The sequence below is a fragment of the Bufo bufo genome, chromosome 2 (assembly GCF_905171765.1).
Source record: "Bufo bufo chromosome 2, aBufBuf1.1, whole genome shotgun sequence".
In the NCBI taxonomy this organism is placed as follows: domain Eukaryota; kingdom Metazoa; phylum Chordata; class Amphibia; order Anura; family Bufonidae; genus Bufo; species Bufo bufo.
Window position 1 is genome coordinate 345339246 of NC_053390.1, and position 72089 is coordinate 345411334.

The window sequence follows — 72089 nt, forward strand, 5'->3', positions numbered from 1 at the left end:
TCACTACACTAAATAGCTGCACAGCCAGTCACCAAAAAAATATATACTGTATAGGTCTCAGTAGAAGTACAGTACAGTAGAAGTCTCATATTTATTTTATTTTTTTAAAGTAACTGGCATTGCAGCTATTATAGCTGAGTGGTTAAGTGCCTTGCCTCTACTACAGAAGGTTGCAAGTTTGAATCCTGGCAAAAACTTTTCTTAAATAGAGGCTAAATTAGATTTAAATACACTGGGGTGTATCCAAGCACTTACTCCATATATGGACATAGCTATATATGGAGTCAGAGAAGGGACTCCTAAGCCGCAGACTCACAATGAGGGATTCCCTCATTGTACAGCGATCTTCTGCATAGAAATAGAGGCTAAATTAGATTTAAATACACTGACTAGAGCATCGCTCTCGAGCACACACGGTGTTCCGCCGAACTCCACTATGTGCCGAGCATGCTCGCTCAACACTATCATCCATATCTTGGCTGGCCAGTAGCTGCTGACTGTCCTCTGGTAGCTCGTCCTCACTGTATAGAGAAGCTGAGCTCACAGCATATAAAACTTGTCTGGCTGAGGTAACAGAAAAGGATAGAGGCAGGTTGAGGACAGGTGAGGGAACAGGGCCAGCTCCCAGGCCATGCCAACTAAGGGTTGTGTCTGACGAACCCAACGACTGCTGGCTGGGGGTGTCTGATGTCAATTGGGATGAAGTGGATGACCGAGTTAACCAATCAAAAACCGCTGGATTGCTGGTCAAGAAAGTACCGCTAGATGACACAGGGAGCTCAGGATTCTCACTGCGACTCCTTTAGCATGGCACCAATTGCCAGAACCTAAAACAGAGTCTCCACAGATTCCCAGTCAGATGGGGGATCATCCACACCCAGCTGAGACTGCTTGCTGGGTTTTATATAGTGTTATAGCAAAAAAACTGTGGGACCAAATATCGAAAATTTATAACAACTTTATTTCAATTACATATATTAAAATATGGAGAAAAAGGGCAAGTTGGAAAAAAGATACATAGATAAGTGAGGGGCAAAACCTAATTGGACAGCCATGTCACTCCGCAAGATTGTAATAACAGTCTCTGGATAAAAAGCTACACCCTGTGCCTCACATAAAATGGTCAGAAATATAGATAATATTTATATATGTATATTTTAATAGATGAATCTATTTTTTTTTGGATATTTGGTCCCAATTGTTTCTTGGTATGACATTGTGTGTTGTCTGGGGGTGGGGTGTAGTGCTTTCGGCGTCAGACATAGAGGTTTTTTAGGTTTATGTAGGGTTTTATATAGGCCAATAAAGACCCGGCCTGGAGCGTGGGGAGCAGCCACCTATCCAGCACTTTGGCTACTCCCAGTAAGAGCCGGCCCGGATCGGCTTTACAGCCACCCTAACAACAAACAGTGTCAATCAGCACTAGCTGCTGCTGACACTTAAAACTATCGGCTCTTACCTCACCGAGGCCAGGAACCTCGGTAACACATACCTTCCATTAATGACGGCCCTTTGTGCCTTCCTCTAGTATATTATACTTTCTTTGTGTACTGAAATAAGCCACTAAACACTTTTACCACAAATAACTGCACCAGTGAAACGTGTACAGTACAGACCAAAAGTTTGGACACACCTTCTCATTCAAAGAGTTTTCTTTATTTTCATGACTATGAAGGCATCAAAACTATGAATTAACACATGTAGAATTATATACATAACAAACAAGTGTGAAACAACTGAAAATATGTCATATTCTAGGTTCTTCAAAGTAGCCACCTTTTGCTTTGATTACTGCTTTGCACACTCTTGGCATTCTCTTGATGAGCTTCAAGAGGTAGTCCCCTGAAATGGTCTTCCAACAGTCTTGAAGGAGTTCCCAGAGATGCTTAGCACTTGTTGGCCCTTTTGCCTTCACTCTGTGGTCCAGTTCACCCCAAACCATCTCGATTGGGTTCAGGTCCGGTGACTGTGGAGGCCAGGTCATCTGGCGCAGCACCCCATCACTCTCCTTCATGGTCAAATAGCCCTTACTTTCAAAGTTTTCCCAATTTTTCGGCTGACTGACTGACCTTAATTTCTTAAAGTAATGATGGCCACTCATTTTTCTTTACTTAGCTGCTTTTTTCTTGCCATAATACAAATTCTAACAGTCTATTCAGTAGGACTATTAGCTGTGTATCCACCTGACTTCTCCTCAACGCAACTTATGGTCCCAACCCCATTTATAACGCAAGAAATCCCACTTATTAAACCTGACAGGGCACACCTGTGAAGTGAAAACCATTTCAGGGGACTACCTCTTGAAGCTCATCAAGAGAATGCCAAGAGTGTGCAAAGCAGTAATCAAAGCAAAAGGTGGCTTCTTTGTAGAACCTAGAATATGACATATTTTCAGTTGTTTCACACTTGTTTGTTATGTATATAATTCCACATGTGTTAATTCATAGTTTTGATGCCTTCAGTGTCAATCTACAATTTTCATAGTCATGAAAATAAAGAAAACTCTTTGAATGAGAAGGTGTGTCCAAACTTTTGGTCTGTACTGTATATATTTTTCTTTCTGTACTGAAATAGACCGCTAAACGCTTTTACCAAAAATAAATGCAGCAGTGAACTGCGTATATATTTTTATTTTTGCACTGAAATATGCCACTAAATGCTTTTACCACAAATAACTGCAACAGTGAACTGCGTATATATTTTCTTTTAGTACTGAAATATGCCACTAGATGATTTTGTGGCAGGCGCAGCACTATGAATTGCCTTTTGCGCTTTGGCATTAAAAGAATTTTGATATCTCTGACTTTTAGTCTAAACAGACCATCTATTACTCTGTAATTCCTCTAGCGACGTTCTATGGAAACAGTAGGTTTAAAGAGCACACCAAATGCTTGAAATAACTTTTTTACTAACTTCAGCTTTTCTTCAAATAACACTGCCACCTCCGCAGCAGATAGTCCATGTACATAACACGTGTTGAATAAAGTATCACAAAATGGTGGTATGCATAAGATGGTGGTTCAACTGTTCAATCTTGTCATTCAACATAAAATGGTGGATATATTTCTCTCTTGAGTATCTGTACTCTCATTTTAAGTTATTTAAGCACTTTACAATCTCTCACTTGCTCAAGTTGGTTTGCAGTTTTCTCTATACAATTGCTTATGATCTGGTATGAGCAGTTCCCATTCGTATGCAATTTGTTTGATTGCTTGCAAGTTGAATTTGGATTTTGAACTTTGTAGTTTGCAATTGGTGGAACTGTAGGTAAACAACCATATAACTGATTCAGTATACAGTTCTAATCACTATATTAACAGTAGGAACATTATATAACTGTTTTAAATACCTATTTTGGCCTCTCTGCTTCCATAAAACACATCTCTTAGTGGAGTGAATGTCTGTCCAGCTTCTCTCCTCTGGTGTAATGATTCTAGCAGATCCTGCTAGGGAAATTTCCCACACGGGCTGTGTGTAAGGCTGGCTGTGATTGGTCAAAACTTTTGCTATGTGTGAGGCTGGCTGTGATTGGTCAGAACTCCTGCACAGCAATAACAGTTTTACTCTATGCTTTCTGTTGTTTCTGCTGCGTCATTGAGCTTACCTCACATCCATATAATGAATCTTAAAGACATATTATCTTTTCTGCTTCTGTGATCACAATATATATAATAGTTATATGGCATCCAAAAATGAAGTCGCTTTAAATAACTCTGCTTTTGTCTTTAACACACAAACATAGGAACTGTATAAAGGTTACTGACAGGTTTAGCTGTATAAACATATAAGCTATATTAGCAACCTAGAACATGTCTTTGCTTGCCAGCTACACTCCTACCAAAATTACCTATAATTCTACGTTCTTAGTGGTAGGACTTAAACATGAATTTGAGGAATTTTCCATCATGTTTTCAACTTCCAAATGTCTTTTATCACTCTCAAGTAAAACAACTAACTTCTGTATAGGACGTTCCAACTTGAGTGGAATAGTGAGATGTTTTCCCTTTTTGTCAGGTTTTGAGTCTCCCATTTGTAACAACTCTTCTTACTAGTCTATCTTCATCCTTTTGAACTTCTAGAACTTTGGCCAATTCCCAGTGACTTAGGTAAATCTTCTTCTTTCAATAACACTATAGCAACTACTTGGACATTTCTTATGGGTGCTTGCCATTTAGTTTTTAGCATACGATTGGCTAAGTACTCTTTCCTTCATCTATTCCAAAACTGATCTGATAGATATTTAACTCTTTGCCATCTCCTTTTAGCATATAAATCCTCTTTGGTGAACTTGCCAGGTGGTTGTTGTATGTAATCAGACTTAAAGGGAACCTGTCATGTGGATATTTCATTATAATCTAACTAATTATATACAATCATTAACTACTAAAAAGTACCTTAGATGTATTCACTTACTGGTGTGACAGATGGTTACCTCATAATATACACATAAAGATGCCGCATGCCGCATGCTAATGAGCTGATTTTAGTCCAGCGTGATGTCATTGAGTCCAGCGTATATTTAATTCAGAGCTATAGCCACTCCCCTGCCCATCTGCTGCTGATTCATATGGAAAAAAACTGTCTTTCAGCAGCAGGTGGGCGGGGAGAGTCAGGAGCTCATGAATATTAAGGACTCATCATTATCAGCTGGAGCTTTTCAATACAAGATGTTGGCAGATTGACTGGGTCCATTAAAGAAAGTGACCCAGCATTTTGCTAAGAGAATCAGTCACTTTTTTATGTTGCCCTTAGTTAGGACACCATAAAACTGGTGACAGGTTCCCTTTAAGGTGAAGTAGATGGTTGGGAGTTAAAGGGTCCAAACTTTTTGGATTGTTGATGTTATCAACTGTAAGTGGACGATTGTTAACAATAGACATTACTTCATAGAATAGGGTCCTAAGTAAAGCATCATCTATTCTTCCGGCGTTCTTTTTCAACACAGAACTTACCATATTTCTTACAGTTCTGATTTGTCTTTCCCAAACTCTTCCTGTATGGCTTGCATGTGGAGCATTCATATGAAAATCACACTGTTTCTCTAACAAATACTCAGTTGCTTTTCCTTTATCGCTCTTTTTTAGAGCTTTCTTCAATTCATTCTTTTCTCCGACAAAATTAGATCCTTGGTCAGATCTAAGCTCTCTGACAGTACCTCTAATGGCTATCAAACATCTCAAGGTGTTCATAAATGCATCAGTTGACATATCTTCTAACATTTCTAGGTGAATTGCTCTGGAGCTTAGACATGTAAATATTAGTCCATAGCTTTTGTACTCCTTGCGGTACTATTTGATGATGAATGGGCCAAAACAATCCATTCCGCTACAAAGAAATGGTGGTGATGGGTTTACACAATTTGCCGGTAAATCTGCCATTCTTTGTTCTTTCGTAGGTCTATATGCCTTTCTGCAGACTACACATTTACTTATATACTTTGCTATAACTTTGCTTCCTTTCACCATCCAGTAACCACCTTCTCTCAAACAGCTTTGGGTAAAGCTTCTTCCTTGATGCAAGGATTTGTTGTGGTAGTGATTAGAGTTGAGCGAACACCTGGATGTTCGGGTTCGAGAAGTTCGGCCGAACTTCCCGGAAATGTTCGGGTTCGGGATCCGAACCCGAACCGAACTTCGTCCCGAACCCGAACCCCATTGAAGTCAATGGGGACCCGAACTTTTGGGCACTAAAAAGGCTGTAAAACAGCCCAGGAAAGAGCTAGAGGGCTGCAAAAGGCAGCAACATGTAGGTAAATCCCCTGCAAACAAATGTGGATAGGGAAATGAATTTAAAAAATAAAAATAAAAATTACCCAATATCAATTGGACAGAGGTCCCATAGCAGAGAATCTGGCTTCACGTCAGCAGAGAATCAGTCTCTTCATGCCATAGCAAAGAATCTGGCTTCATGTCAGCACAGAATCAGTCTCTTCATGCCATAGCAGAGAATCTGGCTTCATGTCAGCACAGAATCAGTCTTCATGTCATAGCAGAGAATCAGGCTTCACGTCACCCACCACTGGAACAGGCCACTGTCACACATTTAGGCCCAGGTACCCAGGCAGAGGAGAGAGGTCCCGAAACAGAGAATCTGGCCTTATGTCAGCGCAGAATCAGTCTTCATGTCATAACAGAGAATCAGGCTTCACGTCACCCACCACTGGAACAGGCCACTGTCACACATTTAGGCCCAGGCTGAGGAGAGAGGTCCCGTAACAGAGAATCTGGCCTTATGTCAGCGCAGAATCAGTCTTCATGTCATAGCAGAGAATCAGGCATCACGTCACCCACCACTGGAACAGGCCACTGTCACACATTTAGGCCCAGGCACCCAGGCAGAGGAGAGAGATCCCGTAACAGAGAATCTGGCCTTATGTCAGCGCAGAATCAGTCTTCATGTCATAGCAGAGAATCAGGCTTCACGTCACCCACCACTGGAACAGGCCACTGTCACACATTTAGGCCCAGGCAGAGGAGAGAGGTCCCGTAACAGAGAATCTGGCCTTATGTCAGCACAGAATCTGTCTTCATGTCATAGCAGAGAATCAGGCATCACGTCACCCACCACTGGAACAGGCCACTGTCACACATTTAGGCCCAGGCACCCAGGCAGAGGAGAGAGGTCCCGTAACAGAGAATCTGGCCTTATGTCAGCACAGAATCTGTCTTCATGTCATAGCAGAGAATCAGGAATCACGTCACCCACCACTGGAACAGGCCACTGTCACATATTTAGGCCCAGGCACCAAGTCAGTGGTGTAGTACAGTCGATATGAACCACATGAAGTTTCACCAAATATCCAGTCTGCAGGTTTGCAATAGGGTCATACCAATATACAGGAGCTGCAGCAATGATCACTTGTTAAACATAGTTCCATATATTCATAAGCTGTTAGCAGAGAGTCAGGACATGCTAAATAAACCTCTTCAAATGTGCTACTAGATAACAGAGTCTTCACAGTGGACTCTTCCAGAAAGCCCCCTGTGTATTCTGCTACTTGGTTTGGTCTCCTCAGTGCAGCCATTTACTGTGAAGGAGGTAGGATCTCTGTCTAAGTTCTCTAAAGCTAAAGTTCATTTATCTATTGTAAAAAGTTATAATATATACCCATATTAGTTCTGTAGAATGTAAAGAGGTGACTGTATGTTTTTTAGCAGCCTTTTAACCCTGCAGCACATGCTAGGCTGAGTAGATGATGTACAGTTAGAGAGCCATGTGTTCTTCCTAAAATGGCTGCAAGACATGCTGTATTCCAGGTCACCCTGTTGCAATATCTTTGTAAATGATTTTCTCTTGTTCATTTTTCTGTATGCTTTGTTATATCCTGTAACATGTATGTGGGAATGTAATATAATGACTGCCTGTTATGATATAGGTGGGCTGGTGACCTGGCTGTATACCACATAGTGGCAGTGTTTCCCTGTTGTATTACAGGCTCCAGCCAAGTGCACTCCACCTCAATAAAGCTTTAAACCACAGAAGACCTGAGTGTCGTCCCTTAGAGTCCACTTAGAGTTTATGCCTGGAGGAGCTGGTGACCGAGTGAGTGTGAAAGCTGGAGGTGTCGCAGATGGTGCAAGGAAAAGAGGGTTACATTTGGTGCCGTGACTCGGATGTCATCATTCTGCTCAAAGTGACCAGTGAAGATACCTAAAGTCACCAGTGTGCGAGTTCTGAGGTGATTGTGCCACGGCGGAGCTGCTAGGCGGCAGATTGACCTTATTAGCGGTTTATATCCTCTCAGGAATAGAAGATGAGTGGACAAGCCAGAGCCCGCGGAAGAGCACGTGCCAGGGGGCAGCCCAGCCAAGGACAGCCTGGACAGGAGCAAGAGGCTCAAGAACCTAGACACATTGAAAGACCCCAGCAGCCACCAGCCGAGCCTTTGCTTGTGGGAAGAGGGCGCCAGAGAGGCCCGCCAGTAGTGGAGAGACCTCCGACTGATGTTCTGCAGCTTTCAGCTGGATTTCAGGACATATCCCTCGGAGAACGGGGTGGCCGCAGGCGTGACTTCCATGACCTTGGAGTGAACACCCGGCAGACCATTGAATAGAAATGTGAGACCTTTTTTTTTTTTGCACTGTGTGACAGGTTAAGGTTTAATCTCAGAATCAGACTTCTATCTGCACGGTAGCGTGTGTCTTAGGTTTTTCTGAATGACACTATCAGTACCTTCAATGTAAGATATCCTTTTTGGGATAGATTTCAAGTAGGCCTCCAATACCAGAAACTAGTTATTTTGAGAATGGCAATACCAGAAACTAGTTATTTTGAGAATGGCAAATTTGGGAATAGTTTTTCAACCCAGAAAAAAAAGTGTGCTTTTACGGTCACTACAAATGACTTGACCAGCTAAAACAGTACAGATTTGCTTGAATAGAAATGTGAGACCTGTTTTTTTTTGCACTGTGTGACAGGTTAAGGTTTAATCTCAGAATCAGACTTCTATCTGCACGGTAGCGTGTGTCTTAGGTTTTTCTGAATGACACTATCAGTACCTTCAATGTAAGATATCCTTTTTGGGATAGATTTCAAGTAGGCCTCAAATACCAGAAACTAGTTATTTGGAGAATGGCAAATTTGGGATTAGTTTTTCAACCCAGAAAAAAAAAAAGGGCTTTTACGGTCGCTACAAATAACTTGAGCAGCTAAAACAGTACAGATTTGCTTGAATATAAATGTGAGACGTGTTTTTTTTTGCACTGTGTGACAGGTTAAGGTTTAATCTCAGAATCAGACTTCTATCTGCACGGTAGCGTGTGTCTTAGGTTTTTCTGAATGACACTATCAATACCTTCAATGTAAGATATCCTTTTTGGGATAGATTTCAAGTAGGCCTCAAATACCAGAAACTAGTTATTTTGAGAATGGCAAATTTGGGAATAGTTTTTCAACCCAGAAAAAAAAGTGTGCTTTTACGGTCACTACAAATAACTTGACCAGCTAAAAACAGTACAGATTTGCTTCAATAGAAATGTGAGACCTGTTTTTTTTTGCACTGTGTGACAGGTTAAGGTTTAATCTCAGAATCAGACTTCTATCTGCACGGTAGCATGTGTCTTAGGTTTTTCTGAATGACACTATCAATACCTTCAATGTAAGATATCCTTTTTGGGATAGATTTCAAGTAGGCCTCAAATACCAGAAACTAGTTATTTTGAGAATGGCAAATTTGGGAATAGTTTTTCAACCCAGAAAAAAAAGTGTGCTTTTACGGTCACTGCAAATAACTTGACCAGCTAAAACAGTACAGATTTGCTTGAATAGAAATGTGAGACCTGTTTTTTTTTTGCACTGTGTGACAGGTTAAGGTTTAATCTCAGAATCAGACTTCTATCTGCACGGTAGCGTGTGTCTTAGGTTTTTCTGAATGACATTATCAGCACCTTCAATGTAAGATATCCTTTTTGGGATAGATTTCAAGTAGGCCTCAAATAACCAGAAACTAGTTATTTGGAGAATGGCAAATTTGGGAATAGTTTTTCAACCCAGAAAAAAAATGTGTGCTTTTACGGTCACTACAAATAACTTGACCAGCTAAAACAGTACAGATTTGGTTGAATAGAAATGTCAGGTCTATTTTTTAGGCGCTGGGTGACAGGCTCAACTTGCCCCTGATGTAGTATATGGCCAAAAAATAACCACACTGTTGATGGTTAAATGCGCTTGGGTGACACTGGCTCAGCCTGCACCAGATGTAGTATATGGCCAAAAAATAATCAGACTGTTGATGGTTAAATGCACTTCGGTGACACAGGCTCAGCCTGCAGCTGATGTAGTATATGGCCAAAAAATAACCAGACTGTTGATGGTTAAATGCACTTCGGTGACACAGGCTCAGCCTGCAGCTGATGTAGGATATAGCACAAAATAACCACACTATTGATGGTTAAATACACTTGGTGATAGCTTGTGCTGGCGCACCACAAGTCACAAAATGGCCGCCGATCACCCCAGAAAAAAGTGATCTAAAAACGCTCTGGGCAACCTCAAAAAAGTGAGCAAGTCAATACTAGCACTTCAATGATCCACAGCTGCAGATCGATCACAGAATGAAGTCTTTTGGAGGAGTTAATCACTGCCTAATCTCGCCCTAACGTCGCAGCTGCAACCTCTCCCTATGCTTGAATCAGCAGAGTGACAAGCAGCGCAACGTGACCCAAGCTTATATAGAGGCTGGGTCACATGCTGCACTGGCCAATCACAGCCATGCCAATAGTAGGCAAGGCTGTGATGGCCTCTTGGGGCAAGTAGTATGACGCTTGTTGATTGGCTGCTTTGCAGCCTTTCAAAAAGCGCCAAGAAAGCGCCGAACACCGAACCCGAACACGGACTTTTACGAAAATGTTCGGGTTCGGGTCCGTGTCACGGACACCCCAAAATTCGGTACGAACCCGAACTATACAGTTCGGGTTCGCTCATCCCTAGTAGTGATCAATAATCAATCTTGTGAAGGTAGAGTTTTTGGCTAGAATTGCTGGATGCTTCACTCTGCTAGGTAACAATGCATTTTCCAGTCTCCCTCCCACCTTCAGTATTATATCCTGCAGAACAAGATTAAGCTTGTACAATGGGTGGTTGTTTGGAAGCCATTTAGGTTCTTGACTAAGTCTCTTCAACTCTTCATTATAGAATCTCTGTTGAATGAGTCTTATGACTGCTTCTTCAGCTTTCATTCTTTCTTCTACATTCAACAATTCCTTCTTTCTGATTCCCTTTGCCAAACGTTGAATTCGAGCTACTATGTTTATGACTGTATTCCATTTTGAACATCTGCCTAGTCTTTCAAGTATGTCATCTTGACACTTGGCAGCAGTGCTCAATGTTTGTACAACTTTTACTTCTGGATCACTCATAGACAATTCTGTGTAACCTTTACTGGGCGTAATTTCCTTTTCCCAAAGGAACTCTGGGCCTGTGAGCCAGTTAGAATTTTTCAATTCTGTTACATTCAGGCCTTTCGAAGCATGATCTGCTGGGCTATGCCTTGTGTCAATGTGATGCTAATGTTTCGGATTTGTTATTTCTCGGATTTTCTCAAATCTGTTGGCGAAAAAGAAATGAAATCTTCAAACTTTGTTGTTTATGTATTCTATGACATGTGAGTCTGTCCAAAAATATTCTTAATCTATTTTCTATTCCAATTCTTCTCTCAGAAACTTGCTTACTGATGGTGAAACTACTGCTGCTGTCAGTTCAAGTCTTGGTATTGTCTGAATACTGGTAGGTGCAACTCTGGCCTTTCCCATAACCAGGGAACAGTGTATCCTTTCTTCTCCTATCATTTTGATGTTGTCACGGATGGTGTTGCAGAAAACTGGAAGTTATAAATAAACATCCGACTGACTTGATCCCAAACTAAGGAACATATGGGTGAGCCCTATAAAACCCCTAGAGCTCTCCCTGACTGCTTTGCCCATGCAAAGATCTTTATGATAGAAAATTGCATGCCCTCGTACCTAGACTGAGTGACACCTGAAAACCCTATAATAGTGAGGGGACACAACCACCGGCTCCCTGCACTTAATACGGAGGGAGTCAGGGTCACCTAGAATCAAGCCAGCACGGAAACACAAATAAAGGAAAAGACTTATCTGAGGAACCAGCAGTTGCAGCCTCTTGCAGTGAACACAATCCAGGAAGAACGTCTGCCACAGCTTCTCAGAGAGCTGGCGGTGACAGATGTAGGAGCACTGACCATAACCATAACTACTGGCATCTGAAAAATAGAAGTTCTATTTTCTTGTACTTTCCGAAATCATGAGGTACAAAACATCAAAACAACAAGTTTTGCAGGTCTCTTATCCAACTCTCCCACCTTGGCCTCAAATTTTCAGGTATAAGCTCATCCCATCCCAACTTCTGTCTGCATAATTCTTGAAGAATTTCTTTTGCTTTGAGGATTACTATGTCCAAGAATCGCAATGGATCAAATATAGAAGCCACTGCGGAAAGAATGGTACGTCTAGTTGCAATTTTCTCTTCAATAGATACTTCAAAGCAGAACTTGTCATTCTCTACATTCCATCCCAAGCCAAGTACGTTTTGAACTGGAAGATGATCATAATTGAGATCTACATTCTTTATTGTTGCTGCACGTTCAGAGTCACTGATGGATTCCAGTACCTCTGTTGTTTGAGATGAATTTATGAAGGCGCAGGTTTCCTCTTGCGCATAACTCTTGGCTTTCTTTCACTAGTTTGATTGCAGATTCTGTGGACTCTAGACCATTATCTACATAAAAAAATTTCTTCTGAAAATTTGCTGCTGATGGGCAATCCTTTTCATTCTGATTGGCCAGGTACTTCATACCATAATTGGCGCAACCTGGAGACAATGCTGCTCCAAACAATTGTACTTTCATTCTGTATTCTGCTGGCTCTGAATCTGTATCTCCGTCCTCCCACCATAGAAACCTCAGGAAGTCTCTATCTTAATTTTTCACATGAAACTGGTGGAACATCTTTTCAACGTCACCGCTATGGAATACTTTCTGAATCTACAGAGTACTCCAAGCAGAGTGTTTGTAAGATCTGGTCCTTTTAGTAGATGATCTTTCAATGCAACACCATTGTACTTTGCTGAGCAATCAAATACTACTCTAATCTTATCTGGTTTCTTTGAGTGGTAAACACCTTGATGTGAGATGTTCCACACTTCTACTTCTTTAGGTTGGTTATTAACTTTCTCTGCATGTCCTTCTTCGAGGATGCCTTCCATAAATTTCAATTAATCATTCTTGAGTTTGCGATCTCATCCCATCCTTTTCTTCAAACATTTCAATTTTGCTAGGGCAAGATTTCTATTATTTGGCAAATGAGGTCGGTAAGGGCATTTCAAGAGGACCTTGTTGATTTTGCAGAATACTTTCTTCTAGAGTGTGTACGAACTTTATGTCTGCTTGGGATACACTCTTTTCTTTATAACTTATATCTGCAAAGTCGGATTCAAGGATCTTGATTACTTTTGCTGGACTTACAGTTGGCAATTCTTGGACAGATATTCGATGACACAATCCTGTCACCTGTCTTGATTTTGCGATCTGCTGTTTTCCTCCAACAACACCCCATCCTAGATCAGGTTGAACAGCGTAGGGTTCACCCTTTCCTCCTGTGATTACCTTTCGTGGTACAAAGGCTTTGGGACAATCGTAACCTATCAAAAGTCCAACACCAAACTCCTTCAGCGGGGACATTTCATGAGATATGACAGGTGCTCCCATTTATTGGCTGTTTCAAATGTAGGTACAGTGGGATGCGAAAGTTTGGGCAACCTTGTTAATCGTCATGATTTTCCTGTATAAATCGTTGGTTGTTACGATAAAAAATGTCAGTTAAATATATCATATAGGAGACACACACAGTGATATTTGAGAAGTGAAATGAAGTTTATTGGATTTACAGAAAGTGTGCTATAATTGTTTAAACAAAATTAGGCAGGTGCATAAATTTGGGCACCACAAAAAAGAAATGAAATCAATATTTAGTAGATCCTCCTTTTGCAGAAATTACAGCCTCTAAACGCTTCCTGTAGGTTCCAATGAGAGTCTGGATTCTGGTTGAAGGTATTTTGGACCATTCCTCTTTACAAAACATCTTTAGTTCATTCAGGTTTGATGGCTTCCGAGCATGGACAGCATTCTTTAAGTCACACCACAGATTTTCAATTATATTCAGGTCTGGGGACTGAGATGGCCATTCCAGAACGTTGTACTTGTTCCTCTGCATAAATGCCTTAGTGGATTTTGAGCAGTGTTTAGGGTCGTTGTCTTGTTGAAAGATCCAGCCCCGGCGCAGCTTCAGCTTTGTCACTGATTCCTGGACATTGGTCTCCAGAATCTGCTGATACTAAGTGGAATCCATGCGTCCCTCAACTTTGACAAGATTCCCAGTCCGTGCACTGGCCACACAGCCCCACAGCATGATGGAACCACCACCATATTTTACTGTAGGTAGCAGGTGTTTTTCTTGGAATGCTGTGTTCTTTTTCCTCCAGGCATAACGCCCCTTGTTATGGCCAAATAACTAAATTTTAGTTTCATCAGTCCACAGCACCTTATTCCAAAATGAAGCTGGCTTGTCCAAATGTGCTTTAGCCCACCTCAAGCGGCACTTTTTGTGCTGTGGGCGGAGAAAAGGCTTCCTCTGCATCACTCTCGCATACAGCATCTCCTTGTGTAAAGTGTGCCGAATGGTTGAACGATGCCCAGTGACTCCACCTGCAGCAAGATGATGTTGTAGGTCTTTGGTGCTGGTCTGTGGGTTGACTCTGACTGTTCTCACCATTTGTCGCTTCTGTCTATCTGAGATTTTTCTTGGTCTGCCACTTAGAGCCTTAACTTGAACTGAGCCTGTGGTCTTGCATTTCCTCAATATGTTCCTAACTGTGGAAACAGACAGCTGAAATCTCTGAGACAGCTTTCTGTATCCTTCCCCTAAACCATGATGGTGAACAATCTTTGTCTTCAGGTCATTTGAGAGTTGTTTTGAGACCCCCATGTTGCTACTCTTCAGAGAAAATTAAAAAAGAGGAGGGAAACTTACAATTGACCCCCTTAAATACTCTTTCTCATAATTGGATTCACCTGTGTATGTAGATCAGGGGTCACTGAGCTTACCAAGCCAATTTGAGTTCCAATAATTAGTTCTAAAGGTTTTGGAATCAATAAAATGACAACAGTGCCCAAATTTATGCACCTGCCTAATTTTGTTTAAACAATTATAGCACACTTTCTGTTAATCTAATAAACTTCATTTCACTTCTCAAATATCACTGTGTGTGTCTCCTATATGATATATTTAACTGACATTTTTTATCGTAACAACCAACGATTTATACAGGAAAATCATGATTATTAACAAGGTTGCCCAAACTTTTGCATCCCACTGTATGTGATCTCGATCTAGAGGTATATCGTCTTTTGTATAAGCTGGAGGTAGATCTAATGTGAAGTTTGAATGAAGTCCTCTAACTCTCAGTCCTTTGACCCTTTGACTGTTCACTAATGTTTCTCTCCCCGTCATTGTAGTGAGTTTGAGCTTCACTAATTCTGTAGCCACTTGTAATTTCTTGCAGATTTCTTGAGCAATGAAGGTGACATCACTCTGGGCATCCAGTAGCGCATAAGTGTATACCTTCTTGTTCCTTCTTTTAGGATTTGAAATGCAAACTGGTTCCCTCACTCTGCAAGAGAATACTGATAGTTTATTTCCTTCCTCAGTATCTTTAGGTATTGAGGATTTATCTTTATTTGGACGTTCTTTATGTAGTGGTGTAGGATGGAGTCCTTTTCAAATGCTGCATGTGTCCTTTTTCTTACACTCCTTATTAACATGGCCTTTTCTTATGCATCCGAAACACAGTTGGTTATCCAGTACAGACCTTTTCTTTTCATCCAGGGATTTCTCCTTTAATTGTTGGCACTTGGGTATGGAGTGGTTCTCTCCACAGAACATACATTTGAAGGTAGTCTGAAGATTTGTTGGTTCTGTCCATCTACTGATCCCATTAGTGACTTTGGACTTGTTCTCGTAGGTATCTGGACTAGAGTTGAGCGGACACCTGGATGTTCGGGTTCGACCGGTTCAGCCGAACTTCAGAAAAAAGTTCGAGTTCGGGACCCGAACTTGACCCCGAACCCGAACCCCATTGAAGCCAATGGGGACCCGAACGTTTGAGCACTAAAATGGCTGTAAAAATGTAATGGAAATGGCTAAAGGGCTGCAAATGGCATCAAAATGTGGTTAAGAGCATGGCAAGTGCTCTGTAAACAAATGTGGATAGGGAAATGACTTTAAATAACATAAAATAGGTAAAAATAAAAAATAATAATCTTGATCTAGGAGGACGAGGTCCATATGGAGTAGGAGGTTGAGGAGGCGATGGATGTGGCGGTGGATGTGGCGGTGTAGGTGGAAGCGGCGGTGGAGGAGGAGGATGTAGCCTACACTGCATTTTGGTTTTAAATTTTATTTTTAAAATTAGGGTACACCCCAAAACATTGGGAAATATAACCTGTGATAAACCCCTCCAGTCATGCTAAACACACGTTCAGACAATACTCCGGCTGCAGGGCAGGCCAGCACCTCCAAGGGGTAAAGGGCAAGCTCAGGCCATTTGCCCAATTTGGAGACCCAGAAGTTGCAGGGGCTGACCCCTGTCAGTCAGTTCGTGTAGGCGTGTGCACACTTACTGCCCCACCATGTCGCACGTCCCCGTCATGTTCACAATCCAATTTGATATCTGCTCTATCAACTTTCAATGTTCTTTTATGCGCCAACCATGGTGATCACGGGTGGCGGGAAATCAGAGTTCCAGGCCAGAGAGGGAGCGTGAGAAAAAGAGACCACATCCAAGGGAGGATTCATTTTTTCAAATTTAAAATTCTAGAGTTGAAATACAATTTTTCAAAGTTTAAGCATTGAATGAAAGGATGTGGCGTGCATTAATTACTGAATAATATATAAAATTTTATTCCCTGTCACCTATGCATAGCAATTTTATCCACGTCTAAAATTGTATAATGTCAACCCAAGAATGTAACAGAAAAATTATTGAAATAAGCTGTCAACTAGGTAGAGGAGGGGTATATTACAATTATTTTTTAAAACCTGTCTACTAGGTATAGCAGTGGTACATCATACCCAAAAATTGGTGAATTTCACCGGAAAATGTAACTGACAATTATTATTTTTTTCGGTCTACTAGGTATAGGAGTGGTACATTACACCGAAAAATTTGTGAATTTCACCAGAATATATAACTGATAATTTTTACCTGTCTACTAGGTATAGCAGTTATACTATACACCCAAAAATGTGTTAATTTCACCAGAAAATGTAACTCACAATTTTTTTTTTTTTTTACTGGTCTACTAGGTATAGCAGTGGTACTATACACACCAAAATTGGTGAATTTCACCCTAAAATGTAAATGACAATTTTTTTTTTTAACAGGCCTACTAGGTATAGCAGTGGTACTATACACCCAAAAATTTTTTAATTTCACCCGAAAATATAAATGACAAAGTAGTGAAATAATATAAAATAAAATACGTACAAATAAAAAAAATTATGAGGTGGAGTTCCATATGGAGTAGGAGTTTGTACGTAGCAGGTTCAACACAGGTTTTTGGTTTTAATTTAATTTTTTAAAATTAGGGTACACTCTAAAAGAGTGTGAAATATCCAAAATACAAGAATGAGCAATTGCGCTGCAGTATAACAATGGCTGGTTAGTGACGGTATACATGTCTATTCTGCACAAGGTACGGACAAGTCCTGAGGGATCCATGCCTGGTTCATTTTAATAAACGTGAGCTTGTCCACATTGGCTGTGGACAGGCGGTTGTGCTTGTCTGTGATGACGCCCCCTGCCGTGCTAAACACACGTTCAGATAATACACTGGCTGCAGGGCAGGCCAGCACCTCCAAGGCGTAAAGGGCAAGCTCAGGCCATGTGCCCAATTTGGAGACCCAGAAGTTGAAGGGGGCAGACCCGTCATTCAGTACGTGTAGGCATGTGCACACATACTGCTCCATAATGTTAGTGAAATGCTGCCTTCTGCTAAGACGTTCCATATCAGCTGGTGGTGCTGGTTGTTGTGGCGTGCTGACAAAGCTTTTCCACATTTCGGCCATGCTAACCTTGCCTTCTGAGGTGCTGGCGGTGCCCCAGCTGCGTTGGTGACCTCTTCCTCTGCCTTCACCTTGGGCTTCCACTGTGCCCCCGCTTCCAGGTGGAAATGCCACCAGCAGCGTGTCTGCCAGCGTGCGCTTGTACTCGAGCTTCTTACGATCACGCTCCAGTGAGGGAATTAAGAACGGTACGTTGTCCGTGTAATGGGGATGCAGCAGCGTGGCCTCCCAGACCGGGCTTGAGGCTGACTGGCACAAACCACTCATCGATCTGTTGTTCAAGGTCCGTCCACAGCTCCTGCGCGGTATGTTTTTTCCCCCCAAAACAGATAAGTTTTAAAACTGCCTGCTGTCGTTTACCCCTGGCTGTGCTAAAGGTGTTAAGCTGACCGGATGAGGAGCTGGTAGAGGATGAGGAAGCAGAGTAGGAGGAGGAAGCAACAGGAAGCAAACTGAAGCGCCCTGCAATCCTCGGTGGTGGAAGGACATGCGCCAAACTGCTATCCGCCTCAGGCCCAGCCACCACTGCATTTACCCAGTGTGCTGTTATGGAGATATAACGGCCCAGCCGTGCTTACTGGTCCACATATCCGTAGTCAGGTGCACCTTGCCACAGATGGCGTTGCGCAGTGCACACCTGATTTTGTCCCCTACTTGGTTGTGCAGGGAAGGGATGGCTCACCTTGAAAAGTAGTGGCGGCTGGGCACGATGTACTGTGGGACAGCCACCGCCATAAGGCCTTTAAAACTATCCGTCTCCACCAGATGGAATGACAGCATTTCAAAGGCCAGTAATTTTGAAATGCTGGCATTCAGGGCTAGGGATCGCTGTTGGGTAGGGGGGTACTTCCTCTCCCGCATTTGGGAGATGGAGAGCTGAGCGCTTCCATGGGACATTGTGGAGATGCTTGGTGACCCAGATGTTGGTGTTGATGGCAGATCCTCTGTTTGCGGGGTGGCAGGTGGCACTGTCACTCCAGAGGTGGATGAAAAGGCCGAGACTGCAGCAGAAGAGGAAGCAGGAGGAGCCAGAGACCTTTCTTGGTTTTTGAGGTGTCTACTCCACTGCAGCTCGTGCTTTGCACTTAAATGCCTGGTCATGCAGGTTGTGCTCAGGTTGAGAACGTTTATGCCTCGCTTCACGCTTTGATTGCACAGCGTGCAAACCACTCGTGTCTTGTCGTCAGCACATTGTCTGAAGAACTGCCACGCCAGGGAACTCCTTGGAGCTGGCTTTGGTGTGCTCGGTCCCTTTCTGCGGTGGGCAGTAGCAGGTGTACTGTCTAGAGGATGGCCGCTCCGCTTTTGCACCCTGCTCCTTCTTCTGCTGTGCTGGTGGCTCTGTGCGACCACCGCCTCTTCCTCCGAACTACATAGGTCACTCGCATGACCTTGATTCCATGTGGGGTCGAGGACCTCATCGTCCTCCACATCATATTCCACCCAGTCCTCACCCCTGACTTCCTTGTCGGTCTGCACACTTTCGAAATCCCCAGCAGTCGGCACCTGTGTTTCGTCATCAACCGAGACGTGCTGCGATGGTCCTCCCATGTACTCATCTTGAAACATAAGTGGTTGGGCATCGGTGCATGGGTGGATGGCCCTGGGAAACCCTGCTAACAGAGTCATCAAAAAGCAGAACAGACGGGGCGGAGCCTGGCCGCTGGCGTGGGTGGCTGTGTGAAAGAGCTGCTCCTCCAAGTCCCAGCATTTACAGCCCTATAATCAGCAGTGACCTGAACAGAAATGGTCAAATTCGGCAGAGAGAGGGGGCTAGACCCCCCAGATACACCCAGATCTCACAAAGGGCAACAAAACATGCAGAAATTCCTTAAAAAGAGAAGCTCACACTCTCCGGGAGCAAGCACCAAAATGGCGACGACACGCATGAAAAAGGCGGAAGCCGAAGACTCAGACGTGGACAGTGAGCGCTGCGGCACAACTGACGACCAGGACCCGGCACCGGTATCCAAGTCCTTTCTTACTAAAGTGCTTAGCCAAGCACTGGACAAAGCCCTCAGACCGGTCTTGACCGAGTGGGACACAGAGTTGAGGCCTTGGAGCAAGCAGCCCACAAACTGCGGTTGCACGCCACAGGGGTGGCTGAATGTCTCAGTGGACACGTCGAAGAGCTTAATAGAGCTTTCTTACTGCTGGAAGATCAAGAAAATCACAGCAGGCGGCGTAATGTTCGGATAAAAGGCCTACCCGAATCCTGGGCCGCTGAATCGCTACGTAAAGTAGCCATGGAAATATTCGCTGATTTATTGGACCCAGACTCTGCTGCGACAATCACAATAGAACTCATACACAGATCCTTGAGACCCCAGCCGAATCCAAATGAGAGACCGAGAGATGTTGTCTGCGGCCCACTATCTTTTGTGGACACAGCGCGTGTCATGGAGGCGCCACATACTAGAGGCCGGATTCCATATGGAGGTACAGACATTGCGCTATACCAAGACATTGCGCCCTCAACACTCGCAAAACGGCGCATTATGAAGCCTCTGCTTGATGCATTACGGGCACAAAAGACCCCATACACCTGGATGTACCCTTTTGGACTGTCCATACACAAGAATGGAAAACGCATCGCCATACACACACCGGATGACCTAGACAAGGCGTGGGAGCACATTGGCATCCAGCCCATTGACATCCCTAAGTGGCTACCTGTGGCCTACCCGATGACACTCCCGGCCCTTCCACAGCTTGAACCCTGGAGAAGAGTCCAACGCACCAAGGCCAGCAAAGCAACCAAATACCTGATGGGAGCCACGGACCTTCCACCCTGAGGACTTACCACACCAAGATCTGGTTCAGTATTGATGAGAGCATGGGAGGGCTCCGGTGGTGGTTCTTTCATTGTAGACGGTCCTTACCTTATTGCACATATATCATCTGAGGCGGAATTTACCGCCCCTTGTCCACAAGTCTGGTGACTTACAGCTAGACCACTGCATACCCTGGGGGTTCGTGATAGTCACTAATCCCCAATGAGTCTTCCTGTGCACTCTGCACCTTGTTTGATGTTTCACTAATAAGGAATCCTTGTAAATGTTCTCAGCACCTGATTACCTGACAGTTTATACCTGTATAGCTTAGGTAACAATATGTTCCCGTTTAATGTATTCAGCATCTTTCTAAAGGTTCTTTATTCGTGGTGTTTGATAAGCAGCACGTTTTGTTTTATTTAATGTACTCAGCATATGTATACCTGAAGGCTTATATTTGTGATGATCAGATATTAGTGCACTTCTGTTTAATGTACTTAATGTCTTCCTGCCTGAAAGTTTATATTTGTGGTGTTTATTCCATGATATGTGCTTGAATAATGTACTCAGCACATTTTTACCTGACAAGCTTAGACTTATGCCTACCAAGCCCATATCCCCCCCGACCTCTCCTCCCCACCCCCCACCTCCCCCTCCACTTTCCCTCCCATCCCCCCCCTCCCCCCCCTCTTTCACCACTCTACCTAAGGCCTAGGAAATTATTAGATTATATGGGTCACAAAAAAATAGTCTTAACATTTCTGGCTGTGATGCCTGGGTACCCATATGGAAGAGAAATATATTTCAAATATATTTAGCAAAATAATTTATATATAAATTATTTTGCTAAATATATTTGAAATATATTTCTCTTCCATATGGGTAACACGACCAGGCTATAAGTTTTCTTGTGTTTCACCCCCTTGCTATCCATATTTTCTACTGATAACACCTATTGTGATAGCCTCATTTTACTGGCCTCATACCCAGTAACCGATTAAACACCTCTTGTGGGGACAGCGCCTGGACCTGTACTAGGCCTCTCTCCAGCCGGCGCTCCACACAGGCCTCACACGGGGGCACAGAGATACCTAGTATTGGACGACGGCGAACGAATTTTTTGCTATTGTCGGACACGCCCCTCTTGAAATCTAGAATTTAGACTGTGTGTTACCTTGCGGGAGGCCCCTCTAGATTCAACTGCAGTTAACAAATTGTATTGTTCTATTGAACGTCATTGTTCTCTCTATCTCTATCTTTTCTTGATTTCTCTTCTTTTCTCTCTCTCCCCTCTTTCCCTCCCTACTGGCATTCTATTCAGATCCTTCAACTTACCCCTTAGACAAATTCACAGATAATTTCTCTGTTCTGAAAGTAGATAATTTTTCTCACTGGAGATGACTGATATAGTGGTCTCTACATTCAATGTGAAAGGCCTCAATTCACCTCAGAAACGAGGTCAAGAAAATGTGTTCCCATATAGTGTTTCTTCACCTCCGCCAGAGGAAAATGCCAAGACTACCGAAGCGTCCATTTGCGCACTGGTATCACAGTGTACAGATTCTAAAGGGGTTGCCATAGCAATTCATCAATCTATCCCATTTACCTTCCTACAGCAACATTCGGATGCAGAGGGAAGACTCCTGTTAGTCAAGGGCTTAATAGCAGATCGCAAGTTTACTTAAGCTAATTTTTATGTTCCAAATAAGTCTCCTGTACATTGGCTTCTACAAACTCTTGACATGCTTAAACTTTTTGCTGAGGGACAGATAATTCTAGGAGCTGACCTAAACCTAGTTCTAAACCCTGCTATGGACTCATCCTCGGCTAAATCTCATATAACCCAAAAGCTTCTCAGTAGACTTCATAAGAAACTCCATGATTTACACTTAGTAGACGTATGGCGTAGCCTTCACCCCACAGACAAAGACTTCTCCTTCTATTATGTTCCGCACGGGTCGTACCAACGGCTAGATGTTTTGACCTCTGCATCTCTTCTTCCCTCTTTTAGATCAGCTGAGATAGGAACCATCACCTTGTCAGACCACTCACCTTGTTTGGCGACCTTCACCCTGGCCTCTCTACCAAAAAGAGAATGGAGTTGGAGATTGAATGAATCTCTACTACACAACCAACTTCATCTGGATCAGGTTAGGACCCAATTGACAGAGTACTTTGCACTCAACTCCTCCACACACAGCTCGCAACCTATTGTATGGGAGGTCCACAAGGCGTTTGTTAGAGGCTGCTTTATCTCTTTAGGCACTAGGGTTAAGAGAGAACAACAAAAAACTGTTGACACACTCTTAGCGGACATAGCAACAGTAGAGAAATTACATAAAGCTTCACAACGTAACGAACACCAAAAAACTCTGACAGAACTTACATACAACTCCGCGAGCTCCTTAACCAAAGAGTGACGAGACAAATGTTGAATTTTCAGCATAAAGTATATGCCCATGGAGACAAAGGAGGAAAGCTGATGTCATCCTTGCTTAAGAAAGCTAAGAATGTCACTTATATTTCCTCTATAAAACAGTCAGATGGCAAACTGACTCATGAAACTCCAGAAATTGCTAGGGCTTTTAAAGAGTTCTACTCTGCACTGTACAACCTCCATCAGACAGAAACACCTGACCGGGAACTCCAAAGGGAGCACCGCATTAGGGACTTCTTAGATTCTCTCAATCTTCCGGTCATTACACCGGAAGACTCTTTGTACCTCATTAGACCGATAACAACCGAAGAAGTAGTCAGCACTCTTAAAAGCTTTCCACCTGGCAAGAGCCCAGCACCAGACGGTCTGTCTTTGCTATATTATAAAAAATTTCAGGATATTCTTATCCCCAGGTTTACAGAAGTTTGCAATGCCTTACTATGAGGTGACTCCCTGCCCAAACAGACACTAGAACTTAATCCCTAAGGAGGGAAAAGATCCCCAAAGCTGCGGGAGCTATTGTTCGATCTCCCTCCTGAACCTGGACTTAAAACTGTGGGCCAAGATCTTGGCGTGCTGGCTGGGCAAGTTCTTGATAGCTCTGATAGGACATGAGCAATCGGGTTTTGTCCAGGGTCAGGAGGGGAAAGACAATTCCCACAGAATATTCCACGCCATACATATGGCACATAAAAATAACCTACCCCTAGCTTTACTTAGCATCGATGCTGAAAAAGCGTTTGATAGGGTCAACTGGCTGTTTATGAAGTTGACCCTGCAACGCTTTGCCTTTCCAGATGCTTTTACGCAGGCAATCTTTACTCTCTACCAGAACCCTCATGCCAGATTGAAAGTCAATGGCATGCTCTCACCGACATTTGATATTACCAACGGGACCAGACAGGGGTGCCCTCTGTCCCCCTCTTTATTTATCTTAGTAGTGGAGACACTCTTACAATTAGTCAGACAATCACCAGATATCACAGGGGTTAAATATGGCCAGAGAGAACTAAAATGCACTGCATTTGCAGATGACTTGCTGTTCTTAATAATGGATCCTGAGAAAGGACTAGACCCCTTGGTGAATAGTATAGACACATATAGAAGCTCTCTCTCAGATTTTAAGGTGAATCACACCAAATCTGAGATATTAAATATATCTCTACCAGAATCCAAAGTAACCGCCTTACGCGCCCGTCCAATGGAATGGAATAGGGCCTATTCCATTCCATTGGACTAAAGGGCCTATTAAATACCTAGGGATCCAAATCCCCAGAAACACTAATGATTTATACCAACACAACTATGCTCTTCTCCTAGGGGAGATACAACGTCTGCTACAAACTTGCAACCTACCCTACCTCTCCTGGATGGGATGGAAAAATATTCTAAATGCCTATGTGACGCCCAAAATTCTGTACATTATGCAATTAGTCCTGATATGGCTTCCTAAATCTTTTCTCTCGAACATACAGGGTATGTTCTCTAGGTTCCTATGGAATGACAGGAAACCTCGAATCTCTCACGAAATCCTAGTCAGATATAGGGAGAGGGGAGGACTGGGAGTACCTGACGTCTCTAGATACTATAGAGCGATACAACTCAATAGATGGCTTGAATTGGTAGACCCCAAGAGACAACCATATGTACACGCCATTTTTAGACATAGCAAAGGAAGACAATTCCAGAAACACCTATGGCTCCCAGATAGGACTATACATCGAGATATGACTGTAGACCCAATGCTTTGTGGACTCAGAGAGGTGTGGAGAGAAATAAGCAAAAGTTTGGCCCCTATCCCATCTCCCCTGATGCTATCCCATCTCCCCTGATGCCGGTGAGCCTTATTCCAGACCTCCTACATCGAATTAGCCTAGATAAACCACATTTGTGGACCTCCCTGACATCGGTCAGACTTAGTGAAGTCACTCCTGATGTGGAGTCCTCCATCCTCTGAGAGCTTCCACGTTCCATCACTGATTCCCCAGGATTTTTTCTTGCAAAGCCCCATATCAAAGCTGTGTGTGGAGAGTTGAAGGAGCGGTACTCCCTCCAAAGGTCTTTAACCGAATTTGAGAAATTGATCTCCTCACCACTTACTGCTGCTAGGAAGGTAGCGAAGCTCTACCCAATGGTAGGAGGCGAGGGTGAACCTTTGAAACCTTTGTACCTCAGAGAATGGGAAAAGGAATTAAGTAGGGTTTTGGATGATGCAGAGGTCAAACGGGTGCTGAGACACTCACATGGGTTCTCTTCCTATATCCATCTACAGGAGAATCATTTCAAATTACTTTCAAGGTGGTACAAAACCCCTGATTTTCTCTTCAAGAGAGGTCTAGCGACTACAGGAGAGTGTTGGAGATGTGGAGACGGAGTAGGCTCTCTGTCGCATATTTGGTGGGATTGCCCTCGGATTAAGTCCTACTGGGGAGAAGTGGAAGCGTTGATTCAGAAACTCACAACCCCAGATTTCAGACTTGCGCTAGAGATGGTGGCTCTAGCTCTCCCCGCCCCTCAATACTCCCCATCCAAACGGAATCTAATATCACACCTTATAGCTGCCGTCAAAATGGTAATTCCCCTGCATTGCATTGCATCCCCTTCCATACAAGAATGGAAAGCTAAAGTAGCTCAAATCTGCCGGTTTGAAGAGATGACTGGGTGGATTAACAGGACTCATGATAAATTCTTGAACTTGTGGAGTCCTTGGAGGTCCCTGGCGGAGGTGACCCCTGATTAAACAGATACACCAGCATACAGATTGGAGACATCATTTGTCTGTGTGTCTTCCACCCCCATCCCTGTTTTCTCTCAACTTTCTCTTTCCTCTCTACCCTTTCTTCTCATCTTCTCATTCTTCTACTGTTATTTTACTTCCCCTAAATAGCTCAAATATGAAATCTCAAGGAAGAAAGTTAGAACAGATTGTTTTCTTTCTTCTTTCATAGTACCTTACATATTAGGGGGATTTGAACAATAATGACAATAATAATAATCCATGTATACTTACAGATAGATTAATATGCTTGCTATTGTGAGATATTGGATACTAATACTGCATGGCTTTACCTGTATCTGTCATGTTCATCTGATTCTGTTATTTAAAAATTGAAAAATAAAAAAAATAAAGAATTTATAAAAATAAAAAAAAGCAGAAGAGACTGCTGCATGACTTGGGGCTCAGACTGCTTGGCTGATTTGCAAGGGGGTGAGGTGAAAGACTAATGGACATCAGCTGCAGGTGCCAACTCTGGTCTTTCAGCAGGAGACTGGGTGGGAGACAATGTGAAGGAACTGGATCCACTGTCAGCAACCCAATCTACTATCGCCTGTACTTGTTCAGGCCTCACCATTCGTAGAGCCGCATTAGGCCCGACCAAATACCGCTGCAGGTTTTGTCGCCTACTCGCACCTGAGGAAGGGTTTTCACTTGTGCGTGTAGCTGGCACAGATCGACCACGTCCTCTCCCTGCAACAGGAGCTCCACCAGCAGCACCATGACCTGTGCGTATTTGACGCTCTCCTCATATTTTTTGAATTTAGGATCTTGCCCTAAATGGGTGTTTAATTAATAGTAGGCCTGAGTTAAAGATTTCTTTCCCCAAAATGGCTGTATTTCAAATGCCTGAATCAAACCCCTCTATGTAAAGGGTGTATTTCACACGGCCTGAACCACTATAGGCCTGAATTAAAGATTTCTTTGCCCAAAATGGCTGTATTTCAAATGGCTGTATTTCAAATGCCTGAATCAAACCCCTGTATGTAGAGGGTGTATCCTACATAAGATGTGATTCAGATTATTTTACCGTCTCTACCATATCACTCAAGTTCCCTTTTATACTTTCTTGCTTTAGCTATTTACGAATGTCTTTAATGTATAATTTCCACTTGTCATACATTCTGGCAAACCTTTTTCCTTTCAGCGCTGCTTGTTTCTCCAAATTTTCCAGCATCTTTGGGGTCAGTTTTCTGGCAGGTGATGAACGTCTTAGTTCATCTGCTTGGGCTTTATTTGTTTAAGGCAAGACTAATGCTGCATCAGACTCTTCTACCACAGACAGGTTCTCATGCTCTTCCCCCTCTACTCTATCTATCGTTGTATCCTCTAACAGTGGCATGGTAATACTAGGCTCAGACATGCTATAACAATCAATACAAATAATAAGATGCCTTTCACTTTCAATGCAATACTGACAAAATGCAGAAATAAATGACTTTTACTTAAAATACTTTAGTCCATATACTACAAACTGTCTTTTGTTTTTACTTTCAAGTCTCTTATTTCTGAACACAAAAAATATCTCTTTATGCCAAAGCCTATATGCAATGATAAGTAATAAAAGGAAAGCTCTGACCTTATTCTGAAGAGCAGGAACAAATGTTATTCTTAAAGGAGACGTGTCTTTTCTTGATACGATGCAATGCTCTGCGCTGACTTGCAACACTCTGTGCAGACTTGTGATGCTCTGCGCTGACTTGCGATGCTCTGTTATGACTTGCGATGCTCTTTGATAACTTGCTATGCTTTGTTCTGACTTGGATACGCTGCTGCAGGCTTTAGGCCTAGTGGCGGGAATCTAGCTGGCTGCAGTACGTGGTCTCTCCGAGGATAGCGGTGCAGGAATTCTAGGTCTGGACTTTGGCCTCCCATCATACGTCTCTTTCTCTCTCTAGGGATCGCAGGAGGGTTGGCGCTCTTTCTCTGACTATTTTGCCTTTGTCGTTCCGCCACTTTAAGACTCGGCTGCAGTTTGACTAATGCACACGTTCTATGGCCTCTATGGTAGCTCCGCTGAGGTGTCTTAACTTGCTCACTCAGGGAACTGTTGCTGCGAGGCGGTATATGCTGGTGCTCCGCTGCTCTAATGCGCTCTTTACTGTGCAAGTTGAGGAAAGCTATCACTTTGCCCTCTGAGGGTAATAGTTCCACTGTGGCAGGTGCAGCACTATGAAGTGTCTTTTGCACTGTGGCATTAGAAGAATTTTGATATCTCTAACTTTTATACTAACCAGACTGTCTATTTCTCTGTAATTCCTCTAGCGAAGTTCTATGCAAACAGTAGGTTTAAAGAGCACACCAAATGCTTGAAATAACTTCTTTATTAACTTCAACTTTTTTTCATATAACACTACCACCTCCGCAGAAGATAGTCCATGTACATAACACGTGTTGAATAAAGTATCACAAAATGGCGGCATGCATAAGATGGTGGTTCAACTGTTCAATCTTGTCATTCAACATAAAATTGTGGATATATTTCTCTCTTGAGTATCTGTACTCTCACTTTAAGTTATTTAAGCACTTTACAATCTCTCTGATAGATATATCTGAGGTTAACTAATAGTTCACTTGCTAAAGTTGGTTTGCAGTTTGCTCTATACAATTGCTTATGATCAGGTATGAGCAGTTCCATTTGTATGCAATTTGTTTGATTGTTTGTAATTTGAATTAGGATTTTGAACTTTGTAGTTTGCAAGTGGTGGAACTTTAAGTAAACACACATATAACTGGTTCAGTATACAGTTCTAATCGCTATATTAACAGTAGGAACATTATATAACTGTTTAAAATACCTATTTTGGCTTCTCTGCTTCCATAAAACACATCTCTTAGTGGAGTGAATGTTTGTTCAGCTTCTCTCCTCTGGTGTAATGATTCTAGCAGATCCTGCTAGGGGAATTTCCCACACAGGCTGTGTGTGAGGCTGGCTGTGACTGGTCAAAACTCTTGCTGTGTGTGAGGCTGGCTGTGATTGATTAAAACTCCGGCACAGCAACAACAGTTTAACTCTATGCTTTCTGTTGTTTCTGCTGCGTCATTGAGCTTACCTCACATCCATATAATAAATGTTACAGGCATATTATCTTTTCTGCTTCTGTGAACACAATATATATAAAAGTTATATGACATCCAAACATGAAGTTGCTGTAAATAACTCTGCTTTTGTTTTTAACACACAAACATAGGAACTGTATTAAGGTTATTGGCAGGTTTAGCTGTATAAACATATGAGGTATATTAGCAACCTAGGACAGGTCTTAGCTGGCCAGCTACAGCTTTCACCACATATAACTGCAGAAGTGAACTGCATATATATTTCTCTTTTTCCACAGATATAAACCACTAAAGGCTTTTTAACATAGCACTTGCACCCCAAGAACAAATTGCTGGAATGACACAGCTATATAATGGCTATTTGGATCCCCAAATAGTCTTTCCCTGCAATTGTAAATTGCTTTTCTAGCACTGTCCCTAATGCCTTCTGACATCTCTCCCTTTACTAAGATGCTGTGAAATGATTCCTCCCTATCCTTTCCCTGCACTTATAAATAATTTTTTCAGTTTCTTTGTTCACAATGAGGTTTTTCCTACTGCTGTCCCTAGTACCTTCTCACGTCTTTCCCTGAACTCAGAATGCTGGAAAATGGCAAAATCTAAAATGGCTGTCGTATGTATAGGGCTGTGACATCACTGGGCTGGCTTGCCGCTGATTGGCTGCATGAATGCATGTCTATCTGGATGATCCCGCCTTCCAAGAGTTCCTTACCCCATGTCCTCACATGTGTAGCTGCTATTTTAGGAAAAATTGCAATTCGTTACCTAGAAGCACAAGGAAATTCACATTTGTTGCAAATCAAATTTTTCCTGAAATTCGGATCGAATTCCACTTTGTCCGATTCGATTCGCTCATCTCTAGCAACTGCCACTGGACATTTTAGGTAGTGATTCTTAAAGGGAATCAAAATTATAACAAAGGGTATCATAAAAAGTATATAGTCACTACATCTAAATATATAAGCGTTTTCTGTAAATGATCCAATTGGAAATTTGTCAAGCATTTCTTTCCTCTGCTGCCTTCTTTGGTCCACAAATGGAGTGCGAGCTTATTGTGACCTTACAAAAGAGCTGCCAGCAACTACATGGGAGTCAGAATAGGAAATACTAGAACTTTAAGCTGTATTATGGCAATTTAATACTTGAACAGTAGGCAATGCATTTTTATTATTAATATGTTATGCCCTAAGCGATTAACACTTTTGTTAAAAAAAAGGATTGGAGGAAATAAACCTAAGAAAATGTGGTTTACTTTCTGTTAAATCAGAAATGGCATTTTATTATGTTGTAGCAAATATTAAAATTATTAACTCTCATTAAATGTATTAACATTTATAGTCCATTACATGAAGGAGAATGTCATTGTTGTTTGCAATTCATATGCAATGTAATGTTCACTGCACAGTCAGTCCCCAAGGAAAAGCAAGAAATGCTTACTATGCTGTAAATAAGCAGCTTCCGTCACTCCACAGAGAAAGAAAATACAGAAATTGTATAATATGCTGAACATATTTCTGAAATGGTCATTTTAACTTAATTGTAAAACAAAAAAACCCTGAAGCTGTGTAATTAATGTGAAACTGCTAAATAATAAATATCCATGTAATTGACTCGTGTGTGCCTTATTTACCAAATGCAGCTAAAAGATAAATTATTTCAATTTTTTAATAGCACCATTCATTTATTGCATAGTTGCCACCATTAAAATGTCAACATTGATGTTTTATACCGTCTGATAGGTTGAACTCTGATCATTAATATCATGCAGTATTTGAATCTTGAATTGAGTTCTCTAAGGAACCATATTTTGTTAGTATAAAACTAGCCTATACAATCTCTCCCTACATAGGAATTTTCTCATACAAGGATATACAATTGGCACGAGCTTCATTGCAAGGCCAGGGTCAGAGGTAGGCTGAGTAGGCGGCTGCCTAGAGAACCATAGAGGAATGGGGGAATTATGGATTACAAATGATAAATGAGAAATATTGAGAATGTATTATGAACAGACATGAGCAAATTGATGCTGCGATAATCATATTCATTAGGAACGTCCCAAAAACTTTCTCTAGAGAATCCAATAATTTTGGGATTTGTCCTGCACAAATTAATCAAAATGGTGTCTGCCATTTTGCATATCAGAATAGAGAGAAGATGAGAAGATATAGAAGAGACTATAGCTGTTATGTCAATGGATTTATCATAGGCAATATGCAACATCCCAGCCGGTATCTTCATGTGTTTTCTGAGCATAGATACATTGAAGGATATCAGTTAATAGCTAAGGGAAAGAAATCTTAAAACACAGAATAAAGCTAGTTTAGTGTTAGAAGAGGTTATTTCACAGTGAGGAGAAGACAAGAGCTAGTTATAATTATATCAAAGATAAATAGGTTTTAAAGACAAGAGTCAGTGTGTATTCGTACAGCTTATTTAGGCTCCCTCTGGGAAGTATGGATAGCCATTTTAGACTCCTTATGATAGATAGTGTGCATAAATTAAAGCTGCGCTATGAATCAGTCCAGCCTTCATCACATAATTCAGAATCACAACAAAACCTTTATAATAATAATCCTGGTGTTAATAATGTGCCATCTGACACATTGGTCTGTGTCACAGTTGCCTACTGTATATTGTAGTAGATTTTTTTTTTTATTCAAAGTTTATTTTAAAAAATCAGTTGAGCACAGACTAGTGTGCCTGACATTTTGGTGTGTGTCACAGTTAATGACCATATACTGTAGTTGACTTTGTCTAACTAACATTTTATTAAGACAATTCAGATGCTCAAGTCTAGTCACTGGCAAATTTTTTGGCATCACAGGCACTGTGCATTGTATTGGACACTGTCCAATTGACCATTTATTTTCAAGCAAATTCATGTTATTAAATTCGGATCAGAGGCTACAACTGACTTTTTTTTTCATATAAATTAGCTGATCAGAGGTGATTGTGCCTGATACACTGGCGTAACTATAGGGGTCCCAAAGGGCCCCCCTTGCCATTTGTACTGTACTTGCAGTGCATCTTATAAATGGAATACTAGCGAGCGCTTCCATAATGGAAGCACTCACTAGTCTGAAAGAGGAGGGGGAGAGAAGCGCTGTGCGCGCTGTCCACTACTTACCTCTCCTCCTGCTTGCTCTTCTAAGGTCGGCGCTGCTGTGTCCTGGCTGCCTGCAATGCCAGGATGTACAGAGTGCACTCTGACCTGACGCTGCAGGAGGTCAGGTGACTGCAGCGCGGGCACTGAGAAGAGAAGACAGCCAGGACAAGGAGAGTGGTGGCAGGAGAGGTAAGTTACTTTATTATTTTACAGGTCTGATATTGGGTCGGGGTCTTACATGGAGATCTAATGGGGGTCTGATCTGAGGTCTAAAACTGGGGTCTTATATGGTGTCTGACATAGACGTCTAAAGGAGGTTTGGTCTGAGATGAGGGGATCTAATTTAGGGTTTTATAATGGGGTCTGATCTGAAAGGAAGGGGGGATTTGTTTGTACTAGCGCACAATATAAAGAGGTGTTTTTGTACTGATGCACTGTGTAGTACCAGTATTTTCAGGGGGACTGTTTCTGCAGGAAAGTATTGGGGAGCACAGTGGACACAGTATTGGGGGTGGCAGGATGGGGTGTTGAGAAGGTGAGGAGGAGGATGGAAAAGTAGGAAAGTAAGATGCATGTTTGTTAAACTCTGCAGAGATGAGGTGTGGCTGAAAGAAGTCACCATGGCAGTCTGGTCTGACAGAAGAAAAGGAAAGAAAATATCTACATCAGAGAAGAGAAGTCACTGGATGTAAGAGGTACATATGTGGCGCTGTATTACCCTGTATGTTCTGCAGCGCTGTATGAAATGTTTTCCAAGTATGTCTTTAAAGGGGTTGTCCGCTTTTTTTTTTTTGTATGAGCGCTGCCTTTTCTGCTCTGTTTACCTGCTCATCACTGCAAATGCTACGGCGAGCAGGTGAACAGAACAGAGAAAGTAGCTCTCATATGAGCGCTGCCCTCTCTTCAAATAGCTGATCTGATATTGATGACCTATCCTGAGGATAGGTCATCAGTAGTAAAAAGAGGACAGCCCCTTTAACAGTAGGAATGGAGGGAAGTGGGGGGCCATTGGGCCATTTCAATATTTGCCTTGGGAAGCAGAGAAGCTAGGTGCACCAGCGCTGAGTGAAGGGGGGGGGGGGGCAAGCTGAACTCTTGCACCAGGGTCCATGAGCCTTTAGTGACACCCCTGGCCTGACATATTGTTATAATTATATTGTATTGTCAGACAATACAATATACTTTTAGTGGACAGGTGTGTGATATTTTTTTTTCTTTTCTTGATAAGTATTAGTGTTGAGTGCTAATATTCGAATAGAGCACGTTTATCGCGAATATCGCCATTTTGAGAATTCGCTAATATTTAGAATATAGTGCTATATATTCGTTATATCGAATATTTGGCTTTTTTTTCCATCTGAATACATGATTCCTCTCTGCTTGTTGCTTGTGGGCCAATGAGAAGGAAGCAATGTCAAGTTCACAACAATACCTAGTGCACCAATCACTATTCTGCTGAGCTCTGGTGTCATACTGCTGGCTGTGGGAGGAGTGCTGAAAGCCCGGGAGTCAGGCTCATGTACAGCCAGCAGCGCTGATGTGTGTGGGAGAATGCTGTTGGCTCCGGAAAACAGGTAAGTATTTTTTGTTTTGTTTTCTTTTTTTCATGTAATGCTACAGAACCCCAAGCAACCAGGCAAAGATCTGAACAAACGTGGATTTATTGAAAACACAGCAGTAAAGTCCAAGTTAGAAATCATACAGAAATAACGTAGTCCAAATAATAACCTCTGTGGGAAAATGTCAGAGAAAAGCCAGACCAGGCTAAAGTTCATACAGAAGAGTCCGTGAAACCAAATACCTAAGGATGAGACGGTGAAGTATCCAAGGTCCGATCCGAGGCCACACACAGTGCAACTGTAGAGCAGAGACGAGGTTTCCAGAGGCATTCACTAGATGGAGACACACAGAGTTCATGCATGGAACAAACTTAGTGAATCTGAACCAGCATACTCCCAGGTTGTAGAGACAACAGTGAGCACTGATCAGCCAGGGAGATCACCTTTTAAACACCTGCTGGCCAATCACAGAGTGCTGCTTGTCAGAACCTCATAGGTCATGCAATGATCCTACTCATTAGCACCTGTGCAGCAAATCTCTAATCAACTTTGAATTTGTGCACAGATGCTTTACCTGTCAGTGGCCGACGTAGCGCATAAGATGCACGCACACTCGGCCGCGCATTCCTTTGCGAATCACCCCTTGGGCGTGCATGCGGACACCCAACAGACTCGGCACGGGATTGTGCCAGCATGGACGCCGGAACGGAACCTGCAGGAGACACCGGAGACAGGACCGTCCGCGACGTATTGCCATCAGCCCGGCAATTCTGCCTCAGAGATCCCCGCGTAACTCCCCTCCGGCGCCATGCGGAAGCCCCATCGTATCTGCCCGCAAGGGATCCAAAACCGCAGACTCCCTTACAGGTACACTCTAAAAGAGTGTGAAATATCCAAAATACAAGAATGAGCAATTGCGCTGCAGTATAACAATGGCTGGTTAGTGACGGTATACATGTCTATTCTGCACAAGGTACGGACAAGTCCTGAGGGATCCATGCCTGGTTCATTTTAATAAACGTGAGCTTGTCCACATTGGCTGTGGACAGGCGGTTGTGCTTGTCTGTGATGACGCCCCCTGCCGTGCTAAACACACGTTCAGATAATACACTGGCTGCAGGGCAGGCCAGCACCTCCAAGGCGTAAAGGGCAAGCTCAGGCCATGTGCCCAATTTGGAGACCCAGAAGTTGAAGGGGGCAGACCCGTCATTCAGTACGTGTAGGCATGTGCACACATACTGCTCCATAATGTTAGTGAAATGCTGCCTTCTGCTAAGACGTTCCATATCAGCTGGTGGTGCTGGTTGTTGTGGCGTGCTGACAAAGCTTTTCCACATTTCGGCCATGCTAACCCTGCCTTCTGAGGTGCTGGCGGTGCCCCAGCTGCATTGGCCACCTCTTCCTCCTCCTCTGCCTTCGCCTTGTGCTTTCACTGTGCCCCCGCTGTCAGGTGGTAATGCCACTAGCAGCGTGTCTACCAGCTTGTACTCGCGCATCTTACGATCATGCTCCAGTGAGGGAATTAAGGACGGTACGTTGTCCTTGTAACGGGGATCCAGCAACGTGGCCACCCAGTAATCAGAACAAGTTAGAAAGTGGGCAACTCAGCGGTCGTTGTGGAGACACTGCAGCATGTAATCGCTCATGTGTGCCAGGCTACCCAGAGGCAACGAAAAGCTGTCCTCTGTGGGAGGTGTATCGTTTGTGTCCTCTGTATCCCCCCAGCCATGCACCAGTGATGGCCATGAGCTGGTCTGGGTGCCACCCTGCTGTGAACATGGTTCCTCCTCCTCCATCTCCTCCTCCTCATCCTCCACCTCGTCCTCCACCTTGTCATCCTCCAGAACTGTGCCCTGGCTGGACAATTGTGTACCTGGTGTTTATGGGTGCAGGAACCCACCCTCGGAGCCATTTATTAACCTGTCTACTTGGTAGAGCAGGGGTCTATGACAGAAAACAATTGTTTATTGTCACCCGAAAAAGTAAAATAAAATTTATTGAAATTTATTAAGCTGTCAACTAGGTAGAGAAGGGGTATATTACACCCAAAAAATTATGAATTTGACCCTAAAATGTAACTGACAAATGTTTTTATTGTTTAACCTGTCTACTAGGTATAGCAGTGGTACTTCACACCCAAAAATTGTTGCATTTCAACTAAAAATGTAACTGACAAATTTTTTTTTTTTTGTTATCCGGCCTAAGTAGGTATAGCAGTGGTACATCACACATAAAAATTGGTGAATTTCACCTGAAAATGTAAATGACAAAGTAGTGAAATGACATAAAATAAAATACGTACAAATAAAATAAAAAGTTGATTTATGAGGTGGAGTTCCATATGGAGTAAGAGTTTGAGAAGGCGGTAGACGTAGCGGTGTAGGCGGAAGCGGCGGTGTAGGAGGACGAGGTAGCCAACACAGGTTTTTGGTTTTAATTAATGACTGGCCGGAAACCCTACGAAATGATCCCTCTTCCTCCTCTTCCTCCTGTGCCACATCCTCTTCCATCATCGCCAGTAGCGGTTTTTTCAAGGAGGCATAGAAGTGGGAAAGTAACGCTGAGAACAGCGTTATCGGCACTGGCCATGTTGGTGGAGTACTCAAAACAGCGCAACAAGGAACACAGGTCTTGAATGGAGGCCCAGTCATTGGTGAAGTGGTGTTGTTCCGCCAGGCCACTCACCCGTGCGTGCTGCAGCTGAAACTCCACTATCGCCTGCTGCTGCTCGCGGCCAGCATGTGCAAGGTGGAGTTCCACCTTGTGGGCACGTCGCATATGAGGCGGTGAGCGGGAAGGCCGAAGTTACGCTGCAGCAGTGACAGGCGAGCAGCAGCAGGGTGAGAACACCGAAAGCGCGCACAGACGGCCCGCACTTTATGCAGCAGATCTGACATATCTGGGTAATTTTTAAGGAATCTCTGCACCACAAAATTCAGCACATGCGCCAGACAAGGGATGTGCATCAATCCGGCTAGTCCCAGAGCTGCTACTAGATTTCGCCCATTATCGCACACCACCAGGCCGGGCTTGAGGCTGACTGGCACAAACCACTCATCGGTCTGTTATTCAAGGCCCGTCCACAGCTCCTGCGCAGTGTGGAGTTTGTCCCCGAAACAGATAAATTTCAAAACAGTCTGCTGTCGTTTATCCCTGGCTGTGCTGAAGTTGGTGGTGAAGGTGTTACGCTGACCGGATGAGGAGCTGGTAGAGGATGAGGAAGCGGAGTAGGAGGAGGAAGCAACAGGAGGCAAACTGAAATGCCCTGCAATCCTCGGTGGTGGAAGGACATGCGCAAAACTGCTATCCACCTCAGGCCCAGCCACCACTGCATTTACCCAGTGTGCTGTTATGGAGATATAATGTCCCTGACCGTGCTTACTGGTCCATGTATCCGTAGTGAGGTGCACCTTGCCACAGATGGCGTTGTGCAGTGCACACCTGATTTTGTCCCCCACTTGGTTGTGCAGGGAAGGGATGGCTCACCTAGAAAAGTAGTGGCGGCTGGGCACGACGTACTTTGGGACAGCCACTGCCATAAGGCCTTTAAAACTATCCGTCTCCACCAGACGGAATGACAGCATTTCAAAGGCCAGTCATTTTGAAATGCTGGCATTCAGGGCTAGGGATCGTGGGTGGGTAGGGAGGGGTACTTCCTCTTCCTCTCCAGTGTTTGGGAGATGGAGAGCTGAACACTTCCATGGGACATTGCGGAGATGCTTGGTGACCCAGGTGTGGTGTCGCTGGAAGATCCTCTGTTTGCGGGGTATCAGGTGGCACTGTCACTCCAGAGGTGGATGAAGAAGCCGAGACTGCAGTAGAAGAGGAAGTAGGGGGAGCCAGAGACCTTTCTTGGTTTTTGAGGGGTCTACTCCACTGCAGCTCGTGCTAAGCAGTTAAATGCCTGGTCATGCAGGTTGTACTCAGGTTGAGAACTTTTATGCCTCGTTTCAGGCTCTGATTGCACAGCGTGCAAACCACTCGTGTCTTGTCATCAGCACATTGTCTGAAGAACTGCCACGCCAGGGAACTCCTTGGAGCTGGCTTTGGTGTGCTCGGTCCCTTGCTGTGGTGGGCAGTAGCAGGCGTACTGTCTAGAGGACGGCTGATCCGCTTTTGCACCCTGCTCCCTCTTCTGCTGTGCTGGTGGCTCTGTGCGACTACTGCCTCTTCCTCCGAACTACATAGGTCACTCGCATGACCTTGATTCCATGTAGGGTCGAGGACCTCATCATCCTCCACATCATCTTCCACCCTGTCTTTACCCCTGCCTTCCTTGTCGGTCTGCACACTTTTGAAAGCCACAACAGTTGGCACCTTTGTTTCGTCATCATCCGAGACACATGAGATTTGAAATCAGGGGAAAATATCAAAATGTTGTCAAGATAGACAATGACAAATTTACCTAAAAACTCTCTAAGAATATCATTCATAAAGTTTTGGAACACAGCTGGGGCATTGCTGAGTCCAAAAGGCATAACCAGATATTCAAAGTGTCCTGCCGGAGTATTGAACGCCATCTTCCATTCGTCTCCCTCCTTGATTCGGATTAGAATATATGCCCCTTTCAGGTCAATCTTAGAAAACCAGTTTGCCCCCAGAACCAGGTTAAATAAATCCGGAATCAATGGGAGAGAGTATCTATTCTGGATAGTGATCTTATTAAATTTCCGGTAATCGATACAAGGCCTAAGACCACCATCCTTCTTCTTAACGAAGAAAAACCCTGCTCCCAAAGGAGAGACAGAAGGTCTAATGTGCCCCTTACTGAGGCTTTCCTTAATATAATCCTCCATGGCCTTGCGTTCGGACTTAGAGAGATTATAAATACGCCCCTTAGGAAACCTGGCACATTCTACTAACACTATGGCGCAATCATAAGGTCTATGGGGTGGTAGAACCTTCGGGGTAGGTGATGAGAACACATCAGAATATTCCCTAATGACCGTGGGTAATATATAAGATTCTACTGAGACCCCAGCTTGTACCACAGACAAGCACGAGTCACACTTAGGTCCCCATTTCACCAACCCCCCCCTGGACCAATCAATAGTGGGGTTGTGTAATCGTAGCCAAGGCAACCCTAGTACCACCTCGACCGGTAAGTTCTCCAGAACTAAGAGGGAACATTTCTCAGAGTGACACACCCCCACGGTTAAAGAAATCTCTGAGGTACATGACCTCACCATACCACCTACCAGGGGAGTGGCGTCAATAGCCATAGGTGTAGGAAGAGAAAAAATTGGAATACCCAGTCTAATGGCGTACTCAGAGTCAATAAAGCTGGCACTGAACCAGAGTCAATAAAGGCCTTACCCGGCCATTTATTAACCCCCAGAGATATTGTTATAGGTACCAAAAGCTTACATTTCGTAATATCAGGGTGTACCTGGTCTTTAGGTTGCCTTGCCTTGGGAGACTTAACGGAGAGGGCCTTCTTAGGACACTGGTTGGTCCAATGGTCAGGATCTCCGCAGTAAAAACACACTCCACATCTGCGGCGCAGATTCCCTTGAGTCATGCCGACCTGCATGGGTTCCTCGGTAGAGACCTCAGCGTTGTTTCTGGGATAGACCTCAGGCTGGACCACCATCTGAGAAGAGAACTGTCGTTCCTGTCGTCTCCCTCTAACCCGTCGGTCAAGTCGGACTACAAGGGTCATCATCTCCTCTAGAGTCTCTGGAAGCTGATAACTCACTAGAAGATCCTTTAAGTTATCAGACAGACCTGACCTGAACTGACTCTTAAGTGCTGGTTCATTCGATCCTGAGGGAACACACCACCTTCTGAATTGGGTGCAATACTCCTCCGCAGGTAGATCGCCCTGAACCAGAACCTTTAGAGCAGTCTCGGCTACCAGTGTCCTGTCTGGTTCATCATACAGGGAATTCAGGGCCTGAAAACACCCCTCCAATGATGTTAAACAACTGGCGTCAGCAGGTAAAGAAAATCCTCAGTCCTGGGGATCACCCTGTAACCAGGAAATAACAATGCCCACGCTTTGACTCTCAGGGGCAGAGGATACGGGGCACAAATGGTAAAAAAGATTACAATTCTCTTTAAAGGAAAGAAACTTCTTCAGATCTCCAGAAAAGGGCTTAGGAAGCTTAATCTGGGGCTCTAAATGTGGACTGTAGGCCTGAGGGATGGAAGTACCTTGTCCTAGCTCAAAAGAACAGAGTTTCTCCCCTAGCTCCTGCACCATCTGCGTCAGGTTAGAGACATGGTCAGTCAGGGTCACCAGAGGATTCATGATACAGTAGTTAGGTTACGGCCTGTTAATCTGTGACAGTCACATACACTACACACAGGAGGGTGGATAGTGACCACTGCGCTCCACCCTCACCCCTGGCCCTGCCTACTTTCCTCGCAAGTCCTAATGACAGGGGACAACTAGACGGCAGTCCCTAACTTAGGATACGTGCTGGGAAGACAGACAAGACAAATAACGGAATGTGAATGGACCGGGTCAGAACCAAGAGAGCTACGCAGTACAAAGCGTTAAGCAAAGAATGGTCAGGAGAAGCCGGGGTCAAATCCCAGGGGAGTAGAGAAGTACCAGAGGAGTCCGCAAAGAGTAGTCAGGTGGGAGCTGAGGTCACAATACCAGGAGGGATGCGCAGTACAGGAGGAGCAGGCAAAGGATCGTCAGAGAACAGGGTCAGGTGAGTAATCAGTAGTCCAACAAATAGCCAGGAACCTAGAATTAACAGGCAACCTGTGGCCAGCAGGCTGCCTGTATTTATCGTGGGGTCTGAGGATCATGTGACGTGACCAGCGTCACATGACCGACAGGCAGACAAGTCGAGCACCGAGTGATCAGCTCGGCGCTCAAGGCAGACCTAAGAGCAGGGAGCCTCCCAGCTAGCAAAACCGCCCTGGGAACGAGGCCAAACACAGATCCTCGCTCCCAAAGCTAAACAGCAGGTCTGCGGCTGATGGGAGACCGAGTGCGCCTTTGGCTCCCCGTGACACATGTACTCATCTTGAAAAATAAGTGGTTGGGCATCGGTGCACTCAATATCTTCCACTTCTGGGGCAGGGCTAGGTGGATGGCCCTGGGAAACCATGCTAACAGAGTCATCAAAAAGCAGAAGAGACTGCTACATGACTTAGGGCTCAGACTGATTGGCTGATTTGCAAGGGGGTGAGGTGAAAGACTGATGGACATCGGCTGCAGGTGCCAACTGTGGTCTTTCAGCAGGAGACTGGGTGGGAGACAATGTAAAGGAACTGGATCCACTGTCAGCAACCAAATCTACTATCGCCTGTACTTGTTCAGGCCTCACCATTCATAGAGCCGCATTAGGCCCGACCAAATACTGCTGCAGGTTCTGTCGCCTACTTGCACCTGAGGAAGGGTTTTCACTTGTGCGTGTAGCTGGCACAGATGGACCACGTCCTCTCCCTGCAAAAGGAGCTCCACCAGCAGCACCACAACCTGGGCCACGTCCCTTATTTGACGCTCTCCTCATATTTCTCAAATTTAGGATCTTGCCCTAAATGGGTGTTTAATTAATAGTAGAATAGAACGACAGTATTTGCAGGGTGTATCTCACATGGCCTGAACCTGACTAGGCCTCAATTAAATTTGTTTGCCCAAAATGGCTGTATTTCAAATACCTAAATAGAAGCCCTGTATTTAAAGGGTGTATCTCACACGGCCTGAACCAGACTAGGCCTCAATTAAATTTGTCTGCCCAAAATGGCTGCATTTCAAATACCTGAATAGAAGCCCTGTATTTAAAGGGTGTATCTCACACGGCCAGAACCAGACTAGGCCTCAATTAAATTTGTTTGCCCAAAATGGCTGTATTTCAAATACCCGAATCAAACCCCTGTATATACAGGGTGTATCTCACACGGCCTGAACCAGGCTAGGCCTCAATTAAAGATTTGTGCCCCAATTGGCGGTATTTCAAATATGTGAATATAACCCAAATATATAAAGGGTGTATCTCACAATGACATATGTAGCAAAGGCTTACTAAATAAACTTTTTTTTACCCAAACGGGTGTTAGTTTAATAACTAAATATGGCAGCAGTATATAACCCTGAAATTGTGTATTTTGCACAAAAAAGGTGTTTTATTAATAAAAGAATCAAACCCCTGTATTTAAAGGGTGTATCTCACATGCCCTGAACCAGACTAGGCCTTCTTTTAATTTTGTTTGCCCAAAATGGCTGTATTTCAAATACCTGAATAGAACCCCTGTATATACAGGGTGTATCTTACACGCACTGATCCACACTAGGCCGCAATGAAATTAGTTTGCTCAAAATGGCTGCATTTCAAATAACTGAATAGAAAGACAGTATGTAAAGGCGGTATCTCACAATGACATCTGCAGCAAAGGCTGCCAACTAATTTTTTTTTGCCCAAACGGGTGTTTGTTTAATAACTGAATTTGACAGCAGTATATAACCCTGGAATTTCACACGTGCTGATACTTCAAGGCCAGATAAATAGTGGAATCTGGCAAAAAAGTGTGTTTTTAAAACCCCAGAAAATGATGGCTGTATTTCTAGCTTAAATTGCACACTGACTAATCCAGATGTTGTATATTGCCAAAAAAGTGGGGGGCTTTTGTAACAGAATATGAAAGCTGTATATATTAAACTTGAATTTAACACTTGCAGATTTGGAAAATAGTGTTTTTGGCAAAAAATTGTGTTTTTAAAAAACCCAGAAAATGATGGCTGTATTTCTAGCTTAAATTGCAGACTGACTAAGCCTGAAAATGCACCAGATGTTGTAAATTGCCCCAAAAATTTAGATTTTTTAAAAAAACAGATTTGTGCTGTTTTTAAAGCTTGGATTTCAATGTCCCAAAATCTCAGATGCAGTGCTGGTGCACTGAGCTTGCATAAAATGGCCGCCGCCGCCGCCCACCTAACTGAATTATAAAAGTTTTTTTTCTTTCGGTCACTGGGCTCAGAGCAGGAAAAAAAAAATTGTGCCCTGCACCCACACAACACAATGTATGTAGATCGCTGAGTTAGATTCACGTTTTGAGCAAATATTCTCTCCTATCAAAAAGCGCAGAGAAATCACCTAAACCCGAACTTTTACTGAAATGTTTGGGTTCGGGTCCGGGTTTTAAAAATCCTAAAGTTCGGGACGAACCTGAACTTTACAGTTCGGGTTCGCTCAACCCTAATTATTATTACTAATATATAATTTAGTTTGCTACCTTGTACTGATCACATATATGCTGGTTTAATAAAATTCAATACCCTCCCCCTCGAAAAAAATAAATAAATATATATATATATACAATTTGGAACTGTGTTTGTAGAGATAGAGACATAAATGAATTTGAAATTCTATCCTTTCCCTTCATTGTCCCTGGCAGTATATACAAGCTTGATTGATTTTTGACTGTCCATGACTCAGTAAGATGGTTTTTCTGGCAGACCCATGGGTAAGACCCATTCACCCTCATTCATAGCTCTGCACAGAATGACATTCTGCTTGTTCTGCTAGGACACCCCCCTGCCTGCTGTAGCACTTATTGGCTCATACAAGCTGTCTGTCGGGACCTGGGAGCCAATCAGGGAAAGCCCTCTCTCCCACTTCCACTCAGGGTCATAAGAGCATCCTTCTTCCTCCCTAGTTCTTTTTTTCCAATCAAGATGTGCATTAAAATGATGCAGCTTTAGTGGATTCATCTGAAACAAATCTGAAAAGGTTAGGGTTTGTCTGCCATCCAAAAATTAGCAAGGTTTGGACCGAACCAGGTTCAGTAGGAATTGGTTCGTTCATCTTTAGATGTGATGTCATGTGATTCAATTAGATAATTTTTTTCTGAAAGAGAGAATGCTTTTCAGAGAACTTTTGGTTTGATTTGACTTGATTTATATCCAAATCAGATGACCGATTCAGATAAATCAGATCTGAATTGAAATTTGCTGATCACTACCCATAGCCACACATGTCACTGCCACTACTTATGCTGTCTTGACGTTAAAAAGCCTTAAAGGAGTTTAATATAGTCAAACTATACTGCAGTGTACCATTCATGACTTTTCTGGGCAGTTGGGGCACTTTTAATTTGGGTTGAATCCATTTGGACTGAATTTAATCTGATGGCCAAATTGTTACAATTGGAACCAAAATGGATTTCAGGAAATTCACTTATTATAAATAAGATTGCAAGAAAAGGAATGTGGGAGAGGCATTGTTATGAAAGAGTTGAAAGACTGTCCTTATAATATGGAACATTTAGGAGAGATGGTAGTAACTTTGTTTCCTCTTGGCTTTTATTGATTTATTTTGCTCACTTATATAGCGCTGACATAGTCTGCAGTGCTTTACAGACATTAACATCACACTGTCTCCAATGGAGCTCATAATCTAAGTTCCCTATCAGGATTGTGGGAGGAAACCAGAGTACCCAGAGGAAAACCATGCAAACATGGGGAGAAAATATAAACTCCATACAGATGTGCAGTGTACCTGCGTGAGTGATTGAGGCAACTAGTGTAAATGTGAACTGATTAATTCGACAGTCTCTACTCATGTTTCTGCAGCTCCCTGGGTTAGTGTTTAGTGAGGAGAAGAAAGGCAATGGATACATTCGGGGAACTCTCTGGGTAAAGGGGTTCTCCTGCCGGATGATAGTCAAGGTGCCCTTGATGGTATGGGTTTTAGGTGCAGGGGAGGCAGAGTACATAATGTCTTTGTGACTCCAGCACCCTTGGATGCAAGTAGGTAAAAAGTTAGCACAAATAGAAGAAAAGTTCTCTTAACAACTCCACAGTGTTTTACTGAAACTGATCCAAAAGTAATCAATGTACACAAAACTAATTTACAGCAAGGCAGCCTGGTCAATTGTTCCGAGTAGTTCCCAAAAGTTGCATAAGGGGATGTTTTCCTCTCTTGCAATCAATCTTCCTCTCTTGCTTTCTCTAGTCTGGAGGGATGCACCATCTCTGTCGTACAGTTTAGTTGTATACTTTGGTTCACAATATCTTCAGTATCTTCTTTAGTAATGCCATCTCTGGACAGAGGGCCCTTCTATCTTTAGTTATGATGGGTAACTAGCAACTTGGAATCTCTCCACCAAATGCAGACTAGAGCATGATAAAAGACAATTACCTTCCTTTGCCAATATTCTCACTCCCTCTCTGGGTTGCCTGGATCTTCTGTAATGTTTACCTTCTATAGGCTGGTACATGGAGCCATCTCTGGAGTCTAGATAACCCTCCACAATGGCTGCTAAGCTGTTGTTTCTACCTCAGATAACTCGCTACATTGTACTGACTTCCTTCTTGGGGAAGAAGGGTGAAGTCAGCCCTCTGAGGTTTGTTGTGACCTCCCACTCCCTATGCAACTTTGTGTAAACTCAGGCACAAGCATATTTTAATGAAACACAATTACAGTTTCTAGCATTATGTTTCAGGACACTGAAGATGTTGTCCTTGGTCGGATTACGAACCTAAGACCCTAGTGCTCACCACTGAGCTACAGTGCTGGCTTTTAATATCATGAGATAAGTGTTCATACCATTGCATGAAACCCTTTATTGTTTTATTTATTTTAATTAGGTGTACATCCCTGAACACAAGGCTGTTCCACATGCTTATATCTGTGTACACTAGCTTACATATATTAAGACCTTTTATATGCCAGCCGTGATGTATTTTGTAAAATTTGGTATATTAGAGAGGTGAGGGTCCTCAGCAACTTAAGTGTATTTTTTTCAGGTGGCTTTAGAGGGGTAGCTTATGACTTGATTAGTGTAATAGCACACCAAATGAAGTTGCTATTTGAGTTTAATTCGTACAGTAGTACACATGATTACATTTACGGCTAATGCAACGTTTCGGGCCCTAATACGGTACCCTTTGTCAAGCTATAAATGCAAATAAATATGATAATATTATATAATAGAAATAAATCCATATCACAATACATAATTATCTCATGTTACAAAAACACGGAAAATTCATCATAGAGGTAGTACATCACTTGTGGTAAGTAGATAAGGAGGTACATACACAGGACCAAAGAGTGAAGATAAATAACAGGCCAGATAAAAATGGGCCAGATAAAAAGACAGAGCGCATGAAGTAGATGAGAAAAAGAGGGAAAAGAAAAGAAAGGGACACAAAGCAATTAATAGATAGGAATATCCTGCAGGTTTCACAAGAATGATATATATTAGCAATTGACATAGGAGTGACTAATTACAGCTAGCAAAGCTACTGGTGAGTAAACAGCAACACATAGAACGCAGTAATGCTACCTTGTGTACCAGTAATAGAAAAAGAACAACAGGTTCCATGTGCAATGCTAACCAAAAACCAGAAAAGACACAGTGTTATATGCCAGAGAGATATACCTTGAGCCTTGGTAATGACAGGTGTGGCGTGGTGTAGCTTGGACGCTGCTCAAACGCAATTTATAGCGCGTGCCTAGAGAGCTATGTGGGCGTGATTGAACCTTAATGCATTGCGCCATTGGCTAATCGAGTCGCGTCATGAAGAGACGCCGACAAGTGGGGACGCGTCCAATGGTAGAAGGCCCGGAGGGTAGGAAGGGCGTGAACCTACAGGTAGCCTGAATATCAGTGCACGTGCGCGCCTAATGTAATAGGCGCCCAATGATGTTGCACAGGGAATATGTGAGGGCGTGCTTAAATCATGTGACTGCTATGTCACGGCTAGGTATAGTGAAATGCGCGCATGCGCTCTGAGCAAGGAACGTACTGAAGCGCCATGTTGAAAAACGGCAAGGTAGCATACATAACATATACTCTAAGGCCAAAAAGGCAGCTAGTTATTCGAACATACTCAGAAAAAGGTGGGTACAAAAACCACTATGCTAACTTCTGAATCGCCAAGTATATTGATATATATAAAGTGGAACACTGATCTCTCAGCTGGTCTGACAATGAGAGCAATCTATTGTGGAACACATACAAGAGAACAAACTCCAAGATGACTAAGACACCAATGGAGACGACATAGAACCCGGTGTGAAGGAGGAACAGTGGGATATCCAAAGGTGAAGTGACGAAAGTGAGGTTGAAGAATGGAAAGTTCAGGAAACAATGGATGGCGGAACTGAGGTCTATGAGGACCAAAAAAATTAATAAAATAGATGGAGTTAGGATAATAAAGCCTTATTAGCAAAACAATATGCACAGGTCTACGTTTAAGCAAATATATAATCCTTATTGAGGCCACCAGGGCCATGTGTGTCAAGACGGCGGATCCATTGCATTTCCCTACGGTGTAACAGTTCTTCACGGTTACCTCCTCGCCGAAGTGGGGGCACCCAATCAATTATTTGAAATCTGAGTTGACCAGGGGTGTGTTTAAATTCCATGTAGTGTTGGACTAACGGAGCCTACTGTTTATTGGTTTGAATATTAGATTTATGCTGACTGATCCGGTCTTTAATTTTTTGCGTTGTTTTGCCTACATAGCCCAGGCCGCATGGGCATTTGATCAAATAAATCACAAAGTTGGTAAGGCAAGAAAAGTGTCCTCTTATAAAGTATTTTTTGCCAGTGGAAGGATGCGTAAAGGTATTGCCTTTGGTGACATTGCCACATTGTGCACAACTCAGGCAAGGATATGTGCCTGGGTTGGGCGAGCCCGTGATAGTACGTTGCGGGTCTTGTTTAGAAGTACCTAAGTCAGAATGAACCAAGCGGTCTCGGATGTTAGGAGGACGTTTGTATGACATGAGAGGTTTGGTGTGGAATACACTAGGGGCACATCTCTGCATAATGTGCCAGTGTTTATAGACGAGTATCAAAAATGTAGTTACACAGGGTATTCTTTGGAGTGTGTCCCTAGTGGTGGTTCTAGGTTTCAAAAGATCTTCTCTAGTCATGGTCTTAACGTAATGGACATGGTCACTAAGTAATTTAGTGGGGTAACCCGTGCCATAAATTTGTTAGTCATTTCTGACAATCTGATGTCAGCTGTTGGGGGGTCTGATACAATCCGTCTTACCAGCATAAATTGCGATAATGGAAGGGAACGGATCAGACCAGGAGGATGATGACTACTAAATAATAGTAGCCTATTCCGATCAGTCGGCTTGGAGTAAAGGTCGTAATGTAGGGATTCATTATGTACCTGTAGTTGTACATCGAGAAAAGGGAGCTGTGAGCGGCTGGTTTCCAAGGAAAATGCAATGGATCGCACCGAAGAATTCAAATGGTCATGGAAGTTCTGCAATTCATCCATCGATCCCTGCCATGAACAAAAAACATCATCAATATAACGAAGCCATATCCTGACACATTTGGTATAGAGAAAATGTTGGTTAACATATCGTTCCTCTAAAGCATTCATGTAAATGACCGCAAAAGTTGGTGCCACGTTACATCCCATTGTGGTCCCTGATTGTTGCAGGTAAAATGTGTCCTCAAAGAGGAAATAATTACTCTTCAGTACGAACTGCAGTAGGTCTAAAATTAACAGGTTTTCCTTCCTGGAATATTCCTGGTTCTGGGTTAAAACCTCAGAGACACAGTCAATCCCATCCTCAATAGGAATATTGGTGTATAAACTGGAGACATCCATGGTAACCAGCAGATAGTTGGTGCCATGGATCCCCAAGTCTTTCGTTTTATTAATGAAATCGGTGGTGTCAAGAACAAGGGATCTACCAGCTTGGGCATACGGGCGTAACAACTTGTCTAACAATATTGCAGCTGGTTGGAATAATGATCCACAACCGGACACAATAGGTCGACCGGGGGGATTCTCCAGACTTTTATGAATTTTGGGCAACACATAAAGTGCTGGAATACGGGGATTTTTCACTAACAGGAACTCTGCAAGTTTTTTGTCAATAATCAGGTCCTCTAAGGCCCGAGATACTAAATTCTGTAAGACTAACCCAAATTGGACCGTGGGATCATAGGCAATAGATAAATATGTGTGGGTGTCTGCAAGTTGTCTCAGGATTTCATTCCTGTAGTCTTCCCTATTTAGTATCACAATTCCCGACCCCTTATCTGCTGGTTTGATTATTATGTTCATATTCTGAGTCAGATGGCTCAAGGCCCTCCGTTCACACTTGGTCAAGTTATGTCTCACCTGTGTAGAATTGGTGCCTTTCATGAGTTTCTTCAAATCAGTTTTAACAAAAGAAATATATGTTTCCACTGCGTCTTGGTCATGAGGAGGTTCAAACATGCTTGTAGGTTTTCAATCCTTAATTCTGGTTCGAAATGTAGATGTGCTCGAGGGTGGTGAATGCTGAGCCCACACGGGCTTGTCTAGTGCAAAGTGTGCTTTTAAGCGAAGATTACGATAAAATTTAGACCAGGAGGATCTGTTAGTCCAACACTACATGGAATTTAAACACACCCCTAGTCAACTCAGATTTCAAATAATTGATTGGGTGCCCCCACTTCGGCGAGGAGGTAACCGTGAAGAACTGTTACACCGTAGGGAAATGCAATGGATCCGCCGTCTTGACACACATGGCCCTGGTGGCCTCAATAAGGATTATGTATTTGCTTAAAGAGGACCTTTCACCGATCCTGACATCGTGAACTAAGTATCATGACATATACAGCGGTGCCCAGGGATCTCACTGCACTTACTATTATCCCTGGGCACTGCTCCGTTCTCCCGTTATGTCCTCCGGTATGTTCGGGGACATGGTTATAGTAGGCGGAGTCTGCCCTTGTTCTGCGGGCATCTCCTTCTCCTAGGCGGTAGCGCTGGCCAATCACAGCGCAGAGCTCACAGCCTGGGAGGTTTTTTTCTCCCAGGCTGTGAGCTCTGCGATGCGATTGGCCAGCGCTTCAGCCTAGGGGAAGGAGACGCCCACAGAACAAGGGAAGACTCCGCCTACTATAACTAAGTCCCCGAACATACCGGAGGGATAATAGTAAGTGCAGTGAGATCCCTGGGCGCCGCTGTATATGTCATGATACTTAGTTCACAATGTCAGGATCGGTGAAAGGTCCTCTTTAAACGTAGACCTGTGCATATTGTTTTGCTAATAAGGCTTTATTATCCTAACTCCATCTATTTTATTAATTTTTTTGGTCCTCATAGACCTCATTTCTGCCATCCATTGTTTCCTGAACTTTCCATTCTTCAACCTTACTTTCATCACCTCACCTTTGGATATCCCACTGTTCCTCCTTCACACCGGGTTCTATGTCGTCTCCATTGGTGTCTTAGTCATCTTGGAGTTTGTTCTCTTGTATGTGTTCCACAATAGATTGCTCTCATTGTCAGACCAGCTGAGAGATCAGTGTTCCACTTTATATATATATCAATATACTTGGCGATTCAGAAGTGCATAGTGGTTTTGTACCCACTTTTTTCCGAGTATGTTCGAATAACTAGCTGCCTTTTTGGCCCTAGAGTATATGTTATGTATGTTACCTTGCCGTTTTTCAACATGGCGCTTCAGTACGTTCCTTGCTCAGAGTGCATGCGCGCATTTTACTATACCTAGCCGTGGCGTAGCAGTCACATGATTTAAGCACGCCCTCACATATTCCCTGCGCAACATCATTGGGCGCCTATTACATTAGGCGCGCACGTGCACTGATATTCAGGCTACCTGTAGGTTCACGCCCTTCCTACCCTCCGGGCCTTCTACCATTGGGCGCGTCCTCACTTGTAGGCGTCTCTTCATGATGCGACTCGATTAGCCAATGCATTAAGGTTCAATCACACCCACATAGCTCTCTAAGCGCGCGCTATAAATTGCGATTGAGCAGCGTCCAAGCTACACCACGCCACACCTGTCATAACCCAGGCTCAAGGAATATCTCTCTGTCATATAACACTGTGTCTTTTCTCGTTTTTGGTTAGCATTGCACATGGAACCTGTTGTTCTCTTTCTATAACTGGTACACAAGGTAGCATTACTGCGTTCTATGTGTTGCTGTTTACTCACCAGTAGCTTTGCTAGCTGTAATTAGTCACTCCTATGTCAATTGCTAATATATATCATTCTTGTGAAACCTGCTATTAATTGCTTTGTGTCCCTTTCTTTTCTTTTCCCTCTTTTTCTCATCTACTTCATGCGCTCTGTCTTTTTATCTGGTCCATTTTTATCTGGCCTGTTATTTATCTTCACTCTTTGGTCCTGTGTATGTACCTCCTTATCTACTTACTTCAAGTGATATACTACCTCTATGATGAATTTTCAGTGTTTTTGTAACATGAGATAATTATGTATTGTGATATGGATTTATTTCTATTATATAATATTATCATATTTTTTTGCATTTATAGCTTGACAAAGGGTACCGTATTAGGGCCAGAAATGTTGCATTAGCCTTAAATGTAATCGTGTGTACTACTGTACAAATTAAACTCAAATAGCAACTTCATTTGGTGTGCTGTCTTCGCCATCTTTTGTGGATAATTGTATACAAGACTCCTGGGGTGGAAGGAATCGTTTGGAGGCGTGCACCCACAAAAGCCCTATACACGAGTGCTGTGGTCACCTTTGATTTGATTAGTGTAATAAGCAGACCAGGCTTGAGATGTACAAAGGGAAGTATGTGATGCTTTGCTTGCATCACTGCTTAGATGAAAATACCGCATGATATCTGTGTCTCCCTATTATTAGTTATATACCTCATGCCAATGTAGTTACATGAAACAGAAGCCTTGTTACTTGTGCATTTTCCTGTGAAGTATTAAACACTTTACTCTTTCAGCACCATTATTATCCAATATCTAAAGTAATGCTTGAACTCACACCCCAAAATTGTGTCTGGCTTGGTGCAACATTATGCAGGGGAGTTGTGTTTAAAGGGGTTTCCGAGGAATGATTTAAAATGGCCACCAGCAACCTGTCCTAGAATGTGAGTAGGAGTGGTTGACTCCACTTGAAAAGCGGCCTGAAAGGTGAGGGGGCAGGGCCTCAATACACTGCTCTACAGTAGATGGTTATTAGAAATTAGCAAATCAAATCCCATGAAGTGGAATTTGATCCGAATTTCAGCATAAATTCAATTCGCCTCGAAACTGAATTTCCTCGTGCTTCATGTAAACGAATCGATTTAACCTGAAATAGATTGAAGATCTCGGCCGAGATCCCATACATGGTGACTAGAGATAAGCAAATGTTTCAAAAATCCCATTCGACCGGTTCACCGAATTTCCAGAAAAAAATTGGTTCGATCCGAATTTATTTGCGGTAAATCACGTTAAAAAAACGGCTATTTCCTGGCTGCAGAGAGCCTTTACATTGGTGTAGAACAGTGTGCCTTGCAGTAACACGCATAGGGAGTCTACTGTGGTAGTGAAATAATACTGTGAGTCAGTATTAAATGCAGATGATAGGCGTCGCTCTTAGAATCACTGCACAATTCACTTATTTGGGCAGTCACGGGGCCAAAACTGACTAAATAACTCAAGTATGAACTCAGCCTTACAGGTCCATGTTAGCGTCAAGAAGAAGCGCACTCCTTTTTGCACCGTCAGCTGATTCCACATAGATGTCTACAGAACCTGTTCTATTAAATGCTTATACAAGTAGAGCCCCAAGACAGAGTGGAGAGGGTGTCAGCAGTAGGTTTGTGTTGACGTCACTGATTATTTTGCCCTTCCTCTGATCCGTCAGTCTGATTCGCTTTGGTAGACAGGAAAAGTGGACACAGTTTAGAGGCAAAGACCAGTTTTTAACTAAAAAACATCAGTGTTTTATTCACACTTATGGCTACAAAACAGTACGACTGTCCATTTGCAGTTTTGGTGTTCGTTCACACCTAGACAGTTCATACAGAACTAACACCTAGGATAACAGAAAAGATTCACCAGTTATCCTAGGTGTTAGTTCACACATGATTGGCATTGCTCAGGACAGAGCAGACCTCCCAAACTCAGGCCTCCAGCCTAGCACACCGCTCAGATCCCAATCCAGCGATTGCCAGAGCTCATCTGTCAGAGAGAGAGAGGTAATTACCACCAGCTGACACTGCTGGCTGGGTTTTTTATATAGGTCAGTTAAGACCCAGCCTGGAACATGGGGAGTAGTCACCCACCCAGCACTTTGACTACTCCCAGTAAGAGCCGTCACGGATCAGCTATTACAGCTATACTAAATAGCAAGGTGTCAAACAGCAACTGCTGCTGACACATGAAAACTGTCTCTTACTCCACCGAGGCCAGGAACCTCGGTGACACATACCTTCCGTCAACGAGGGTCCCTTGCACCTTCCTACACCCCCAAAAAACTGATCCTGTCTGTTAAGCATCCGCCTTCACTCAGTCAGCATTTGGTCTGTAATCCATCAGTATTGCTAAAGCAAAAAAAACTGGAGTAGATGTAAAACAGAGATGGCACGTGAATGGAATATTTTCATGTCTTCAGTGTTTTGTACCCACTCCTGCTTTTGGCTACCAAATCATAAGCCAATTCTGATGGGACCATATGCGTTACAGTTGCTACACAGACATGATCAGTTGTGAGTCTAATTTTTCCTTCCTTCTGACAGATCAGAAGAAGGGTCAAATAAATGATGATGTCAGCCAGACCGAAAGGGAAAATAGTGGCCCAGTCATGAAGTGGGGAGGGTGGGAGCAACATGAGAAGTCCACAGAGTGGCCCTATGACATAGTGGTGAGTAGTGATGAGCGGCAGGGGCAATATTCGATTTTGCGATATTTTGCGAATATATGGGCGAAAATTCATCATATATTCGCTAATTAGCGAATTCGCTATCTTCGTTCACAATTTTTTTTACATGTGCAAAAGGGATGTGGCCTAGTTCAGCAACTGTTTTCAAACTACTGGAAGTTTGAGGAGATTGGAAAAGATGATTGGAAGCAATTTTCGAGACAGTGAGGAAGAACTAATGATCACTGTAAGTAATTTGACATTACAGCAGTGTATTTGATTACATTTCACATGCATGTTAGCACAATCGCTCTATATGCAGATAGAGTGTTATAAAATATTTGCGATTGCGAAACGCGCCACTTATGATGCGAATGTTTTTTCGCAAAACATACAACTTCATATTTTATCAGGTCCAAGTAGATATTACTGATTGGTGCACTAAGTATTGTTGTGACATCATAGCACTATGTCTGTAGGATGTATGTATGGACAGCATAGAAATCTCTCACATACACATTGCACATCTATTTTCCTGCTTTACACTCTATACCCCGCACCACACGGAGGCGAACCAGCTTTAGACCCCATACCGAACCGTCACGTCACTAGACTGGTAGTGATGAGCGGCAGGGGCAAAATTCGCAAAATACAGTCGCGGGTCACTATAGCTACACTTTTCAAGCTGCTAGAAGTTTCCTGAGACTGGAGAAAATGGTTGGCACGGCAGAACATTACAATAGCTTTATATGCAGATAGAGTGATCAAATATATTTGCGATTGCTAAAGCGGCATTAATGATGGCCAAAGCGGCATTAATGATGCAAATATTTTGGCGCAATATGTGCACCTTCACATTTTAACAGGTCTGACTACTTATTAGTGATTGGTGCATTAAGTATTGTTGTGAACTTGTGACATCACAGCATATGCATGTATGTATGTATGTATGTATCATACATCACTATGTATGTAGCATGTATGTATGGACAGCAGAACCTATCAGCTACACTATATCACCATCTAACCTACACTGACTATCTGTAAATATATATATATATATATATATATATACACCGTATTTTTCGCCGTATAAGACGCACTTTTTCCCCCCCAAAAGTGGGGGGAAAATAGCAGTGCGTCTTATACGGCGAATGCTGCTGATTTTGCTGAGTTTTCAATGATACACCCGCCGCGATTCCGTGCGGCGGGTGTATCAGCTGTGAGGGAGGCGGGACTGGGGGCCGGCATCTGCTTTTATAATGACAGCGGGGCCCGTGCAGTGACTGTATTCTACTACACGGGCCCCGCTCACTGTATAATCCTATGTCTAATAGTTAATTGTAATTGTATGTAATCACATAAGGAGCGCTGTGTATTACCGGTACTTACAACTACAAGTGCTCGCCTGCTCGGTAGGTAGCAGAGAGGAGGGAGGAGGGAGGAGGCAGGCCGGGAGGACGGACGCTGGCATTGTGAGTCATACGTCATGCGCCGCCCACTTTATGAATGAAGCAGGTGGCGTGACGTATGACTCACGCTGTTATTATAAAAGCAGATTCCGGCCCCCAGCGTGTATTGAGGGTCATTCACTACAGGGACACTTATGGAGGGGATCTGTGGATGACACATAGCATAAGATGCTATATATGTGTCATCCACAGATCCCCCCCATAACTGTCATACACAGATCCTCATAACAGTGCCATCCAGAGACCCCAACAAGAGCTACCCACAGATCCCCCATAAGTGTCACCCACAGATCCCCCATAAGTGTCACCCACAGATCCCCCATAAGTGTCACCCACAGATCCCCCATAAGTGTCGCCCACAGATCCCCCATATGTGTCACCCACAGATCCCCCATAAGTGTCACCCACAGATCCCCCATAAGTGTCACCCACAGATCCCCCATAACAGTGCGTCACCCACAGATCCCCCATAACAGTGCGCCATCCACAGATCCCCCATAACAGTGCCATCCACAGACCACAATTAGTTCAAAACCCACCAAAAGCACACCTTTTGGTTCAAAATATTTTTTTTCTTATTTTCCTCCTCAAAAACCTGGGTGCGTCTTATGTGCCGATGCGTCTTATAGGGCGAAAAATATATATACAGTCGAGGCCAAAAGTTTTGAGAATGACACAAATATTAGTTTTCCCAAAGTTTGCTGCTAAACTGCTTTTAGATCTTTGTTTCAGTTAGTGAAATATAATTACACGCACTTCATACGTTTCAAAGGCTTTTATCGACAATTACATGACATTTATGCAAAGAGTCAGTATTTGCAGTGTTGGCCCTTCTTTTTCAGGACCTCTGCAATTCGACTGGGCATGCTCTCAATCAACTTCTGGGCCAATTCCTGACTGATAGCAACCCATTCTTTCATAATCACTTCTTGGAGTTTGTCAGAATTAGTGGGTTTTTGTTTGTCCACCCGCCTCTTGAGGATTGACCACAAGTTCTCAATGGGATTAAGATCTGGGGAGTTTCCAGGCCATGGACACAAAATGTCAATGTTTTGGTCCCTGAGCCACTTAGTTATCACTTTTGCCTTATGGCACGGTGCTCCATCGTGCTGGAAAATGCATTGTTCTTCACCAAACTGTTGTTGGATTGTTGGAAGAAGTTGCTGTTGGAGGGTGTTTTGGTACCATTCTTTATTCATGGCTGTGTTTTTGGGCAAAATTGTGAGTGAGCCCACTCCCTTGGATGAGAAGCAACCCCACACATGAATGGTCTCAGGATGCTTTACTGTTGGCATGACACAGGACTGATGGTAGCGCTCACCTTTTCTTCTCCGGACAAGCCTTTTTCCAGATGCCCCAAACAATCGGAAAGAGGCTTCATCGGAGAATATGACTTTGCCCCAGTCCTCAGCAGTCCATTCACCATACTTTCTGCAGAAGATCAATCTGTCCCTGATGTTTTTTATGGGGAGAAGTGGCTTCTTTGCTGGCCTTCTTGACACCAGGCCATCTTCCAAAAGTCTTCGCCTCATTGTGCGTGCAGATGTGCTCACACCTGTCTGCTGCCATTCCTGAGCAAGCTCTGCACTGGTGGCACGCCGATCCCGCAGCTGAATCCTCTTTAGGAGACGATCCTGGCGCTTGCTGGACTTTCTTGGACGCCCTGAAGCCTTCTTAACAAGAATTGAACCTCTTTCCTTTAAGTTCTTGATGATCCTATAAATTGTTGATGGAGGTGCAATCTTAGTAGCCACAATATCCTTGCCTGTGAAGCCATTTTTATGCAACTCAATGATGGCTGCACGCGTTTCTTTGCAGGTCACCATGGTTAACAATGGAAGAACAATGATTTCAAGCATCACCCTCCTTTTAACATGTCAAGTCTGCCATTTTAACCCAATCAGCCTGACATAATGATATCCAGCCTTGTGCTCGTCAACATTCTCACCTGAGTTAACAAGACGATTACTGAAATGATCTCAGCAGGTCCTTTAATGACAGCAATGAAATGCAGTGGAAATGTTTTTTTGGGATTAAGTTAATTTTCATGGCAAAGAAGAACTATGCAATTCATCTGATCACTCTTCATAACATTCTGGAGTATATGCAAATTGCTATTATAAAAACTTAAGCAGCAACTTTTCCAATTTCCAATATTTATGTAATTCTCAAAACTTTTGGCCACGACTGTATATATATATATATAGTATAATAATCACAGGTCGGCACTGCTGTTTGAAGTCGCGGTGCACAAGTCTATGGGATGGCGTCCCAATGTAAAATTTGCAGAAAAGACCGGCACTCGCTGTAGATAAATCTTGTATTTATTCAGTCACATATACAGGCAATAAGTGACGCGTTTCGGTGCTACCGCACCTTCAGCAGACATCATATATATATATATTACAGACATACACAGTCAGGTCCATAAAAATTGGGACATCAACACAATTAGGACTTACTTACAGGTAAGGACTTACCTCTGCATCGCCGGGCTTGGGAATAAAGATGGCAGATCGCATGTGTTCGTCTCTTGAATGTTGACTTTGGCCACACATACACCTACCACCTGGAGAGTGTTCTTGATCTGGCCAACTGTTGTGAAGGGTGTTTTCTTCACCAGGGAAAGAATTCTTCGGTCAGCCACCACAGTTGTTTTCCGTGGTCTTTTGAGTCTTTTGGTGTTGCTGAGCTCACCGGTGTGTTCCTTCTTTTTAAGAATGTTCCAAACATTTGTTTTGGCCACGCCTAATGTTTTTGCTATCTCTCTGATGGGTTTGTTTTGTTTTTTAAACCTAATGATGGCTTGCTTTACTGATAGTGACAGCTCTTTAGATCTCATCTTGAGAGTTGACAGCAGCAGATTCCAAATGCAAATAGCACACTTGAAATAAACTCTGGACCTTTTATCTGCTCATTGTATTTGGGATAATGAGGGAATAACACACACCTGGCCATGGAACAGCTGAGAAGCCAATTGTCCAATTACTTTTGGCCCCTTAACAAGTGGGAAGCAAATATGCAAACTGTTATAATTCCTACACCGTTCACCTTCTTTGTTTCATTTCAAATCCATTGTGGTGGTGTATAGAGCCAAAAATATTAGAATTGTGCAGATGTCCCAAAATTTATGGACCTGACTGTATATAGGCTAAGTAACTAACTATTTTAATGACACAGGAAAGCAGAAAGCACAGCAATAACACTGCTGTCTCTCAGATCTGCAAGATACTGCATACAAGGGCTGCTGGGGAGGTTCTTATATACTAAAGGGGTAGGCAACTTTCCTATTGTTGTGTGACAGTCCGTTCTGCAAGGGGTGAAAGGTAGTGGGGAATCGTCAAGCTTTTACGCACAAGGAGGACTCAGGAGACAGTAGTGTATTTAAACTGGCATCCTGCCAGTTTTATTTCCACAGGTTGCATAAACCAAAACATAAATAAAATACCTAGCCTTATCCAGGCTCTACATAAACAGTGGGTCCCTCACTAGGATGGGGCTGAACAGCAACCTGTGATATTTGCGGTTTTCCTTGCTCTGGACCTTCAGGGTCTCTCAGTGAGATGTGGCTTCTCTCAATCCCAGGAAGGTTCTGAGCAAGTGTGCTGCCAGCCTAGTTATCTAGCAACTCACCATGTGGAGCTCATCAGGACCCAGACTTAGGTTTTTATCCCCTTCCTAAATAGCACTCCTCAGCGTATGTTAGGAACCTGGGAGATACATATACACCCTCAACTACTTAACCCTGTGAGACACCACAGTTGCTAGGGATGTTGCTAAGCTCAGACAAAGACATTGCAGCCTTCTCATTGGCCCACAAGCAAAAAAAATCTAGAATATTCGAAATTACGAATATACTGTGCTGCCCATAATTATTCATACCCCTGGCAAATTTTTACTTAAAGTTACTTTTATTCAACCAGCAAGTCATTTTTTTGACGGGAAATGACATAGGTGTCTCCCAAAAGATAGTAAGACAATGTACAAGAGGCATTATTGTGGGAAAAAAAAAACATTTCTCAGCTTTTATTTACATTTGAGCAAAAAGTGTCCAGTCCAAAATTATTCATACCCTTCTCAATAATCAATAGAAAAGCATTTATTGGCCATTAAAGCAATGAAACGCTTCCTATAATTGCAGACCAGCTTTTTGCATGTCTCCACAGGTATTTTTGCCCATTCATTTTTAGCAATGAGCTCCAAATCTTTCAGGTTGGAGGGTCTTCTTGCCATCACCCTGATCTTTAGTTCCCTCCACAGATTCTCAATTGGATTCAAGTCTGGACTTTGGCTAGGCCACTCCAAAACGTTAATGTTGTTGTCTGCTAACCATTTCTTCACCACTTTTGCTGTGTGTTTTGGGTCATTGTCATGCTGAAATGTCCACTGGTGATCAAGGACAAGTTTCTCTGCAGACTGCCTGATGTTGTCGTTGAGAATCCTCATGTATTGCTCTTTTTTCATGGTGCCGTTTACTGTGATTAGGTTCCCTGGTCCATTGGCTGAAAAGCACTCCCAAAGCATTAGGTTCCCACCACCATGTTTGACAGTGGGGATGGTGTTCTTTGGGCTGAAGGCTTCTCCTTTTTTACGCCAAATGAAGGAAATATCATTGTGACCAAACAATTCAATTTTTGTATCAAATCGTTTTTTTTACACAATAAAAGCACCCAGAGCTATGGGGACTTCGTATTGTGGATGTGCTAGCGGCCATCTAGCAACCCATGTCCTCAGCTCTATACCCAAAATCCCAGTGACAGGTTCCCTTTAAAGCCCAGTGATGTAAATGTACTGCATGGTGATCGGGCAGGTGCAGCAGCTGCTCCCGCCCGATCGGGGGCAGGGATCAGTCAGTCACTAATAGCCGGACCACTGCTGTATGCGCCGGCATCAGTGAAATCACCGATGCTGGCGCATTAACCCCTGCACGGCCGCAGTCAGCGCTGTCCGTGGCACGTGAGAGCTTCAGACATGTGCGGGGTGTCCATCGGGTCCCTGCGCTGCTGTGACCCTGCGCTGCTGTGACTGCCGACACATTCTATGTTTCTATAAGAAGAAAAACTACCACAAGAGGACACAGTTTTAAATGAGAGGGGCAAAGGTTTAAAAGTAATATAAGGAAGTATTACTTTACTGAGAGAGTAGTGGATGCATGGAATAGCCTTCCTGCAGAAGTGGTAGCTGCAAATACAGTGAAGGAGTTTAAGCATGCATGGGATAGGCATAAGGCTATCCTTCATATAAGATAGGGCCAGGGACTATTCATAGGATTCAGATATATTGGGCAGACTAGATGGGCCAAATGGTTCTTATCTGCCGACACATTCTATGTTTCTATGTTTCTATGTGACGGGGACCCGATGGAAGGGAAGGTAGCCCAATGCCTTCCTTAGGCTTCGTGGCTGCCTTCCAGGAGGGCCGGTGAGATCCAGTCCCCTGTATTACACTGGTAATACACTTACAGCCAATGCATTACATGAAGTGCCAGAATGGGACAAAAAATAAAGTAAAAAAAAAAAAAAGGTTTCCCAAAGTTTTTTTATTTTCAAGTAAAAAAAAAGCGTCCTTTTTCAAAAATAAAGGTAAATAAAAATGAAAAAAAAAAAAGGTAAAAAAGTAGACATATTATGTATCACCGCGTCCATATTGGCCGGCTCTATAAAAATATCACATGACCTAAAAAATGAAAACTCTAAATGAACCATTTTTTTGGCACATTACATCACTAAAAGTGCAACACCAAGCGATCAAAAAGGCATATGACCCCCAAAATAGTACTAATCCAACCGTCACATCATCCCGCAAAAAATGAGCCCCTACCTAAGACAATCGCCAAAAAATTAAAACAAATATGGCTCTCAGAATATGGAGACACTAAAACATGATTTTTTTCGGTTCAAAAATGCTATTATTGTGTAATACTAAAATAAAAAATAAAAAGTATACATACAGATGTAGCAGCGGTAGCACTTGAACACACTTGAATCGCGTAAGCACAGAGAGATATCCTGAGCAGTGAGAAAACCAATCAAGACTTATCCTCTTTCAGGGTGCAATTAGGATTTGTAAACAGAACAGCAGATGGCGCATGGAGCAGCTTTTTCATTCACATATAGTACACTGTTGCCGCTCTGCTCCTCCGCTCATAAAACATCTGCATAATCAGCGCTCCATTGTGCTCTCCACTCCACCAAGCAAATGGTTCTCCCCACAAAAGTCTGAAAAAAGTAAAATGTGACTAAAAAAACGCACCCCCCCCCCCCCCCGAAAAAAATAAAAATAAATTAGTAAATGCACAACTTACATGGGAAGCTAAAAAATAAAAAAACCTCAGGGGGAAAAAAGAGAGAGTGAACCTGCCGCAGGTGGTGGTGAGCCGCACATACCGGACTGCATTCTCCTCAGCATCATGTACTGAATCCTGCTCCTGCTGATACCATATTCTTCTGCAAGATAGCGTGCTCCCGTTGATTTCCATCCTGCACCAGAGGCCTGGGCGATGTGGTACCGCCAGGCGCAGGGCACAGATCGGCTCTGTCTGCTGGCGCTCCTTGATAATGGGCGGCCGCCCAGTAGTGTTGCGTGGAGTCTCATCTCTGTGTGCCAGCAAAAACAAATATGGTATTTATATGTCCTATGTTAAGAATGCCCATACAGTATATACCACTCAAATCATATATGGCACTCAAATAGAGTAACAATTCCTTCCATCAATATTATTGGAGTAAGTACAAAACACCTCCACAATACAAAAACACAATGTATAGATATTGCATCCAGCATCTATGCGACTGCGTGACCATAAAAATGCTGCTGCTGAACAAGTAGATACACATTATCAGTGTAACATAACAAGGAACAACTGCACTAAGAGAATTGCATAAGCGCCACAGTTCGGCACCACCAAAATACAACAAGCGTTTTCTATTGGCATGCAGTCACATAACCTAACAAGCGATTTTTATGGTCATGCAGTCGCATAGATGCTGGATGCGACAGTGTGTTCAACATATGTACAGCATAGATATTGCGGAGTTATTTTGTACTTACTCCAATAATATTGATGGAAGGAATTGTTACTCTATTTGAGCGCCATATATGATTTGAGTGGTATACACTGTATGGGCATTCTCAACATAGAACATATAAATACCGTATTTGTTTTCAACAATTTTTATTTTCTATTTTAATATTGCTTTATTCGCTATATTATTTTCCATATTTTATTTATTTTAATCATTTATTTGCATATGGAATTTGTACAGTTATTGATCTGACTCATAAATAAATTGTCTCTCATTGTGATTCTGGATGTGGCGTGCCAATCAAAATTTAATATCTTTATATTAATTACTTTGAGTGACAGGGTGAGTCACAAGGATTAGCGCACCCCGTTTCCTCACAGTATACGTGAGAGCCACCTTATTTCTAGACAATATCTTTTTATTCATGCCTTTCACTTTTTACACCTGTTCACGTAATAGATACAGTACAGTGATAGATACTGTGGATAGATAGGGAGATGGATAAAGAGATAGAGAGAGTTGATAGAGAGAGAAAGATGATGTACATACAGTACTGTACAGATGAGGATAGGGGATTCCTACAGTATGAGAAACCCTACAAAAGCACTTTACATTGTACAGTATGTTCAGTGTATATTTATATACTGTATGTGTGTTTTTTATGTAAAGTACAGTACCTTCAGGTTCCTGTTACAACATAAGTTACGTTTTTGGATTTGCTTTTAAAGAAGATGCACAAAGCTTTTGCATGCTATTTTCTCAGTTATTTACAGCAATAAATTATTTTATGCAAAAAATAATAATAATGTTTATATATACAGCATATATATATATATATATATATATATATATATATAGTCCAGAAAAATGAACAGCACTCCAATGTGTAGTGAAAAAATAAGAACTCCTTTAATCACCCATGCGGTGCAACGTTTCGGCTCAGTACTAGAGCTTGAAAAAGGCTCTAGTATTGAGCCGAAACGTTGCACCGCATGGGTGATTAAAGGAGTTCTTATTTTGTTCACTACACATTGGAGTGCTGTTCATTTTTCTGGAATATAATTGGGGTAAGAAATCTATTCCCTCAGGAACGTGCACCCAGATTTGCTCATTGGCCAGTGCCGCCATTTTTTATTGTTTTATATATATATATATTTCCATTGCTATTATCTCACTTTCTATTAGTTATCACTACTGTATGACACACTGCTGTGCAGGGTGCCTGCAGAATAACCCGTAACTACAGTACAGTACTGTAGCAAAAGACCATACTGTATTTCTTTTCAAAAAACATCAAAGACACAGCTCCCCCAACATGTTTTGCGGAAAACGTGGCGTCCATTTTGGACCGCTTGTGAGAGCCCTGAACGGATCTCACAAATGGAAAGCCAAAATGCGAGTGTGAAAGTAGACTAAGGGCTCTTTCACACCTGCGTTCTTTTCTTCCGGCATAGAGTTCCGTCGTCGGGGCTCTATGCCGGAAGAATCCTGATCAGGATTATCCCAATGCATTCTGAATGGAGTGAAATCCGTTCAGGATGCATCAGGATGTCTTCAGTTCCGGAACGGAACGTTTTTTGGCCGGAGAAAATACCGCAGCATGCTGCGCTTTTTGCTCCGGCCAAAAATCCTGAAGACTTGCCGCAAGGCCGGATCCGGAATTAATGCCCATTGAAAGGCATTGATCCGGATCCGGCATTAAGCTAAACGTTGTTTCGGCGCATTGCCGGAGCCGACATTTAGCTTTTTCTGAATGGTCACCATGGCTGCCGGGACGCTAAAGTCTTGGCAGCCATGGTAAAGTGTAGCGGGGAGCAGGGGAGCAGTGTACTTAACGTCCGTGCGGCTCCCGGTGCGCTCCAGAGTGACGTCCCGGTGCGCATGGATCACGTGATCGCATTGGACACGTCATCCATGCGCATGGGGCGCTCTGACGTCATTCTGGAGCGCCCCGGGAGCCGCATGGACTGTAAGTATACTGCTCCCCCGCTCCCCGCTCCTACTATGGCAACCAGGACTTTAATAGCGTCCTGGCTGCCATAGTAACACTGAAAGCATTTTGAAGACGGTTCCGTCTTCAAATGCTTTCAGTACACTTGCGTTTTTCCGGATCCGGAGTGTAATTCCGGCAAGTGGAGTACACGCCGGATCCGGACAACGCAAGTGTGAAAGAGGCCTTAGGTGGTGGAGCCTTGACTGCCTGAAATCTGCTGCATGTCACTGGGTGATGCAGCGGCTGCTGCGGCAGGCTGGACCACCACATTGGAGCCATGGTTCTACCAGGCCACTTTATGGTGACGCTGCATATGTTGACGCAGGGCTGTTGTGCCAACATTGACACCATGGCCACGCTTCACCTTCTGCCCACAGATTCTACATATGGCCATGTTCACCTCCTCCGGGGGCTTAGCAAAAAAATGCTAAGTACTGACCAACTGCTACTGCCGCTGCCTCCGTGAACCCGTGCACCTCTACTTCCTGGGCAGGTAGCCTCCTGTGAATCGAGTGGTCTACCCTGGGCACGTTTGGCTCCCGACCTCACACTGCTGCTACCCTGCTGACTCCCGGCCACGCTAGTGACTTACTTGTTTCGCTGCTGCCTCACGGGCAAGCTGCCACCCTCTTCTACCAATAATGATGAAGCCCCTACATCACCCTGCTCCCAAGTGCGATCAGCTACATCATCATTATCGAGTACTGTCTGCACGTCATTGATGTCCTCCTCAACCGTCTCTGAATCAAGAGCCTGACTGCTCGCAACACCAACTCCCACGCCACTCTTCTCATTACTACTTGCCCGCCTAGTGGAGAAAGCAGCGGATGTCTCCACAACATTTTGCCTTGCCAGTAGCTACTGACTGTCTTCTAGTAGCTCTTCCTCACTGTATAGTGGAGCTGAACCCACAGCATACAATACTTCTCTGGCTCAGTGAAGAGAAAAGGACAGAGGCAGGTTGAGGACAGGGGAGGGCACAGGGCCAGCTCCGAGGCCATGCCAACTAAGGGTACTTTCACACTAGCATTATTGTTTTCCGGCATTAAGTTCCGTCCTAGGGGCCCAATACCGGAGAACTGATCAGTTTTATCTTAATGCTTTCTGAATGGAGACAATTCCGTTCAGGATGCATCAGAATATCTTCAGTTCAGTCTTTTTGCCTTTTCAGGACGGAGATCATACCGCAGCATGTGCACTTTTATCTCTGTCCAAAATTCCGGAATACTTCCCGGAATGTCGGATCCGGCATTTTTTCCATTGACATGCATTAATGCCGGATCCAGCAAAATGGATCCAGCATTGCGGTCTGCGCATGCTCAGACCGCAAAAAATGTGAAGAAAATAAATGCCAGATCCGTTTTTCCGGATGACACCGGAGAGACGGATCTGGCAGGCAGTTCCGGCGACCGAACCTACTGCCGGAATCCTCTGCCACAAGTGTGAAAGTACCCTAAGGGTTGTGTCTGACGAACCCACTGACTCTTGGCTGGGGTGTCTGATGTCACTTGCGATAAAGTCGAAGATCGAGTCAACCATTCAAGAACCGCTGGGTTGCTGGTTAAGACACGACTGTTAGCTGACACTGAGAGCTCAGGCCTCTCTAAGTGACCCCTTCTGCCATGGCCCCTTACTGTGCTGCGACCTCTGCCTGCGCCAGAAACATTTAGGCCTCTGCCACTCCCGTGTGCAGGGCCTGGCACTTCTTTGTCTGACATACTGTTAGATCAAATAAATAAATTAAAAGGTAATTAAAACACACCAAAAAAGTCTGGAATTTTCTCACTTCACCACACAACTGCTAATGTGCCCTTTTTTACACACAAAAAAGGGCTTTAGAACATATAACTGCACCTTTGAACGGCAAATATATTTTTCTTTTGCCACTAATTCACGCCACAAAAGGCTTTAGAACACATAACTGCATCTCTGAACGTCAAATATATTTTTATTTTGCCACTTATACACGCCACAAAAGGCTTTAGAAAATTTAACTGCACCGCTGAACGGCAAATATATTTTTACTTTTCCACTTATACATGCCACAAAAGGCTTTAGAACATGTAACTGCACCGCTGAAGAGCAAATATATTTTTATTTTGCAACTATTACATGACAATAAGGCCTATAGAACAGCTAACTGCACAGCTGAATGCAAATATATTTTTATTTTGCCACTATTACATGACAAAAAGGGCTTTATAATGTATAACTGGACCGCTGAACGGCAAATATATTTTTCTTTTGCCTCTAATATACGGCACCAAAAGGCTTTAGAACATATAACTGCACCACTGAACGACAAATGTATTTTTCTTTTTCCACTTATACACGCCACAAAGGGCTTTAGAACATACCGTATTTTTCGCCCTATAAGACGCACCGGCCCATAAGACGCACCTAGGTTTTTGAGGAGGAAAATAAGAAAAAAAATATTTTGAACCAAAAGATGTGCTTTTGGTGGGCTTTGAACTAATGGTAGCCTGTGAATGACACTATTATGGGGGTCTGTGGATGGCACTGTTATGGGGGTCTGTGGATGGCACTGTTATGGGGGTCTGTGGCTGACATTGTTATGGGGGTCTGTGGCTGACACTGTTATGGGGGTCTGTGGCTGACACTGTTATGGGGGTCTGTGGCTGACACTGTTATGGGGGCATCTGTGGATGGCATGACACTGCCATGGGGGGGATCTGTGGATGACAGATAAATAGCATCTTATGCTATTTGACATCCACAGATCCCCCATCATAACAGTGTCAGCCACTGTGATTGACCCCCAATACAGGGGCTGGGGGCTGGCATCTACACTAGTTTTTAAATGGCAGTGGGGGCCCAGTGCAGTCATTGTATTCCATTGCACTGGGCCCCGCTCACTGTACTAATGGTATTTGTAACTGCAGGCAGGCAATGGTTAACTATACATATTTTCGATCCAGCACTGAGCAGCCTGTACTTACGATAATAGCAGGCTGGATGCTGGAGGCAGGAGGCTGGGTGGGTCGGGCGGACACTGGCAGCGTAACTTCCTACGTCACGTGCCTGCACCGCCTGCTTCATTCATAAAGTGGGCGGAGCAGGCACGTGACGTAGGAAGTTACGCTGCCAGTGCCCGCCCACCCGCCCAGCCTCCAGCCTCCTGCCTCCAGCATCCAGCCTGCTATGATCGTAAGTACAGGCTGCTCAGTGCTGGATCGAACATATGTATAGTTAACCATTGCCTGCCTGCAGTTACAGAAACCATTAGTACAGTGAGCGGGGCCCGGTGCAATAGAATACAATGACTGCACTGGGCCCCGCTGCCATTATAAAACTAAAGGCCAGCCCCCAGCCCCTCCTCCCTCCTCGCTGATACACACGCCGGCCGCACAGCTTGTGGTCGGCGGTGTATCAGTGTAAAAATGGCAGCCTGCACCCCATAAGAAGCACTGCCATTTTCCTCCCACTTTTGGGGGGGAAAAAGCGTGTCTTATAGGGTGAAAAATATGGTATAACTGCACTGCTGAACAGCAAATATGTTTCTTTTGCCACTAATACATGCCAACAAAGGCTTTAAAACATATAACTGCACCGCTAAACAGCAAATATATTTCTCATTTCCCACTCATACACACCACAAAAGGCTTTAGAACAGATAACTGCACCTCTGAACAGCAAATATATTTTTCTTTTGCCACTAAAACACGCCACTAAAGACTTTAAAACATATAACTGCACCGCTGAATGGCAAATATATTTTACTTTTGCTAATAATACATGCCACAAAAGCCTTTAGAACATATAACTGCACCGCTGAACGGCAAATATATTTTTATTTTGCTACTAGTACACGACAAAAAGCTCTTTAGAACATATAACTGCACCGCTGAACGGCAAATATATTTTACTTTTGTCACTAATACAGTACATGTCAAAAAGTGCTGTAATTTTAGCACTTCACCACACAACGGCTAATATGCCCTTTTTTCCCACTAATACAAGCCAAAAAATGGTTTAGAACATATAACTGCACTGCACAAGGGCAAATAAGACTTAGAAATATTTCCTTGTAATAAACCCTGCTAATGGCTGTAACAACCCAATAACAAGAGCAGTTTGCTGGAATTACAGAGCTATATAATGGCTGTGACAGATCCATCTGTATAGGCCTATATTGCTGGTTCGTCTGTTTGCCTTCATTTCGCTGGATTTCCTGCCCGTATGCCCCTGTTCGTGTGTTTCCCCAAATACCGATTGGAACTACTGAACGGACGGCCACCCAGGAGAAGAGTGTGCTGCTAGTTAACCCAAATGGCCTCATTGTTCACAAAGGACTTAAACTAACTTGAACTCCTGGTCTAATGCGTGCCATTTTGGGATGTTAAATGTCTGTGTATTGAAAAGGGTTGTGACATTGTATGTTTAAATGGTGATGTCTGTTCTGTTGTCCCCACATGTGTATTGTGGTTACCCTCTGTCTTGAGAGATAATGGGATTACTCCTCAGGTCTCCAGGGCAGAGAGGAGGAGACCATGATGCATTGTGAGGGATGTATTGTCTCTGTAGTGCTGCATGTCTGTCCTGTGTCAGTCTCCATTCTGGTCCCCTAGGGGCGTGTCCACCAGATGGAGACCTGCATAAATACGGGCGGGTAGCCCTCAATAAAATTGATTCCTGTTTGACTTTCAAGACGGAGCTTGGTCTCGTTTGTGGAGGGATTTATTATTGGGACAGCGCTTTCGTATATTGCTAGCTGTGGAAGGAGTTCGACTGAATTGCTGATCGGGAGTTGCCACTTCGTATGCTCCATTCGGGAGTTTGACGATCGGCTGGATTAAAAACTGCATTTCTGGAGAAAGGGGCTTGTTCACTAAACGGCGGCTTCATCTACCTGGCGGTGAGTGTCGTAACAATTGGTGGCAAGCAACGGGATGAATCCCACCGCCCAGAAGGCCAGCTACAAATCCCAGGGTGGAAATGCAGTATGAGGAATTAAGGCGTGCTACCCTTAAAGATATATTGGAACGCAGAGGACGATCAGCGAGTAATCTCAAGAAGAGAGAGATTATTTCTATATTATTGGAGATGGATGCAGCACAGGGAACGGAGAGAGCTAATGTGCCTGGCATACTGGATTTAACACCCGAGGAGGTACAATTTAACCGAGCAGTCCAGATAAGGCTGGCACACTTTGGCCCCAACCCTGCAGCAGATATTGTGGTCCAGGTGCAAGCAGCAGTAGCAGCACAACAGGCGCTCCAGGGAAGAGGAGCTGCAGCAGCAGAGGTACCCCATAATAATATTGGAAGGAGAAAGGTACCTTTTGCTGCATTTAGACATTTTGTGGAAACGGAGGGAGAGATTGACGGGTTCCTGGCCGATTTTGAAAGGCAGTGTGCCTTACACCAGGTACCCACAGAGGAATGGGTCACTATCCTCTCTGGGAAATTATCCGGCCGGGCCAGTGAGGCTTTTCGGGCCATCCCAGAGGAGGAACTTACAAGTTACCGGGCAGTAAAAGATGCCCTTTTGGCCAGATACGCTGTCACCCCTGAGGCGTACCGGCGGCGATTCCGGGACACTAACAAGCAGGCTGGCGATTCTTATGTGGAGTGGGCATGCAGGGTACACCGCACCGCAGCCCACTGGATGGCAGGGTGTCAAGCGGTAACTGGGGAAGAGGTGCTGCAAGTATTTTTGTTGGAGCACTGCTTTGATCGGTTACCTGCAGGAGTCAGAGAGTGGGTTAGGGACCGCAAACCCGCTACCTTACCTGAAGCTGCTCGTCTGGCCGATGAATACACAGATGCACGAAGGCTAGACCAGACAGCAGCCAAGGTCCCTACCCGAGTGGAGTACAAACCGGCAGCACCTCCAGCCACTACTGTGTATCACCCCCCAGCGCAACGCACCCCCACAATACCACCAGCGAACAATTATGTTCAGCCAGCTCGGTTCAACGCCCGGGATTACTCTCAGCCTATCCGGTGCTATGGGTGCAAACAGTTAGGGCACAAGAGACCGGAGTGCCCATTGAACAATAACAACCAAGCGCAGTCGTGGAGAAAACCAGCCGGTGGACATCAGCAGCCACCCCAGTCTTCCGCTCACTGTCTTGAGCAGGAGGAATTTTGGGGTATACTACATGAGGCGGATCCAGTACAAGCAGCCCAGCAGGATAACCGGCAGCAACACAAGCAGACCGTTAGACTAAATGGCAAAGTGGTCACTGGTCTGAGAGACACCGGAGCCACTATGACCCTGCTCCAAAAGAACCTTGTTTCGGAACACCAACACACTGGAAATACTGTGGCAGTGAGGGTAGCAGGAGGCGCCGTGTTCCGTCTACCTGTTGCCCGGGTTCATTTGGATTGGGGAGTGGGCTCTGGACATGTGAATGTGGGGGTTATGAAAGACTTGCCTGCTGATGTCTTGCTCGGGAATGACCTTGCCCCTTTGGTTTCTGCTTATGCTCCAATGGGACCTGCTGATGTCAACCCAGTGACTACCCGGGCCCAGACCCGTGCTGCTGGAACCAGCCCACCTGCCGCTGAGACCCAGGTAAGACCCGATTCCCCGACTGATACCCTAGGACAGACCTTTGCTAGCTGGGATTCCCCAGAGGAGTTTGGGAGGGAAACTCAGGCAGATCCGACTCTCCAGAAGTATAGAGACAGAGCAGATACTGGAGAGGTAGGAGTAGATGGGGAGCAGTATGAATGGGTGGGGGACAGGTTATATAGGATCCCTAAACCGTCCCAGAAAAGTGTTGCCCATCCGCCGAATCGACAGCTGGTGGTGCCCGCAAAATACCGGCAGGAGATTCTGCGGATAGGGCATGATGTTCCATTAGCCGGACATCTAGGGTCCCGCCGCACAGCCTATAGGATCATGCAGAACTTCTTTTGGCCAAATTTTAATCAGGCTGTGCGGATATATTGTAGTACGTGTGACACTTGTCAACGGGTAGGAAAGCGGGGGGACCACCCAAGAGCTAGGCTTATGTCTATGCCTATCATTGGGGAGCCCTTTGCCTGCATAGCCGTTGACATTGTGGGTCCACTGGCCAGGGCTAGTCCATCCGGTAAGAAGTATATTCTCACCGTGGTGGACTATGCCACTCGCTATCCAGAGGCAGTAGCGCTGTCTAATATAGAGGCAGAGACAGTTGCTGATGCCCTGGTTAGAATTTTTACTAGGGTCGGGTTCCCTAAGGAGATTCTCTCTGATCAGGGCACCCAATTTACCGCTGTGCTCACCCAGCAACTGTGGAGGGTGTGCGGCATTAAACCAATACTTAGTTCCCCGTACCATCCACAGACTAACGGCCTCTGCGAGCGATTTAACGGCACCCTCAAACAGATGTTAAGGACCTTTTCTGACACTTGCAGAGACTGGGAGCGATTCCTGCCTCATCTGTTGTTTTCTTACAGAGAGGTGCCCCAGGAATCTACTGGGTTCTCCCCCTTTGAGTTGCTCTATGGGAGGAGGGTCCGCGGACCCCTAGATCTCATTAGAGGCCACTGGGAGGGGGAGACAGAGCAGGAAGGGACCCCCATAGTGCCGTATGTCCTGGAACTCCGGGACCGCATGGAGAAACTGTCCCTGATGGTAAGAGAGAATCTCCAGGTGGCCCAGGGGAGACAGAAGAGATGGTACGATTGGGGTGCCCGGCAGCGAGTCTTCCAGGTTGGGCAGAAAGTGCTAGTGCTCAAACCTGTGAAGGCGAACAAGATGCAAGCATCTTGGCAGGGCCCGTATAAGGTGGTAGCTCAGGTGTGTGATACTACCTACCTCATAGCCAGCTGTTCAGATCAGAGGATCCAGCGATCCTTTCATGTGAACATGCTAAAGGCGTATCAGGAGAGACCGGAGGATGTCGCTGCAGTATGTGCCCCTGCTGCAGACAATACAGAGAGTTTACCCTTACCCGATTTGTTAGAGAGGGACTCCCAGACTGACCTTACTAGTCTTGTACAGCTAGGGGATAGATTAAGCCCCACAGAGAAGGGACAGGCAAGACAGCTTCTGTGGGAGAAGCAGTCGACGTTCTCCCAAGAGCCTGGCTACACTACCCTAACTGTACATAAGGTAGAGACCCCTGGACAGAACCCCCTGCGACAGCCCCCTTACCGTATCCCTGAAGCAGTCCGAGAAGGAATGCGGAAGGAGATACAGGAGATGACCCAGCTTGGGGTCATCGAACACTCCGATAGTCCTTGGGCTTTGCCTGTAGTCCTGGTGCCTAAGAAAGATGGGACCACGCGGTTCTGTGTAGACTACAGGCGGCTCAACGAGCAGACCACCACTGACGCCTACCCGATGCCCTGGGTAGACAAATTATTAGATCGTATTGCCAGGGGACGCTATCTGACCACCATAGACCTGTGTAAAGGCTATTGGCAGATTCCCCTGGCCGAGGATGCTATCCCCAAGTCGGCCTTCGTCACCCCATTTGGCTTGTACCAATTTAAGGTCATGCCATTTGGGATGAAGAATGCCCCGGCTACCTTTCAGCGTATGGTGGATAGACTTCTCGATGGATTCCAGGAATTTGCATACCTGGATGACATTGCGATCTACAGTGGGTCCTGGGAGGAACACCTAGTACATGTAGGGGTAGTTTTGGACAAAATTCGGGCTGCTGGCCTGACATTGAAGCCAGAGAAGTGCCATCTAGGCATGGCTGAAGTGCAATACC

At 43.9% G+C, this 72089-nt stretch overlaps 1 long non-coding RNA gene across 1 annotated transcript; it reads right to left on the reverse strand.

Annotated features, from left to right (window-relative positions):
• Positions 1 to 33575: 33575 nt before the first annotated feature.
• LOC120991514 lies at positions 33576 to 42334 on the reverse strand. The gene is made up of 3 exons (XR_005776703.1): positions 42324 to 42334; positions 41891 to 41895; positions 33576 to 33681 (listed from the first exon to the last, which is right to left on the reverse strand). It is a non-coding gene; the product is annotated as an uncharacterized LOC120991514 (long non-coding RNA).
• Between the last annotated feature and the right edge of the window lie 29755 nt (positions 42335 to 72089).